The following is a 65,806-nucleotide window of genomic DNA, read 5'->3' on the forward strand; positions in this document are numbered from 1 at the left end:
GCAAAGTATGCCTAAAACGTGCTTTTTGTTGAAGAATAATGAACATTTTCTGGATATACAACTTCAATATTTTGTGAAAGGCGACGTTTCGAAGTTTCGTCATAGATTCTAATGCCGTGGTCAAACAAGTGATTCTTAAATGCTCATCAAATTTTTGTTTTATGGTGATTACTGGTCACACGCCTGCCAGGGTCAATGGTCTGTGTTATATGAAACTATCTGCTTCCAGCAACACGTCCAAACAGGGGGAAATGCTTCCTTACAGAGGATGTGGCAACACACTTCAAATAGTTTGCACAGTGTTCATAACGGTGGCAACTGCAACACTTGACCAAAGGAAACAGCCAGTCGGACCTGAAATGTGCAGAAATCATTGTGGCCAGTTTTATGAGTGTACAGTTTGCACATTTTTGATACGAAGGTTAACCTGTATTGCTACATGGTCCAGATATCCGCCACAAACTAAGGGAGAGGAGTCAATCCATCTGAACTTCAGCAAGGTATCGCTTTTACTCTGAAAAAACGTCAAAGTTCGCAAAACTATCATGCGTGAACAAATACTAAGGTTGGCTTTACATCCTTGCAGTAACACAACATCACAATCATTTTTTAATCAGTGTAATTGCTGTTTCCCTGATTTAAAATTTTCCGAATAAACATGGCTGATATTACCAATGGTCACATAAAAAACTACCCCAATGTAAAATGGAGTTTAGGCATTGTTTGACACATGTTGATATATGTTAGCGTGTCCCAATACCGTAGATTGTTCCTCAGGAGTTTGATCACTCGATTGTCTGGTCCAGACTCAGTACTATCATGACTTCTTACAGTTCACTACACTATACTACCCTGTTACTTTGCACAGACCTCATATTTCATGTACGGCCCATTATATTTGTAATTGTGGGTCACCTGGACTTTGGAGGGCAAGATAAAAGTTGTATAAACTATGAACACATTTATAATTTTAACGTACATTTCTATACGGAAGGCTTGGGTCTATTTCACCAAAAAACGGTGCTATGTGCAGACTCGAAAATCTACAAGTCACCGCCATATGGTTGGAATATTGATTAGTGCGGAGTCAAACACTGAAAAAATACAATAAATAAAGCTAAACAATAATCACTGTACCTATGCTTGCCTAAGGATATACAGTTCCTGTTTATACAGTCATTACTTCTTACCGTTCACTACACTATACTGCCCTGTTACTTTACAGGGCCCTCATACCTCATGTAAGGACCCTAGATGTTAGTAACTGTGGGTCACCTGGACTTGGTTGGGCACAATAAAACCCTGTAAAAAGTTGTATAAACTATGAACACAATTTTCACGTACATCTCCTAGGCAAGCTTGGGTCTGTTTCACAAAAAACGGAGCAATGTGCAGAGAGACAGTCAAGGATTGTTCTTACAAGAACAAATGGCTTACAGTGTATGAAAGGTAAGTGTTAGTTTGTGTTCATTTGTGAGATAACATTCAGTGTCACATTAGCAAGAGTGATGCTATATCATGACAATGGATATGTTAAGAAGGAATACATTTAGACTTCAAAACATATTGTCAATATAAAGCAATACAACTTGAGTATCACAGATTTTGACTTGAAACTAAGATGTAATCATAAACAAGATGTCTCTATTCAGAAAAGGACTATATAATCACCATCCCAGGGAATATGGGGATTTACAGGTTTGCTGCAGTTTCCCGTCATTGTAAGTTACTTGAAGCAGTTGTGTTGTAGACTTGGGGGGTGAGCAGAAAAGTCTGCCATTTTGCTTATTTAATGACGGACCTGGGTGACCTCGGTATGCATAGGTAAGAATAATAATGTAAGACTCTTCATTTGAGACTTGCAAAGGTACTTAATGATGGATCAGTCAAGTTACAGGGGAGAAGATTTATTGAGCAACTTGTGGAAGATCAGGCCTACTTCTAACTTGGAATGCAAGTTTGAGACAAGCTTCAGAATGCCCACATTCAAGACAAACTTTGGGCCGAGTATAAAGCTCGCTTCAAGGAAATCTGGAGCTCAGAGCTAAATGCTTGAAACAAGGTCAAAGCCACCAATACTTTTGCTGTGCCAGTTCTTTCCTATTCCTTTGGAGTAGTTGATTGGACAAAACAAGACATCCAGAGTCTTGACCGTCTGACCAGAAGGATCATGTCTGATAACAGAGCCTACCACCCTCGTTTCTCTCTTAATCGTTTATACATGCCAATCAATTCTGGAGGTCGGGGTTAGATTTATGTTGAGGCTCTTCATGATATAATTTATTGTGTAGTTTTGCACATATTTATTTATCGGATGATCCTTTGGTGATGCATGTCAAGACTCTGTCAATGTACTGCTGGAGGGTACAGCAATGACAGTAAACCAGGTGAAGGTATTCACCAAGTCTACTCAGAGTCGGTCATTTGTGGAGAAGCTTTCTGAGAAACCATTGCATCGTGTGTACATGCAGTGTGTGGAACAGAATAGCAATCCTACTGACTTCATCCAGGCGAAGGAGCACTTGCTCAGTTTCACATCGTCTTAAATGTGAAAAGGATGCTTCCTTTTTTGCTGCTCAGGACCAGTCACTTTCCACTCGCATACTCTAAATGTGATTCTCAAAGAAAATATTAACATGAAATGCCGACTGTGTAATGAATTTACAGAGACCGTCGAACACCTTGTCAGTGGATGCGCTTCCTTGGCACAAACATCACATCTTAAGAGACATGATGGCATGGCTCACTGCTTTTTTTAACGTCTTCGCCATGTCTATGGCTTTGACTCTGAGGTCCATCCATGTTACGAAAAGGATGCTTTCCAACTTCTTTGGAATAGGCCCAGAAGATATACAGCCTCAGAAGAATTCCAGCCAACAAACCTGATCTTGTCCTTTTTGATGAAGTCAGTGAATTTATATCATTGAATTTTCTGTCCCTTTTGACAGCAACGTGATTGGCAAGATTCTGGAAAAGCATACTAAATATGCGGACCTCGCCTTTGAAATATATTGCTTGCATTCCAAGTACACTGTCGTCACGCTCACCATTGTTCTCAGAGCCCTTGGTTGACTGTGTTGAATTCTCCATCATAAGGGATATATATCTCAATGTTAAAACTGTCAAGGATCTATTTAATACTGTTCATGTTCATTTAATTCTTGTTTTTTTAAAAGAAATTGATTTAATTAATGAATTTTGATTGACATGTTCTGTAAATAGATGTCTTTTAATGATATGTTGTTTAGATTAGTAACTGAGATTGTTAGTGGCTGTACCCTCAAAGGGGTTTAAAGTACTGAAAAATTATTGACCTCCTGAGAGGGTACGTAAGTCCCAAAACATTCAAAGTAAATTTAAACCTATTATTATTTTAATCGTAGAATATATGTTCGTTCAATTTATGGCTAGAATATATAACATTGCTAATAGCTGAAGGGATGGAGTGAATCCAGCTAGGGTCCATGCAGGAAGCAAATGTACTGTAAGTCCCCATGGTCCTTAATATGGTGATCTACCTTCAGTTGTTGGCAATGTATAGCCTGTTTTTACCTTGTATTGTCATCTATAGTTAAACTATTTTAGATTTAGTTACTAGTTTTAAATTCGAATCTGTGATAATCTAGTTATTTTATTGTCCTTCGTTGACAGGTCTTTACAGTTTACCATTACTTACTATGTATAAAATTAATTGTTCTCGTCTCGATATGGCTGTAATATTGCCGATGTGACGTTAAATTGTAACTCACTCACTCACTCACTCACTCTTTTATCCTTTTAACCTTCATTTAAAAACAAAGCATTAGTCCTGATGACTCACATATACTGGTGTCAAACAAGCATTGTAAACCAAAAGTCACTGTGTTCTCTAATCTGATTGGTTGAAAAACGTGATCAAGTGGTATTTGATTCCCGGAAATTCTCTGCGTATTAATACATACAAACATCGCTCACACCATTGAATTGTTACGTCGTCAGCTGTGATGACGTCATTAAAATCATATTGTGACGTAAAGTCCGAATGACGTCAAAAATGAGCAGTTCCAGATGCTACCATGGGAGACAGCCGAAACGGCCGGCGAATGACATTTCACTGCTGTACCCGTACTCGATGTCAATGAGAGCAGACACAAAAAATGTGTGCGGACCTTTTGGTTTACTTTTGTGTTTACAATGTCGATAAACATCATGTGTTGGCAACACATGATGTTTATCTCCTAAATGTTACATGACCAAGATGTAAAAACATAATGAGTATTGTTAACTTCCAAATATTGTTTGTCTTTGGTTACTGTACACACATGCAATATTTACAAGCAGTATTGTCAAAACAAACACTGAGAATGCGATATATTCATTTCAGGGACTATGTCTTGATTGTCAGGGATTTTGTTAAATTCCTAGGAATTCCAGGGAGTTTGTTAAATAAGAATAAGTTACCCTGATCCAAAATGGTATCCAGTTGACAACTGTGCCATACAAGGTGTATGAATGAAGCATTTTCAGATATTATTTATTACACTCGCGTAACCTTGATTCGTGGATATAAGGGAAGTGCGGAATTCATATTGTAAATGCATGATTTCATTTTGTATACGCACTGATTGTTTTATTCATTGCTTCAGCAAATTGAAAATTCGACTCGTCAATGAAACGTTTGTTTACGGAAGCCATTTGCAATCATCATCCATTCATGTGCCCACAAAATGTGATGTCACCTTGTTTCGTGGATTACGTAGTCGTTTACTTTATACCACTGTGTACGACATCCCACTGCAGTAAGTATTGACACAAGGAGAGCAGACAACTAGAAGTGAGAAGGTTGGAGCTAACGGTATCTTTTTTACTTGACATTTTGTAAAAATAAAATTTGCCAATATATTAGTGATCTGGGGATATTTATCTCAATGCTGGACTGTTACATTTAGTGTACTTGCATGTGCTGCAGAGATTCGGAATTTTTTTGTACATCAAAAGTACCGCTTCATGATAATTTCCGCGATGCACGAATCAAGGTTATCCACGAATTTAGGTTACGGTTCTGCATGAGCTCTTTTCTCCTTTTTGTGTGGTTGTACTGGGGTCTAAAAATCTATAATTATTTCATCAACACCAACCACAATGTGGTGCTCCGGTGCTCATTTATTTTGCTGATGATATGCTTACTTAGTTTACTGATAATTACACATCTCAAACTCATTTTGGTATTAGACCTACTCCATCAAAGCCAAACCGCCTCCGTGGTGTAATAGTGAGAGAGCGTCCGCCCGCAGAGCGGAAGGTCGCGGGTTCGATCCCCGACCGCGTCATACCAAAAGTTAAAGGATGGTACTTGTTAGTCCTTGCCTTGCGCTCGGCATTAATGGGTACAACAAGGACTGGTCGGCTCGGAGTCAGTATAATGTGTCTGAGTTGGGTGTTCATGCTTCACTGCGGCATGGTATCTCAGTGTGCTAGCACTATAAAACCAGCTTCAGTCTGGGCTAGTACAAGCAGCTGCACATACACATACACACGCATGCACGTCATATGAGCGAAATATTCTCAAGCACGACGTTAAACCCGATCTCACCACACCTCACCATCAAAGCCAATTACCCATGGTCCCTAGTATGGTGATCTACCTTCAGTCGTTGGCAATCTATAGCCTGTTTTATATATTGTATTGTCATTGATATTTCCAATATTTTAGATTTAATTACTAGTTTTAAATGGATATTTGTGATACACTAGTAGTTTTACTGTTCGTCATCAACAGGTTTTTAATGTCTAACTTTATTGATCTTTGATATATTAATAAACTGTTCTAGTCACGATATGGCTGAACTATTGCCGAAGTGACGATAAATATTAACTCACTCACTCAAAGCCAATTACAATGTGGTGATCAAGTGCTTCATGTGTATAACAGACACTTTTTTGTACCAGTGAGAACAGAGGAAAACACACGACTCTTGATTGCACCATACCTCTGGAGATCTAGGACACCATTGTGTGCGTTACATCTTCTGAACAGTTCCATTACGACATATCATCACATCAAACCACGATCTGTCACTGTCATGGCATATGTACCAACACTCCGACAAGAGCTGCTGGGTGCTTTACGTGGGGACAACATCCGAGCCTTCTCACTACGCACTAATCGCAGCCTTACAATAAAGAAGACAATACGTGTGGCGTCAATTGCAGTGGATGATGCTCAACAGTTGGTGATCCTTGCTGCTACATGGCCATCTCCCTGTATATCTAAGATGGCACCGGATGGGAGATATTTCAAGACCATCAACTGTGAGATTAAAGCTAAGGTTCTTTGTCTTGATACAAAGCGACAAATCCTGTATGTCTCTGACACTGGACATATGTATTCACTCACATATGACGGGCAGGATAGACACTGGATAGCCTCATCACATCGTTTGAAGAGTCTCGCTCTGAGTGATAATGGAGACGTGATGTATTATAATGACAATACTAAAATCATTGAATTGGAGTTGTTCAAGAACAGAACAAAAAGAACATTAATCAGGCCGAGCTATTTGGTTAGGAATATTGTCTCTCATAAAGGTTATTTGTATATGAGTTTTCAGGCCAAAACCAGGATCCTTGTGTGGTATCAGTCAAGTTATTCTCCTTTAAGGGGAACTAATCACGGTAGTACAAGTGCACAATTGATAGCTTTGGCATCAGAAATGACTGATTAATGACTCGTTTTTCCTGTTAAACTTCATTCAAGAAAATTGTTATTTTATATTTTTATCATTGTTAATACATATATGTTCATCAAACAGTCGTTTGACTGAAACATGTATGCAGAAACAATATCAAGAGTAGGTAGAAGGGGAACTTCGTGCTTGTAAATGTATTTTGTTGTTTTTAAAGTGTCATGTGGCATCAAATTCATTACTGTATCAAGCATTATCCTTCGTAATACGCATACCACTGAATGAAGTGGGAGAGGGAGAAGAGTGACACTGTTATGTGAGCAATCTGAAGCTAGACTGTGATCACCACAGATGTTGTGTTGAGAGTTAGGGGTCATCTGTTCGTATTCTTTATTCCGTATCAAACAAGTTCAACTACACAGCCTGAGTGATCGTGTGATGTTCCTGATTCAGTTGTGGGTTCACAAACACCTTACAAGACTTATGATTTCAAGTCCATCAACACGCGTCACTATCATATTAGAAGTGTGTGAGAAGAAAACTATAGAAGTATACTTGTACTGCACTAGTTATGTAGCAATAAAACCTTAAAACGTGAAGGAATTGTTATAGTTATCAGTTCGAGAGCAACAGTAAACACGTGTGATGTCTGCATCACATGTACAAACAGGAACGGGCTCATCGCCGCCATTTCTGAATGCCAAACAGGAAACATGTATAATAAGACATTTTGACCTTAGTGCATCACAGGGCATCACAACAATATGTCCTCTAACATCGTTGGTCCCTCAGGATGTATTTTGCGGAAAAACTTGATCTTCTGTCTCTAACTGACATAGTGCTTAGCTACAAGTGAAATAATCACCTCCGAATTTAAGACAAACTCACGATTATGAATACAATTATCGGGTATAAAAATATGTTTTTTTAATACAAGCCATCTTTACACAAGGCATGCTCTAGTTACATCAGGCCATGTGACTTTTGTTGTAAATTTCTTGTCACTCAACAATGCCAGTTGAATGTATGGCTATTTTCACCTGCGAACAAGGCTTTCAGCTCACAGAGGGTTAGACCAAAGAAACATCTTAGAGGGTTAGACCAAAGTATTCATCTTGATATACACTGAAGTTCAATAAATGTTCCATTCAACGTCAAACACTTGGGGTATTGTGTGCAATCGTAATAAAAAGATAATACATCAATGTAAAACCATGGCAGTGAAATTGACCTTCATCAGTATTTAATATGCCTATGAATACCGCATCTGAAAGACCGAATAAAGTGCAAACATAGATTTAATAATGAAATTGTTATAATTTGAGTATATACTTCAGACTATATTGCATGCAGTAGCCCTAGTGATTTGTGTAGCATAAATTGATCAGAATGATCAGCCAACAGAAAGTTGAACAGTGATACATACATATCCCAAATGAATGCTTTGCGTGTTGGATCAACAACTTGTGTCAGACTAGCTTCACAGTACCATTGCAGCCACCACTCACTCTTCACTTAGGCACCGTAAAATGTTTAGAAGGGACGTTTATAACATCGTGTTCTGTAACATGTGATTTGTAGTATTGTGTTATATATTAACATGTTTTAGATCATAATATCCGTTTATGTAATGACGTTGCAAGGTACAGGGTGTAACCATGACCAAACAACAATTACGCTTATGCTGCCGATGTGGCTTTATGTTTAAACCGTCTCGCTCATTTGCATTAGACTAAAACTACGGCCGAAGCAGAAATCAACTGAGCAGTATCTTTGGTTTAAGATGCATAGTCATTCAGTTAATAAACATCCAATAATATATCAGAAGAGTATTCTCAGGCAATTATGGGATGAAACGTGTGTTACAAGAGTTAATATATGCCAATGTCGTCACATTTTAGATGCAGCATTTACTAACATATGATGGGCTACAAATAAAACCTTTAGCATGCCATTGACAGTGTGTATGTGTGGATCAGCTTGGCGAATCAGAGATGCAGATCTCCATTAACTCCTTCATCACCAGTCTCCATACACAGGAACACCTGTTCAAAAACTCATGATTGTCATAAGAAGCGATTTACGGGATCGACTGGTCAGGCTCACTGACTTGGTCGACACATGTCATTGTATCCAAGTTGCGTAGATCGATGCTCATCATGCTGATCAATGGATTGTGTGGTCCAGACTGGATTATTTACTGATCGCTGCCAGCTGGACTGTTGCTGGGTGCGGCCTTAAGAACAAACACACGATGAACGAGGAGACAGGATAATGTTCAAAGAAAGTGGAAGAAAACAATCATTTGTTATTTACACACGGGTAATTCAAGATAAATTTCCATGCACATCCCGACTAGAAATACACCTGGCATGACCCCTGATGATCGCCGACAGGCAATGGACCGATTCTGTTCTTTCAGCAGCATAGGTACACTATATTCTTATCAATGTTTTAAAGGAATCCTCATTTTGAAAGCGTTTTCAGAAGAATACCCTGGGTTCGACTCAAAACCTGTTGACTATTGAGTGAGTGAGTGAGTTTAAGGTTAACTTTCAGCAATATCACTGCGTTGGGGAATGGGGGAATCGAACCCAGGTCTTTGGCGTGACAAGCGAACGCTTTCACCACTAAGCTATCCCATCGCCCCTTCATAATGAGTGAGTGAGTTTAGTATTACGCCGCACTCAGCAATATTCCAGCTATATGGCGGCGGTCTTTAAATAATCGAATCTGGACCAGACAATCCAGTGAGGAACAACATGAGTATCGATCTGCGCAATTGGGAACCGATAAAATGTGTCAACCAAGTCAGCGAGCCTGACCACCCGATCCCGTTAGTCGCCTCTTACGACAAGCATGGGTTGCTGAAGATCAATTCTAACCCGGATCTTCACGGGTTTCCTCATAATGAGCTAATGTTACTGTCAGGATTATACTTTCTGTTCCATGTTTCACAAAACCTGACAGAATAGTGAATTAGTTTAAAACACACCAGTCGCAACTATGTAACAAGAAGTGTTAATCTGACAGTGACATGTTTATCTATAAAGAAAGGGCAGTGAGACATATGTGTATCACAGATTGAAGATTCAACACACTGACGCTTCTAGGCTCAAATTCATTTCAAAATTTCAAAAGTAAGCAATTGAAAACTCACAACACAATCACCCAAAACATCATTGAACACAATATATAACTGAAACCTAGACTACTTCAAAAATACACTGCTGCCATTCCATTAGATCCATTTTAGAAATCTATTGACGTGTATCTTTCGTGTCGTGCTTTATCTCTGTAATGTGAAGTTAACATGAAGTAGTTTAAGCTTTAAACTTTTTAAAATGAACATTAAGAGGCATTTATTATTGAAACCTTTAAGTGAAACGAGACAATGTTCAGAACACTAGGATTCATTCTTGGAAACAAATTGGCGAGAGAAAAACACAAGTAAATAAATGTCTTTGGCTTTTTAAAATATTTAACATGGAATGTATGAAAACTACACATAGTTTATTGTTACATGACGTCCCGATTCCGTCGAATTTGGAATCCGCTTTGTGTCTCTTTTTCGTGGGAACAAAGGAGAGAAAAGTATTAGTAGGAACATATTGGCAATTTTTCAACCTGCGCAACATGGATGTTTCAACTGATGAATGAGTAAGAATTAACTCCGAAATAAAGAAGTTCACATCCATAATTCCTTGCCATTTTTTCCATGAAGTGGCTCATCAAATACTAGCAATGTTTTCCTCCATTGCCTTACAGATGTAAATGTCTCTTATAACATTTACTTATTCACTGACTTTCCTAACAGTAACATATGGACCATGATACCTTTCAAGGACTGGGTGACAAGAGATTGGCGAAAACATTGAAGCCATCTTGGATTCCATTGTTTCAAAGTAAATGTAGCCTCCCTTACGCCATGACAGTTGTTAAGATGAAATCAGGTTATATCCAAGTGGAATATGTGCCAATTTCAAGATTGTAAACAGTTGGTTTTTTCATAGCATTGTGTTTCTTCTGGTAGATAACGCATGGTCTAGTATGCACGTCTGTATTCCGTGTCCCGCTATACTCTGTCGATTTTAAGAAACCAAAATGGCGGACATTGACACTGTGTGGGAAAAGAGATCATGACCACTTTCAGATACTAATGTTCAATATGCCGGCCAGTGACCAAAAATTATAGAATCAATGCTCCCTTTCGTTATGGCAACATTCTGATGTGAATTACACAAAACGCTAATGCTGGTATTTCAAAACAATTTTCAATCTCTCTCTGTTACCCCCTTGTATTAACACGTCAATTGACATATAACGCTATCTGACTTCTAATTTAAGCAAGTGGTTCAGATTTGAGACACTCCTATCTGGAGATATATGGGTCATTAGATAAGGGAAAGACCACCAAAGCAGCCATGGACGTTTTTTAAAGTTGTCTTCGTGTGTCTTTTGTGTGGCGTTAAACTGACGTCTTCCACTACAACCAGTGTAGATAACAGTGACATGGTGAGACATTTGACAATGTTGCAAAACACTTTGTCATTTGTTCAGTCTCAGCTGCAGTTAACCCAAGCTGAACAGAAGTCGACCGCAGATGAATTAAGAGCGGTCAAATCTGAGCTCAGGATGGCAGAGGACAAAATTCATAACATGACAATTCAGATGCAAGATGTGTTGGCTGAACAGAACGCATCTTTGTCAGAATACAGATCTACCTCGGATGAACCTACTGATGAAAAGATAAAACGGGCGACGACAGAATCATCTCTGGATACTCTTCAGAGACACGTAAATAACCTGCAAATGGAACATAATAAAACAATCAACGACCTTGATGCTCTGAAGTCTCAAATTGGGGCAAGGCAGGTAAGGCTAGAAACTGAGTTCAGCATTCTCCACACAGACCTGAAGATTGTAGAAGGCGATCTAGCTGTAGCCAAATATTTGAGTTCACATCAAACAGCGAATATACACAACATTAACACAGATTTGCGAAACCTTCAAACAGAAATGGCTAATGTAAAGAGTGTCAATTTGGATTCCGTGTTGTTCAAAGTCAAGACCTCTAAACTGGATGCAATATCTGCTGACGTGAAGACAACTGCAAACAAAGTGACTATCCTTGAATGGAATCTTCACAGGGCTAACAATGACGTTCTGATATGAATTCAGATCTTTGGAAATTAGCTTCAAATGTGACTGAATTTCAATTCAATGTGTCTTCAGAATTGAGTAGGCTCAAGACATCTCTCCTTGGAGATGGAAACCGCGAAGCATTACAACAGGACATCTACCTGAAGCTCAACTCCACTTCGGATGTCCTGGGAAACATGGAACTTGCAGTTGCGTCCTTGGAGACTGGGCTGGTGTCTTCAAGATATGGTATAAATGACCTTAATCAAACACTGCAGTCCCTCATGCACAACGTAACAAACATGACAGGTACGTACGATTGTTACTGTTAGTTGTTATAATCAATATAACCACTCAGCGTTATACTCTTAACACAACCATATTAAACAAATGTAGTTTATGTGGCTAAATTGTAGCAAAACCGCGAGTGACAACCACCGTGGGTCGATTGCTCACACGTTTTAATGTGTATTTGTTTTCATAGAACAGGTGATTGTGTCTGCAGTCACTCAAAGATATGTTAAGATCCGGCTTAGACGTGGACATCAGCAGCTCATGTTTGTCGTAAGAGACGAATTGGTTGATGAGACACTTGTCGTCGTAACCCAGTGGCGTAGATCAATACTCATGTTGTTGATCACTGGATTGTCTAGCCAGGACTCGATTATTTGCAGACCGCTGCTCAACACAACATACATGCAGTGACTGGACAAATGAAATATATTACAAACATCGTTCATCAAGATTGGTTCCTGTGTTAACCTCCAAGTCATACCATCTTGCCTGTCTTGTTCTCTTGCATCATTAAAATGAAAAACAAACACCTGTTTAAGGAACATTTAGAACTTCACCCCCTAAGTCACTCATGTTTCTTTATACAGGATCTGGTGCAAGACACGTTGCCTTTGAAGTACGGCTACAGAAGGAAATCCATTCTGTGCAAATGGGTGGAAAGCTCATTTTTGATACGTTACTGTACAACAATGGCGGCGGATTTGAAGCTTCATCTGGTATATTCACAGCACCTGTGTCTGGATCGTATATTTTCTGGGCTCAAGTAATGCTAGATCAAGTGGAATCATATCTGGAGATATACCTAGTCCAGAATGGCCACATCAAAGGCAAAGGGTATGCAGAGACCTCAAAGGAGACAGTATACGGCGTTGTTTCCATAACAACAGTCATGTATCTCTCTGCTGGGGATGAAGTATGGTTTGAAAAGTGGAAAGGATCACAGAACATTTATGGAAGCCTTTATTCCGGATTTGGAGCTGCCCTCATTTCGTCTTGAATATTCAGTTATAGACACAAAATCCAAATAGCTGCCCAACTTACTGTAGCGGTTTATGGCTTGAGGTAATTCTGTGTTAATAAAATGAATCGACACATCACTATTTTGGTCAATGTCTTTTTTCTTACTTGAGTGAGTGATAAAAATGAAAACCACTAGGCTACCAAACCTTCCTCAAAGACAAATAATACATCCAATAGATGCGAAAAAGTAGGGGATTTAGGTTTTGGGATCACACGATAGGACCAAAATTAGGCAATGAAGAAAACTGTTCCATCGACAAGAACAGTTCATAGTTCTCCATAACAACATAGTCATGAAGCATGTGGCTCCTGATAGCAGATGCAAGGTGGGCTGCCTGATTTACGTTGTTGTCTTGGAACCGTAATATATTTTACACATTTAGTCATTACGGAAGGAAAAGGTATGATCATGGGGCGCGGTGGGCGAGCTGGCGAGCGCCAGGCTAGTGATCCAGCGAGGTTGAGGTGTTGGGATCGAGCCCACCTGTGACCGGGTGTAAAAATCTTGGAGTCAACTTTGTGTGCAGACTCTTTCAGTGTTGTCACAACCCCTAGTGTACAGTACACAACCCTGTGCACTTAAAAGAACCCACGAATCCGTTGGTATTTGACCAGATGTTGGCCACATGAATACGTGCAAACACCTATTTGCGGGTACAGCAACGTGCAGTGAACATGGACAAAGTACTGTGAGTATGTGTCCCAGTCCACCCAGCTGTAAATGGGTACCTCGTTAGGATGAGAAAGCCACAATAACTCGGTGCGCCTAGTGGCTGCAAGAGTTGTATACTCCCCAGGGAGTTGAGATTGATAATGCGATGTGCCGTAGAGATTGACATCCAATAATCGAGGGGAAAAATACCAGCGCCTTGAGCATGCACTAGTGCGTGGATATGTGCGCTATATCAATATCCTATAATAAATAAATAATAAAAATCATGAATGGAGTGTTACGTTTAACAGGCAGACGTCAGAATATTGGATCCGTGAAGACCAAGGTTAGAACTGTTCTTCAGTAACCCATGCTTGTCTTAAGCGACGACTACTGGGATCAGGTGGTCCGGCTCACTGACTTACTTGACACATGTCATTGTTGATCACTGGATTGTCTGATCCAGACTCAATTATTTACAGACTAGAGCCACATAGCTGGAATATTGATGAGTGCGCCATTAAACGCAAAATAGGTGTCCACATATGCCATTTGCGTGAACGGTGTTCACGAGCCAATCCACAAGTTACTGCAAGTCATTTACGTCAGAGGTGTCAGTGGTGTAGGTAACGATTATACATTGCATGGGCAATGCGATGAGAGCATCCCGCCTTTCTGCTGGCAACCGATACAAACATCTGCTTTCCTCATCTGGTAACTAATGATCAGTTTGGTTGATTTAGTTTAGACTCACAACATACATTAAACAACATCTGGGTAAAATATGATGGCTATTTTAAATGTACACGTAGGTGCTATATTATTCATCACAGAACCTATCCATCATTTGTTTCTGTTATTCATTCACCTTGTAAAGTCGAAGACATACACTGCCAGTCAGCCAAAAGGTCTGTAGTGAAGCTAGTCTACTTTCGATATGAACCATTCATCACACAGACACTTAGACCTTATCTTACCTTGTCTGTATTTTAATAAAGTCTTAAAACGCTTTTAATTAATGCAGTCATTTGATAGCTTATGTTTGGCACATCCGTGCAGCTTGTAAATAGATGCGTCTTTACCGTACATTCGGGCAATAGCGGACAATATAAAACAGTTGAATACTTGTTTACTCCTACTCACACTTACTCATACTGTGGTATGTATTATGAATTTAGAACTAGTTTTAGTCACGATATTGCTGAAATATTGCCGATGTGACTTTAAATCTGAACTCACTCACTCACTCACTGATACTGTGACTGAAATTGGTGGTAGTGCTCTTTGCTGGAACAGATCTCTAAAACCGTTCCATGTTTCTACACCAAACGGGGCACATAGATAGGTCTGGTGGTGAACTGGTGATGAGTCTTTGCCATACATTCAGTTAACATACAATATAAAAGAGATGAATGCTTGTTTATTTGTATTCATACTTACCAGAAAGTCGTAGTCAGACAGGGGAATCTCCCTTTAGCAGCGTCTTTAAGTTTACATAGGAAAGGTTGCGTTGCTTTACTTATTTTCATAATAATTACTTAAAGAGATGAATTGCGGTTAGAATTGGTCTTTAGCAACTCATGCTCAACGTAGGATATGACTCCCGAGTTCGGGTAGTCAGGCTCGGTGATTCGGCTGACACGTCCCAAAATGCGTAAATTAATGTTCATGATGTTGATCACTGGATTGCGTGGTTTTAGACTCAATTATTTACAAACACCCCCCCACACACCATATAGCTGGAATATTGCTGGGTGCGGCGTTAAACAACAAACAAACAACTCACTGGTCTGTGAAAAAGAATTAAATTCACTAACATTACTCTGCTCACCAGTATCAGTAAAAGTAATTAACGTGAACGTAATCCTGGAAAAGATTAACGGGTCCTTATATATTCATTGTTTGACCATTCTCATGTTCACTTGTGGCGACACAGAACTAACAAAACAATTTCTTAGAGTGGCACTTTAGAAGTTTGGATGTTTAAGACTGACAAACTCTGCATTAGCCAAATAATGTCTTAAAGTATCATGGGGAAAAGTAACTATGCTGAACTGGACGAATCGATACCAAGACCACTTCAGAGGTACATTTTTAGCATTCAGGAATTTTATCTGACAGCCACATCTTGTTAAGTCAATGGCCTGTAGTCAAACGAGTTTTCAAAATAGATATTCAGATGCTTCTTTATTCACAAACCTTTTAACGAAACGTCTTCTTGGATGTGGGATAAATGATTCCTTTTCAGAAAAAGAGATTCTTTCGTGGAAACAACTCGTGCAAACGAATACACTGACGGAAAACGTATGTATTTTGCTTCACTTTGTGTAGCCTGGAATGTAGAAATGCAAGAAATATCTGATATTTATGTCACTTTCCACCGGTCGGTAATTTAGAAGCTTTTGATAAAACTCTCAAGTGTATCTGTCTATTGCATAAAACAAAGCGTACTCTTCTGATTGTGATTATAAATTTAGTGAACTCGTCAGTGTTATTGTCCTGCTTTCCCTATGAGCGAAATGTTCCAACTACTATGACTGTGTACGTCGTTTGCAGTAAAACACGCTTGGTGGCTGAAATGTTGTGTACTGATATTGGTGAAAGTAACATGTGTGATGAGTTACACTCACGATAATGATGAAGTATTCGTAGAAAATACAGACGGTAATAGTGGTGTTATATTATTTTTATATATATACTTTGTTCTGTAAGTATTTGGTAGTTAGTTCTGTGCCATGCCATTAAGTAACCCGAACATTTTTACCTGGCAATGTAGCACACGCTGCAAATTCTACAAGAGTGTGTAGAATAGCTTTTAGCAATATTCCAGCAAATACATTTTACACATGTGGGAAATCGAACTTGTGTTTTGGACGTGACGAGTGAACACTTCAACCATCAGGCTATCCCACCACCCCTCAAATTCTGAGATGGACCTCCTAAGTGTATCTCTTGCGATAAAGTATTCACCATCAAGGATATTCTGCTTGACTGTGTGGATTTTTCAACTGTGTGGGACTCACATTATGTGGCAAAGGGACTCACATTATTTGGCAATAAATTTGAAAGATATGTTTACCCGCGTGAGGGGGCCATCTGATTGTTAACTACTTGAGAGAGATTGATCTGTATCATAAATTGTAATTGTGTAATGTTTGAGACAAATTGCTTGTTTTAACATTCTGTGCCATGACATTTTCTATTTGTGGATAAACATGTGATGAATAAATATGTCTTTAAGAAACTCATTTGAACTCTGTACTTTAAATGTGTATGTCTGCTGACTTGGTCCCGTCGCTATATGGCTGAAATGATGCCGATGCGACGTAAAATTCAACTAAACTCAACTCAACTCAAATTCTACACGAAATTCCCTTTCGGTGAGATAGAAGCTTGGAGTTTGTTTGAGTTACCCGAAGGCATCAATATTTGCTGGAATATTACAGCCTTGCATATAGGTTTTCTTCTCGTCGTTATATTTCAGGGTCTGTGTGACAGACTAGTCAGGTCAGGCCATCGGGTACTGCTTCGTGTATGTGCTATAATGTGTGCTTAATGTAACACGTTTGTCAATGTCTATACCGACGTATATGTATAACTCGATAATGTGCTGTTGTGTTTATGAAGTCTTTCTGTAAGATACAGTTTCTGTGAAGATTAGCTGCTATTGATGACATATTTTTGTGTTCAATTTTGTCTATTATGAAACTCAAGATTTGGGAGTTACCCACAATCAAACACGGGTATTGTAGGTTATGTCCCTTCTTTTGTTGTCCAAATAGTGCTATTAGTTTTAATTTTCCACACTAGTTTTAGTTGTAATTGTGATATTCTAGTTGTTTTACTGTCCTTCGTCGGCAGGCTTTTATAATATACATCTATTCCATTTCAATGTCACATATGTTCTCGTCACGATCCTCCAAATGTTTTCCCTTCTTATTGTATAAATTGTTCTCGTCACGATTAGGCTGAGATATTGCCGATGTGACGTTAACTATTAACTCATTCACTCTTTTCCGTGTGTGTGTGTGTGTGTGTGTGTGTGTGTGTGTGTGTGTGCGCGAGCGAGCTTAAGTACGGGCATACAATGTTGAAAATTATCTCAGAAACTGTAGCCACAGGCATTTAAACACCCCTCTGTAATGTACTGCCCGGGCAAGGATGTAACTGAATGCATTTCTACAACATTTACAAACATTCCCGGGCACGGCATAGATCTGAAGATGACCAAATGATTTGGAATACCTGCAAATGAATACATTCCATCAATAACAAAACTATTTCAAATGTCAATACATCGGCTTTTACGTGCTGTGATTATTTGTTATCTTCCCACGAACACTTGGCTATTTACGTAATTATTCTTCATTGCATTCTAAACTGGTAGCATCTCATCGTAACATCAACAAATTTATAGTGGACCATTTGAATTGTTTATTACAGACATTATTTTATATGTGTGTTAAATATTACTGCATGCCGAACAGTCGTCAAGATTCACATTATTTTACTTAACTTGTAGTAACATCCAGAAAAAGAAAGATGCTTCCTTACAGTTTCTTATTTCTAAACTGGTAGCACATCATCATAACATTAACAAATTTGTAGTGTGCCATTTGAATTGTTCATTGCAGACATTATTTTATATGTGTGTTAAATATTATTGCATGCCGAACAGTCGTCAAGCTTCACAATATTTTACTTTACTTGTGGTAACATCCAGAAAAAGAAAGATGCTTCCTCATAGTTTCTTATTTTCACCGTCCGGGATACACCTAATTGCTTTTGTTCACTGTATTCTAAACTGGTTTGCATAATGTCTATACATTAATAGCATCAAGGTGGAACATTGGTACACTTACTAGTGTTGGTTGTAGGCTTCCTTGTACATATTTGCTGAATATTATGGAGACCGCCTCCGTGGTGTAGTGGTTAGAGCGTCCGCCCGGAGAGCGGAAGGTCACGGGTTCGATCCCCGACTGCGTCATACCAAAAGACGTTAAAATAGGGTACTTGTTGGTCCCTGCCTGGCGCTCAGCATTAATGGGTACAACAAGGACTGGTCGGCTCGGAGTCAGTATAATGTGTCTGGGAGGGATATTCATGCTTCACTGCGGCAAGGTATCTCAGTGAGCTAGCACTATAAAACCAGCTTCAGTTTGGGCTAGTACAAGCAGCCGCACATACACATACACACGCATGCACGTCGTCATATGAGCGAAATATTCTCAAGCACGACGTAAAACCCAATTTCACCTCACCTCACCTGAATATTATGGACATGCCTTCAAGTCAGTGAGTTCAGCAGTATATTACTTTACTTGCAGACACATCGAGGTACAGAAAGATGTTTCCTGGTAGAGGACGTGACTTCATATTCCAGGTAGTTGGCGCAGTTTTTATCACGACCGTCACTGGAACCTTTGACCTAAAGATGCAGCCGGTTGGACCTGAATTGTGCAAATATCACTGTGCCCAAATCAATGGGTGCACATTTTGCATGTTTCTAGTACAAAGGCTAGCCTGCATTGCTGCATGGTCCAAAGCCCCGCCACACACTAAAGGAGAGGGGACAGTCTCTTTAGATATCACCAAGGTAACGGTTGTTTTCTATGACTCTCTGGAATACCAAAGTACAGAGTTAGGTCTCATATTTGCATGACAAGTTGTGAAAACCCACTTAAGGCTTTGCAGATGCAACTTGACAATAATTAACTCAACAGTGACTAAACATCTCTGTTCTGATCAATGCATTTTGGGATCTGTGTCTACTTGAAAATGCATGTTATGACAGTTAATAAAAGAAATGGAATTCAACTAATACGTATAATCGTACATATGAACATATATGTGTGTGTGTGCGTGTGTGTCTGTGTGTGCGTGTGTGTGTCAGAAAGCATTGGAGTCAACATCAGGGCCAGTCAACAGTTACTGTACCCAAAAGCCTTGAGATGCAATTGTGATGGATACGGTCCCTCAGCTACCCCTTGTTTGTAGGCATAAGATGAAATTATGCTACTGACCATAATTATACGCTTATGGTCTCTTTTAAACATTGTTAGTAATTGGTATGAGAGTATGCATACAGTTTCTGTCATAGGTAATACCAAGAACCTTTTCTCAAAGTAAGGAGCTATGTACAGAGAGACCATCAAGGGGGATTTTTTCCCGGTCGAAAGGCCTTCGCTGTATAAAACGTAAGTGTTGATTATTTGCTCTTGAAACTATTTGAAGAAACTCATTTAGAATGTTGCTGATTCCAAAGAGTGTAGCAGTCGGAATCCTACAACTATGCATGTACATTTACCTACTTACTTAATCCCCCTTCGTGCTCTTAGCTTATTACATAAGGCCGTTACTAGAGTTTTCCAATGCTGTCTATCCTGGGCCCATTGCTGCACCTGTCCCCAGGTCCACCCTACGACCTTCATCTCTGCCTCCACAGATCTTCTCCATGTCTCCTTTGGACGTCCTCTGTTTGTTTTTCCTGTTGGTATACATCGCATAGCAACCCTTGGTATGGAATCTGGGCGCATCCTGCAGACATGACCGATCCAACGCCATTTTCTCTTCTGGATCTCGAGGGACAGTGGGCTGGTGTTCGTGCGCATGTTCAGTTCTTCTAAAGATTCGCAGTTTGGTAATTGTGCTGATTGATTTTGACCTCCAGATGTTCTTCAGTGAACTGAACACTCCGCTAGCCTTGCCTATTCTTGACTGTACATCTGCTTCTGAGTTGTCATTTGCTGTGATCTTGCTGCCAACATAGTAGACGTCTTGAACTTCGTCGATGTTTGTACTTCCAAGGGATACTGGCAGGATAGATTTGGCATTAATCTTGAGGATATTGGTCTTCTTGGTGTTGATATTCAAGCCAATCGTTTCTCCTGTTGTGGCAAGGTCTTGTGTTTTGCTTTGGATGTCTTGGAAACGTTGGGCGAGCAGGGCAATGTCATCAACAAAGTCAAGATCTTCTAGGCTCTTGGTGAATGTGCAGCTGATTCCTCTTTGCTTGCTCTTGGTGATTCTCTTTAGTACCCAGTCTAAGCAGAGGGTGAAGAGGAGTGGGAATAAGATACAGCCTTGTTTCACTCCTGTTCTGATGTTGAAGTCCTCAGTTACGGTCGATCCACATATGACTCTGGCGCTGAAGTTGTTGTACAGCATCTTCATGATAGAGATTAGTTTGTCTGGAATCCCGTAGTGGGCGAGGATCTTCCAGAGAGTGGCTCTGTCAATACTGTCGAAGGCCTTGGAAAAGTCTATGAAGTTGGCATAGATGGTTGCATTCCATTCGTTACTTTGTTCTATGATCTGTCTGAGGGTAAAGATTTGGTCCATGCATGATCTTCCTTTCCTGAAGCCAGCTTCTTCTTCTCGCATGAGTGTGTCCATGGTTCTCGAAAGTCTGTTGAGGATTACTCGGCTCAGTACTTTGCTGGTGACAGATAGCAACATTATCCCTCTTCAGTTGTCGCAGTTGGTCAAATCCCCTCTCTTTAGCCTGTCTTCCAGGTCTCTGGCGCTTCTTCAGACTCCCAGACGTTTGATATTATGTCTGTTAGTAGCGCTGGTGTTACTGAGTCCTCTGCCTTGAGCATATCTGCATATATCTGGTCCATTCCTGGTGCTTTCCCGTTCTTAAGTGCCCTTATTGCTCTTTTCTCCTCTTCAATGTTCGGTGGTTCTATGCTGATGTCCAGGCTGTCGGCTGCAGGTTCAATGTTTGCTTCTGTATCTGTATCTTCTCGGTTCAGCACTTTCTCGGAGTGTTCTTTCCAGCGCAGCAAGACTTCTTTGGACATGATGCTTCCCTGTTGGTCTCTGACCGGTCCGGCTGCAGTTTGGCATTTCCATGAGAGTGTCTTGGTCAGTCTGTAGAGGGTTTTCATGTCTTGTTTGGATGCTGCTTGCTCGGCTTCCTCTGCTATTGTTTCGATGTATTTCCTCTTGTCTGATCTTGCTCCCTTTTTCACTTCTTTGTCCAAAGCTTTATAGTTTGTCTGCAGTTGTTCTGTTAATCTCTGCGACCTGGTACCAAGGATTTTACTCTTTTTCCCTTTCCGCATTTCTATTTTCCTCCAGGTGTCATCTGATATCCATTCTTCTCTTTTCTTCTTTTTGTGTCCAAACAGCCGTTTTCCTGTTTCCAGTAGCACCTCATTGAACTGCTGAAGGCCAGTGTTCTGCTGTTCCTTAAGCACACTGAATCTGTTCCTCGCCTGAATCTGGAAGGCTTTCTTGATAGATGGATCTTTGAGCTTGGAAATGTTGACACGTGGTGGTCTCTGTCCTTGTCTCCTCACTCGTCTAAGTTTCAGTTTCACTTTAGCCAGTACCATGTATGTACATGTAATGGTATATTATTAATAAGTTGTTAGGATACTAAGTGCACATGAGAGAAAACGGTTCTACAACTGATAATCATTTTGGTCCATATACGAAAACTATTTGCACCATGTAAGGTGCATGCAGATTATGAACTTCTGTTTACAGTTGTGACGCCAACAGTGTGTCCAAATATAAATAACACAGTCATATTCTTACAGTGAAAACAGAAGAACAGACACATGTCCTGGTTTCACCATACATGACCAGTGGTTCGATAGCTCTATTTCGGGTGCTCCACCTTGAGGACAACTCCATTTCAACATATCGTCATATACGCCCACAACATGTCACTGCCATGGCATACGTACCAACACTCCGACAAGTGCTGATGGCAACTTTAGACCCCATGACTATCCAAGCCTTCTCATTACATAATCCTGTCAGTGTTACCGTAGGGAGGAAAATGTTCATCCTGTCAATCGCTGTGGATGATACCAAACAGCTTGTTTTCCTGGCAACAAGGACGCCATATGGCAGTGTAGCTAGTATGGCACCTGATGGAAGAAATGTCAGGAAAATCACCAGTCGGATTCAACCCAAGGTACTTTGCCTTGATACAGGGCGAAATATTTTGTATGCAGCGGACTCTGGATCTATATTTTCATCCTCATACTCTGGGCAGAATTGGCAGAGAATAATAAGATCAGATAACACGTTAGGTCTCACATTAGGCGATCAGGGAAATGTGATGTATTATAATGAAAAGAAAAATATTGTGAGATTGGAGTTGTTCAAAAAAGAAAAAGAGAGAAAAGTTATTGGATTAAATATGTACAGTAGAAACCTACTTTACAGACAGGGTTATCTTTATGTAAGTCATATGCACGAGTGGCATATGTAAGTATTGCATGAGTCTAATTATTCAAGTGTAAGGCAAGTTAATATTAAGTCCTATTACAGACTATTCATAGCTATGATGCCATAAAATGCTTGCAGTGTGGTTTGCTTTTCCAAACTTCATTATTAGTTTAGCATGAAGCAATGCTATCCGTTAAGTAAAACAGATGCCTTCCGTGAAACAAGGCGTCCTTCTGAAATGTGTTTACTGGATCTGTAGCCTTAGGAGGCACCCACTCACTTGCCTGATTGAACGTGTATTGTTATTGTCGTCTATTAAAGCTGTTCTATTCCTCATTATATCTGGCGATCCTATTTTCAATACCTGTTCATCAGTCCTTAGTGTAGTTATTTTAAGTATTTTTAAGTTATTTTAAGGGGATCAGGGCGAAGGGGTTCGAGTCCGTATTACAGGCGTCAAATTATTCAAGTGTAAGGCAAGTTAACATCACGTCTCTTCCGAGACCATTCATAGCTCTGATACCATAAAATGCTTGACTTTTACCTTGATTGTGTCCATTCAGCCCAATATCTCCCTTCCGTTCAACAAGGCGTCTCTCTGCAATGTTTTTACTGGAACATGATCTGTAGGCTGGGAAAGTATCCACTCACTCACCTGATTGAATGTGTATTGTTATAGTTGTTTGTTAACTCTGTTCTATTCATCATCATATTAACTCACTCACTCATCAAATCAGCACGTAGCAAACTCACTCACTCACTCATTAAATAATGGCGATCCTATTTTCAAAACCCGCTAATCAATCGTTAGTGTAGTATTCTTAGACGGTGTTTGAAACCGTTGGGGACATATTCAAATGTAGTTTTCTTCTCTCATGGCGGGGAGGTCGGTGATACGAATCCTGCATCTCAGGTAAACATATTTGGGTATTTTGTAAATGATCGGGTCCAAAGGTTTTATTAGTCTGTGAATCAGTGAGTGTAATCAAAGTGGTAATTTGTAACGATTTCGGGTCTGTTGAATCATCATGCATAAGTGACAGGAACATTTTAGAAACGTACGTATAGTACGTCAGTGCTAAAGAATACCCAGTCCTCAGTAACAAACTCCGAACGGACCACTGAAAATCAGTGATAACTTCTAGGTGTTCAGAAAAAGGGTAAGCATGTTTTGTCCTAGCGGTTGAACTTACCATTCACAAAATATGTAGACATGTCATAGAAGTACAAGAAGTCCATTCGACTTTGATGTGTTGTTGTCGTTCAGGTGCTACACGTGTAGCAGGGAGGTCACAGTGGTACAAAAGACATAAACCCCTGACAATTTGTTGGATCGTTTGAGATAACTTGTTTCACTTGGCACATTGGCCCTCGATATTGGCACTTTGGAAATAAATACTTACATTCAACTTTTGACGAAAGTATGTTTGTGACATCCTTACATTTTGTGTCATATCTTCTCTAAAAAAAACTAGTTTTGTCCTTTGTCCACCACGACAGTGTTAGGCTTGTGGCTGATAATTAGTGGATGGGTGAGTGTGGTTTTATGCCGCTATCAGCAATACTTCATCCCTACCAGGGCAGCGTACACCGGTAATGGGCTATACGCCTTATTCCATTTGGGGAATCGAACCCTGTGGTGTGAAGATCCGGGTTAGGATTGGTCTTCAGCTACCCGCGCTTGTCGTAAGAGATCCTTAGTTTATTATTGTCTGCTGCACTGCTTACCAACAATAGATTTTCTTAAAAACATCTTCCCGATTGAAGACAGAGAGGAAAGGAACATGCTATAATGTGTTTGCAACATAAACAACATCGCCACTTCTATTTTCTAATAACCACATACCATAAACGTGTATGATTCATCTTGCGACAGCTATCTCGCCTCAACAAGTCAAATCGTTTCATTGTTGCTGCCAAACGAAGTCGAATGCAGAAAAACGGGGTTCTGTGACACTCGCTGTTGTAATACCAAATCTGGGCAGGTTACTCTGCTTAATGCTATCTCTAAAGATAAACAGTTTTTACATTTCCATTGCTTTCCGTGTATGTTTTACAAAGGGGATTTTTTTCTTTAATACAATATTGCCTTTTGACCGAAGATTGATTTGTCTCCAAATTGTGAAACATAATTTTCAAATTATTTCCTTATACGGGGATGCATCTCAGCCGCAGTTGTCATTACCTGTGCAAGTTGAAAACTCTGAGTGTCAGATTTCATGCAAGGAAGGTCTAGTTAGTGCACTTTGTTGATCTATTACAAGATATAGTTTAAGCAAAAATAGCAATGTGAACAATACGTAGCAACTTACCATTTCAATCATGATTATACCCACAGGTATCTATGGTGAGGTGGGGCGGGGTCTGGCGAGGCGGGGTAGTCTAGTGGTTAAAGCGGTCACTCGCCACGCCGAAGATCCGGGTTCAATTCCTTACACGGGTACAATGTGTGAAGCCCATTTCTGGTTTCCCCTGCCGTGATGTTGCTGAAATATTGTAAGAGTGGCGTAAAACTCACTCAAAGTCACATAATCAGATTGCTTTCTTGGAATTCTTGAGCATGATCACACGAGTGCTGAAATAGTGAGGTGATAGAACATGTTGGCCCTTGTTTATGTAGGGACTAGCCCACTTTCTAAAATCAGTGGGCCATTTGGCCCGTTTTGTGTAAAGTTGGATGCATCCCTGTCTAATCTCAATGCAAAGTTCCAACACTGCAAATCCTGAAATACATGTGTTGTTTTGGGGACCCAAACATTTAGATTTTGTTTTCATTGTTTTATGAAACAAGAACCTTTCGTTCATTAGCTGATTTTTGCATGAATGTCCCACTGATCAAGAGCTGACAATGAAGATTGTTAAATGAGTAAAGTCGTGTTGGGGAAGGCATTCTGTTGAGGATGTACACGAGCTATGTACATGTATGTCGTTACTTAAGCCGTACACTATACCAAACTGTACTGTGTATTTATTGGATACAACGGATACCAAGGCAGATTTACAAGACACCAAGCCCGACAAGGTTAGCTTTCGTCACATATCAACACTTCTTTGTTAGAATTGACTTTGTTTAATCATAAGGAAATATCTGTTTTGTCATGGAAATTGAACTTTCTTGTTGAGAAGTGGTGGACAAAACATACAGGGCAATCATCAAGGATTTTTTTTCAACAGACTATTTTATGTAGCACAGATAGCAGACAGTTAGGTCCAAGATATGGCATATTCAAAACCATAAAGGATCTTGGTGCCGTTGCACAAAACAACCTCAGCGCTACGATTACCTTAAGTCTGTGTTAAGGTATGGGAGTTAGGTGACCTTAGCGCTACGATTACCTTAAGTCTGTGTTAAGGTATGGGAGTTAGGTGACCTTAGCGCTACGATTACCTTAAGTCTGTGTTAAGGTATGGGAGTTAGGTGACCTTAGCGCTACGATTACCTTAAGTCTATGTTAAGGTATGGGAGTTAGGTGACCTTAGCGCTACGCTTACCTTAAGTCTGTGTTAAGGTATGGGAGTTAGGTGACCTTAGTGCTATGATTACCTTAAGTCTGTGTTAAGGTATGGGAGTTAGGTGACCTTAGCGCTACGATTACCTTAAGTCTATGTTAAGGTATGGGAGTTAAGTGACCTTAGTGCTAAGATTGCTTTGAAGAACGTCATCCTGGTTGTATGTAAAGGCTACCATTCAAAAAGGTATGTGGATAGATCTTTATTGCAATTGATGTGATGTTTCAGGTGTAGATGCCAACACCATTATCATTTGCTTGATAATGGTCTTATGATCTGCAGGGAAATGTCACACCTATTGCAATAAAGAAATTGTGTGTCCATAAAAAGTGTTCCTCTTCATCATGCCAGCTTGTAAATGCCATTTGAAAGGGTCCTCTTTTTCTTGAAACATTGTTTTCTTGCAGAGATGACTTGGGCAAAGACATAGAAGTGGCATTCAGTACTATGGAGGATGTGGTTGTAGAAGGCCAACATTCAAAATTAGCCTTGCATGAGTCCAAATGATGCATGATACTCAGTTTGATTGATCTCATTTTGTGAAGGGACATTTATCCAAATATTCGACCCAGTTCTTACCCTTTCAGTTTCAAAAGCCTAATGCTGTCTGTTTTGTAGCATCAAAATATTTTTTTCTGAACATCCTTTTGCTTCGATTATTTACCTGTTGCAACGAGTATTTTCTAATTACTTTAATTATTATCTCTTTGCAATTTCGCGTTGTTTCAATTTGATGTCGAAACCTTGAAATTTTGAGTATTTCCTCATTGCTTCGAAAATATTTCCCCATTACTTCAAAACAGTTGCAGCAATGAGTAAATAATCGAAGCAGAGAGAAAATAATCGAAACGAGAACTGAAAAATATGTTTCATGTAACTAAAGTGTCGGCGCTTTCATATTCAGAAGTATCAACCAAATTGTGCTGTTTGTCCAATGCCTGAAAGCTGATAGAGAGAATGGAGGATGTTTGGGCTGAACATGAACTTATACACTGCCATGAAGTAAGCAGCTTGAGCTGGTTGACTGAGAAGCATTGTTCGGTCTCTCCGTCTGTAACAGGATGCTGCCAGAATTGTGTTTGTGTTCACGCAATACTATCTCTCTTTGTTCTTTATTAAACTGCTCTAATTACTTTCACAGTTTAAGATGTTTCGGTGGCATGTTTGTCAAACTACCTAGGTATTGTTTTCTTCTGTCAAGTGTCAATGCTGATGTTTTTCCAGATTTTAGCTCAAAGATAAATGTGACTAACTTGATACGGGCAAAGTTAAAAAAAGAGTAAAATCCAAGGTCCTGAGATTTGGCATTAAATTATTGTGCATCAAATTGAACGTCTATGCAGTTAACTTCAGTTGTTTCAAGGAGTAAGGATATTATTTTGTTGGGAATATTTGGTGTTGCTGCCTGAACTATACTATGCCAGGGGCGGATCCTGATGGGTATGGGGGGTTGGGGTGCGCAGCCACCCTTCTCCCCAGAAAAAAATTCCCTGAGGAGCATTTCCCCCCTAACCTTGAGACTTCATGATTTATGTGCACCCTGAATCCGCCCCTGCATGCGATGCATTGTAGTTTTACAAACATTTGTTTTTGCCTGTATACACTTGTTAGAATTGTTAGCCTAGTGACTTCACACACCACAGAAATAGAATCATTTGTACATGTCCGATGTTTGTGAAATATTTTAGAATAAATAGCTTTTTATTTTGATCTTCGTGTTGTGTTTATTGATATATACCCAGTCTCAGGACGTTTCTATTCAAGGAGGAGGATGTCAAGCTGTGATGTTATTTGAAGCCGTGGACCTATCGCGGTCCAGTGATGACAGGAATGGCCCTATTTGTTGCCTTATGTATTGTGTGTCTTCAAGCCTTAATGACTGAACTTGATGCTTACGTTATCGACCACTGGGTTGCCTTGTTTACAGGACTGTTTGCTCACTTTGTACTTGATCAACAGTCTCTCCCATTGATTTATGTAAAATATTCAAACTATATCTCAGCTGTCAAATTATCAAGTCTGGACCAGACAATCCACTGATCAACAGCTTTTAAACTCTACATCCACCCAGTAATTGAATAATTAAACGAGGCTTACCTGTAAGGTGAAGTTTGATTGAGATTCTCCGAGGCATCAGGGAACAGTGAGGTCACGTGAGATTGCGCGTGAGGAATTGGGTCAGTCTTTAAAGCGTTTGCTCAAGGAAATGACGTTAAAACCTAGCTGAATAAGCTGGGAGGGGGGATGAGGCACGTGACCTCACTGTTCCCTGATGCCTCGGAGAATCTCAATCAAACTTCACCTTACAGGTAAGTCTCGTTTAATTATTCAATTCTCCTTCGGCATCAGGTCAAGTGAGTCCCCGTAAGACTTCAAAGCATGTCCAAAGAGCAAACAACAAGAAGTGAATATCCACAAGTCTTTAATATCCAATATTTCACTTCTAGCTAAACCGGTTGGACATTCTCAAACAAGTCACAGGTGTTAATCTGTCTTGCTAGTCTTCGACAGAGAAAGTACTGCTTGACCAAAGGTCTGAACCTGCTCTACAGGTCTATGATAAAACCGAGCAAACACATCTGCAGATGCCCAGCCTGCAGCTGACATGATGCACTGAATCTGTACCCCCTGGCTAAGCGCTGCACTTGTAGACGCAGCTCTGGTACTATGCCCTGAATACTTAGTAATGTCAATGCCAGCACCACACAGCACTAATTTGAGCCATCTGGAAATAGTCTCTCTAGTCACCGCTTTATACGGCTCATTAAAACTAACAAAAAGTTGCTGGTCTTTCCTCAAATGTTCCGTCCTCTGTAAATATGCATCTAGGCATTGAACAACACACAGCTTCTCATTATCAAACGTCTCAAGTTCTATAGGCTGTACATGCACCCCTGGTCTTGACTGTTTGACTAAACTAGCTACAGAAAAAATTACTTTGTCATCTACTCTATTAATATGATCTAAGCATAGTGACTGCAGGGATTGCACTCTCTGACCACTAACTAAAGCTAACAACATATTTAATTTTAATGTTAACATTCTAAGAGATAGATCTACATTTCTCCCTAGGGATTCTAAGTGGTCCAACACTATTTTCACATTCCATGTCATCTGATACTTAGGCAGATTAAATGTTCCTCCGAGATCTGACAAATGCACCACAATGATGTTCGACTAAATGTTCCTCAGAGATCTGACAAATACACGACACTGATGTTCGACTAAATGTTCCTCCGAGATCTGACAAATGCACCACATTGATGTTCGACTAAATGTTCCCCAGAGATCTGACAAATACACGACACTGATGTTCGACTAAATGTTCCTCCGAGATCTGACAAATACACCACATTGATGTTCGACTAAATGTTCCTCAGACATCTGACAAATACACGACACTGATGTTCTACTAAATGTTCCTGAGAGATCTGACAAATACACCACATTGATGTTCGACTGAATGTTCCTCCCAGATCTGACAAATACACGACACTGATGTTCGACTAAATGTTCCTCAGAGATTTTACAAATACACCACATTGATGTTCGACTGAATGTTCCTCAGAGATCTGACAAATACACCACATTGATGTTCGACTGAATGTTCCTCAGAGATCTGACAAATACACGACACTTATGTTCTACTGAATCTTCCTCAGAGATCTGTAAAATACACCACACTGATGTTTGACTAAATGTTCCTCAGAGATCTGACAAATACACGACACTCAGTTCTACTGAATGTTCCTCAGAGATCTGACAAATACACCACACTGATGTTCGACTAAATGTTCCTCGGAGATCTGTAAAATACACCACACTGATGTTGGACTGAATGTTCCTCAGAGATCTGTCATATACACCACCCTTATACATTCACGTGATCACTAAATATTCACATTATAGATTTCTGTACAAAACTTCAACATCAAAGAAAACATAAAACAGGGGTATCTATATATAAACAGGTGTATCTATATGTATTGGTTCAAATTATACATAACTGCAGATAAACACATTGTTTGATTTTTCGTGAACAAAAAATCGGAATTAATCGATACAGATTAATATAATCACATCACATCATGTACTATCATCGGTCGTCTATTTAGGAGATAAACATCATGTGTTGGCCAATTTGCTCATTTGTGACGTCAATACGACTTTACGTCACAATATTATTTGAATGACGTCACCACTGCCGACGACGCAACAATACAATGGTTGTCTATTTTTGGGTGCTTACCGGACAGATGAAAGGTGAACATGCTCAATCCAACAATAATATACATAAGTTATGTCACAATGATCAACTCGGATCAAGGCGAGGTGAAATTGGGTTTAACGTCGTGCTTGAGAATATTTCGCTCATATGACAACGTGCAAGCGTGTGTATGTGGATGTGCGGCTGCTTGTACAAGCCCAGACTTAAGCTGGTTTTATAGTTCTAGCCCACTGAGATACCATGCCGCAGTGAAGCATGAATACTCCACTCAGACACAATATACTGACTCCGAGCTGACCAGTCCTTGTTGTACCCATTAATGCCGAGCGCCAGGCAGGGACCAACAAGTACCATATTTTAACGTCTTTTGGTAACGCTGTCGGGGATCGAACCCGGTACCTTCCGCTCTCCGGGCGGACGCTTTAACCACTACACCATGGAGGCGGTATTAACTCACTCACTCACTCAAATTTTCTTGGGCAATGCTTCTGCATTGACGTACCCTGAAGAAGGTAGGGCAGGACCCTGAGTTGTGTCAGTAGGGGGTCCAGTGAAGGTTGTTGGGGGCAGTGCGTTGGTGATCGGTGCTTGACCGGAGTTGTTGACCAGCGGGACCAGAGCTACTTGATACTGCACGGGAACGGCGTTGGCTGCTGTGCGTTGGCCGAGCTTATTGGTGTTTATGCAGATTACAATTATCACTAGTAGCAAAAAAAATGCGCCACCAATCGAGCCCCCAATAATGACTCCGATATTAGAACCTGTAAAATATGATGATACACAAACATTAGAAAATACACGGTTATTTGTGTAAGAAACATGTACCAAGGCATCTGAGGCGCAAAGCTTGATTTCTCACATCCCTACTCAAACACGATGCTATACGTTGTGTTTGGCTCACAGCCGTAGTTGTGTAACAAGTACAAACAAGTGTGTAACAAATACAAGTATCTAACAAGTACAAAATATACAAATATTAAAATGTTCTGGAAAAAGCAATCTATTTTAATATGTCTTGTCTTATGTTCCTGTTTGGAATCAATTAAGAACACCTTAAACAATAATACAATTGTCAGTGAAAAGGTTTACACTTTCACAAGTCCATGATTTAGTTATAGTCACCACTGGGTCATGGGTCAAAAGTAGTTCCTATGCAAATTAGCCAAGTCTTAATGAGGTCAGGTCTGCTGTCTTGTCCTTGGTTTTTATTGGCTGAAGATGTGCAGCATCTTGATTGGATGCTGAATTTAGTTGCATTTGGAAAGTGTGAAGTTTGTTCACTTGCTGTCTTTCTCCCAACCTGGCAAGGTGGTTTGAAAGTCATGGGTGGTGGATTGTGACTTTGGTGAATTACAGGTTAGTTACATTTGGTTTTATATAAAAGGAATAAACTACAAAAATATGTTTAATTGTTGAAAGGTTAATTCAGTATTTATTGTAACTGAATTTATGGCTTTTGGTGGAGGTATATTTTGACCTATGGTTAGAAATTGTTGGTGTCAATAATTTCACTTACAATTGATTCAGATTAATGTTTGAGTCCAAACAGTTTGTACGTTTACTTTGCTGGTGAGAATTAGCATTTACATGCTAATTAAAACATGCATATTTTAGGTTCTTGGTGTTTTGTTGGTGCCTCACAACATGTGGCCAGTTTGAAGCAAGTTGTCCCATAGATGGTAAGACACGTTGATGTTTCATTGTTTTGAAGATGCCAAAGGTGTTCCATAATTCCTAAGGATCTTAATATGAACCTGAACCATTAATTTTGTGATGTCAGTTTGTTTTGAGTTATTTTTATATGTTCAATGGTAGAGCTGTGATTGTTAATTATCTGAACAATGTGCAATGAAAAGAATGAATGTGATAAAATAGGTATTTTGATGGAATGTTATATATTCATATACATTGTTTCAAACTAGTATTATTATATACAAACTACAGTAATAAAAAGGAACTTGCAGCCTCAACGGAGTTGTGTCATTGTAAAAGAGCCATCCCCGTTACAGTTGCACTATGGCCACCAAAGACTTAAATAATATCTACGTTGTTTGCTTTCGATCAGTTTTCTCACCATTAAATATAGCGTTCCTGTATATTGTTACACTTAATTTCATAAAGGCGAGACATCGTGGATCTTTAAGGTTCTTCAGTAATGGCTCTGTTTCTGCAAGGTTCAGGGATGGTGGAGTAGCCTAGTGGTTAACGCGTTTCACTCGTCACACCGAAGACCCGAGTTCGATTCCCCACATGGGTACACTGTGTGAAGCCCATTTCTGCTGTCCCTCGTCGTGATATTGCTGGAATGTTGCTAAACGCGTCGTAAAACTAACTCACTCACTCACTCTAACCTCTCCTAAAGGGTTATTGTTGAAATGATCACATTGCAGATCCAACTCACATGTACACACAGACCCATATGCTTCCATACTTTTTGAAATGATCACATTGCAGATCCAACTCACATGTACACACAGACCCATATGTTTTCACACTTATTCAAATGATCGCATTGCAGATCCAACTCACAGGTACACACAGACCCATATGTTCAAATACTTATTGAAATGATCACATTGCAGATCCAACTCACATGTACACACAGACCCATATGTTTCCACACTTATTGAAATGATCACTTTGCAGATCCAACTCACATGTACACACAGACCCATATGTTTCCACACTTATTGAAATGATCACATTGCAGATCCAACTCACATGTACACACAGACCCATATGTTCAAATACTTATTGAAATCATCACATTGCAGATCCAACTCACATGTACACACAGACCCATATGTTTCCACACTTATTGAAATGATCACATTGCAGATCCAACTCACATGTACACACAGACCCATATGTTTCCATACTTATTCAAATGATCACATTGCAGATCCAACTCACATGTACACACAGACCCATATGTTTCCATACTTATTCAAATGATCGCATTGCAGATCCAACTCACATGTACACACAGACCCATATGTTTCCACACTTATTCAAATGATCACTTTGCAGATCCAACTCACATGTACACACAGACCCATATGTTTCCACACTTATTCAAATGATCACTTTGCAGATCCAACTCACATGTACACACAAACCCATATGTTTCCATACTTATTGAAATGATCACATTGCAGATCCAACTCACATGTACACACAGACCCATATGTTTCCACACTTATTGAAATGATCGCATTGCAGATCCAACTCACATGTACACACAGACCCATATGTTTCCACACTTATTGAAATGATCACATTGCAGATCCAACTCACATGTACACACAGACCCATATGTTTCCACACTTATTGAAATGATCGCATTGCAGATCCAACTCACATGTACACACAGACCCATATGTTTCCACACTTATTGAAATGATCACATTGCAGATCCAACTCACATGTACACACAGACCCATATGTTTCCATACTTATTGAAATGATCACTTTGCAGATCGAACTCAGATGTACACACAGACCCATATGTTTCCATACTTATTGAAATGATCGCATTGCAGATCCAACTCACATGTCCGCAGAGACCCATATGTTTCCATACTTATTGAAATGATCACATTGCAGATCCAACTCACATGTACACACAGAAACATATGTTTCCATACTTATTGAAATGATCATATTGCAGATCCTACTCACATGTACACACAGACCGATATGTTTCCACACTTATTGAAATGATCACTTTGCAGATCCAACTCACATGTACACACAGACCCATATGTTTCCACACTTATTGAAATGATCGCATTGCAGATCCAACTCACATGTACACACAGACCCATATGTTTCCACACTTATTGATATGATCACATTGCAGATCCCACTCACATGTACACACAGACCCATATGTTTCCATACTTATTGAAATGATCGCATTGCAGATCCAACTCACATGTCCACAGAGCCCCATATGTTTCCATACTTATTGAAATGATCACATTGCAGATCCAACTCACATGTACACACAGACCCATATGTTTCCACACTTATTGAAATGATCGCATTGCAGATCCAACTCAGATGTACACACAGACCCATATGTTTCCACACTTATTGAAATGATCACATTGCAGATCCAACTCACATGTACACATAGACCCATATGTTTCCATACTTATTGAAATGATCACTTTGCAGATCCAACTCACATGTACACACAGACCCATATGTTTCCATACTTATTGAAATGATCGCATTGCAGATCCAACTCACATGTCCGTAGAGACCCATATGTTTCCACACTTATGAAATGATCGCATTGCAGATCCAACTCACATGTCCATACAGACCCATATGTTTCCAACTAATTGAAATGATCACATTGCAGATCCAACTCACATGTACACACAGAAACATATGTTTCCATACTTATTGAAATGATCATATTGCAGATCCTACTCACATGTACACACAGACCGATATGTTTCCACACTTATTGAAATGATCACTTTGCAGATCCAACTCACATGTACACACAGACCCATATGTTTCCACACTTATTGAAATGATCGCATTGCAGATCCAACTCACATGTACACACAGACCCATATGTTTCCACACTTATTGATATGATCACATTGCAGATCCCACTCACATGTACACACAGACCCATATGTTTCCATACTTATTGAAATGATCGCATTGCAGATCCAACTCACATGTCCACACAGCCCCATATGTTTCCATACTTATTGAAATGATCACACTGCAGATCCCACTCACATGTACACACAGACCCATATGTTTCCATACTTATTGAAATGATCACTTTGCAGATCCAACTCACATGTACACACAGACCCATATGTTTCCATACTTATTGAAATGATCGCATTGCAGATCCAACACACACGTACACACAAACCCATATGTTTCCACACTTATTGAAATGATCACATTGCAGATCCAACTCACATGTACACACAGACCCATATGTTTCCATACTTATTCAAATGATCACATTGCAGATCCAACTCACATGTACACACAGACCCATATGTTTTCACACTTATTCAAATGATCACTTTGCAGATCCAACTCAGATGTACACACAGACCCATATGTTTCCACACTTATTGAAATGATCACATTGCAGATCCAACTCACATGTACACATAGACCCATATGTTTCCACACTTATTGAAATGATCACATTGCAGATCCAACTCACATGTACACACAGACCCATATGTTTCCATACTTATTGAAATGATCGCATTGCAGATCCAACTCACATGTACACAGAGACCGATATGTTTCCACACTTATTGAAATCATCACTTTGCAGATCCAACTCACATGTACACACAGACCCATATGTTTCCACACTTACTGAAATGATCGCATTGCAGATCCAACTCACATGTACACACAGACCCATATGTTTCCACACTTATTCAAATGATCACTTTGCAGATCCAACTCACATGTACACACAAACCCATATGTTTCCATACTTATTGAAATGATCACATTGCAGATCCAACTCACATGTACACACAGACCCATATGTTTCCATACTTATTACAATGATCCCATTGCAGATACAACTCACATGTCCACACAGACCCATATGTTTCCACACTTATTGAAATGATCGCATTGCAGATCCAACTCAGATGTACACACAGACCCATATGTTTCCACACTTATTGAAATGATCACATTGCAGATCCAACTCACATGTACACATAGACCCATATGTTTCCACACTTATTGAAATGATCACATTGCAGATCCAACTCACATGTACACACAGACCCATATGTTTCCATACTTATTCAAATGATCGCATTGCAGATCCAACACACATGTACACACAAACCCATATGTTTCCACACTTATTGAAATGATCACATTGCAGATCCAACTCACATGTACACACAGACCCATATGTTTCCATACTTATTGAAATGATCACATTGCAGATCCAACTCACATGTACACACAGACCCATATGTTTTCACACTTATTCAAATGATCACTTTGCAGATCCAACTCACATGTACACACAAACCCATATGTTTCCATACTTATTGAAATGATCACATTGCAGATCCAACTCACATGTACACACAGACCCATATGTTTCCATACTTATTACAATGATCACATTGCAGATCCAACTCACATGTACACACAGACCCATATGTTTCCACACTTATTGAAATGATCGCATTGCAGATCCAACTCAGATGTACACACAGACCCATATGTTTCCACACTTATTGAAATGATCACATTGCAGATCCAACTCACATGTACACATAGACCCATATGTTTCCACACTTATTGAAATGATCACATTGCAGATCCAACTCACATGTACACACAGACCCATATGTTTCCACACTTATTGAAATGATCGCATTGCAGATCCAACTCAGATGTACACACAGACCCATATGTTTCCACACTTATTGAAATGATCACATTGCAGATCCAACTCACATGTACACATAGACCCATATGTTTCCACACTTATTGATATGATCACATTGCAGATCCCACTCACATGTACACACAGACCCATATGTTTCCATACTTATTGAAATGATCGCATTGCAGATCCAACTCACATGTCCACACAGCCCCATATGTTTCCATACTTATTGAAATGATCACACTGCAGATCCCACTCACACATGTACATGTACAATACAGACCCATATGTTTCCATACTTATTGAAATGATCACTTTGCAGATCCAACTCACATGTACACACAGACCCATATGTTTCCATAAATGATATTGAAATGATCGCATTGCAGATCCAACACACATGATCGCACAGACACAAACCCATATGTTTCCACACTTATTGAAATGATCACATTGCAGATCCAACTCACATGTACACACAGACCCATATGTTTCCATACTTATTCAAATGATCACATTGCAGATCCAACTCACATGTACACACAGACCCATATGTTTTCACACTTATTCAAATGATTGCTTTGCAGATCCAACTCAGATGTACACACAGACCCATATGTTTCCACACTTATTGAAATGATCACATTGCAGATCCAACTCACATGTACACATAGACCCATATGTTTCCACACTTATTGAAATGATCACATTGCAGATCCAACTCACATGTACACACAGACCCATATGTTTCCATACTTATTGAAATGATCGCATTGCAGATCCAACTCACATGTACACAGAGACCGATATGTTTCCACACTTATTGAAATCATCACTTTGCAGATCCAACTCACATGTACACACAGACCCATATGTTTCCACACTTACTGAAATGATCGCATTGCAGATCCAACTCACATGTACACACAGACCCATATGTTTCCACACTTATTCAAATGATCACTTTGCAGATCCAACTCACATGTACACACAAACCCATATGTTTCCATACTTATTGAAATGATCACATTGCAGATCCAACTCACATGTACACACAGACCCATATGTTTCCATACTTATTGAAATGATCCCATTGCAGATACAACTCACATGTCCACACAGACCCATATGTTTCCACACTTATTGAAATGATCGCATTGCAGATCCAACTCAGATGTACACACAGACCCATATGTTTCCACACTTATTGAAATGATCACATTGCAGATCCAACTCACATGTACACATAGACCCATATGTTTCCACACTTATTGAAATGATCACATTGCAGATCCAACTCACATGTACACACAGACCCATATGTTTCCATACTTATTCAAATGATCGCATTGCAGATCCAACTCACATGTACACACAGACCCATATGTTTCCATACTTATTGAAATGATCACTTTGCAGATCCAACTCACATGTACACACAGACCCATATGTTTCCATACTTATTGAAATGATCACATTGCAGATCCAACTCACATGTCCACACAGACCCATATGTTTCCACACTTATTCAAATGATCACTTTGCAGATCCAACTCATGTACACACATAGACCCATATGTTTCCATACTTATTGAAATGATCACATTGCAGATCCAACTCACATGTACACACAGACCCATATGTTTCCATACTTATTACAATGATCACATTGCAGATCCAACTCACATGTACACACAGACCCATATGTTTCCACACTTATTGAAATGATCGCATTGCAGATCCAACTCAGATGTACACACAGACCCATATGTTTCCACACTTATTGAAATGATCACATTGCAGATCCAACTCACATGTACACATAGACCCATATGTTTCCACACTTATTGAAATGATCACATTGCAGATCCAACTCACATGTACACACAGACCCATATGTTTCCATACTTATTGAAATGATCGCTTTGCAGATCCAACTCACATGTACACACAAACCCATATGTTTCCATACTTATTGAAATGATCACATTGCAGATCCAACTCACATGTACACACAGACCCATATGTTTCCATACTTATTGAAATGATCGCATTGCAGATCCAACTCACATGTACACACAGACCCATATGTTTCCACACTTATTGAAATGATCACTTTGCAGATCCAACTCACATGTACACACAGACCCATATGTTTCCACACTTATTGAAATGATCACATTGCAGATCCAACTCACATGTACACACAGACCCATATGTTTCCATACTTATTGAAATGATCGCATTGCAGATCCAACTCACATGAACACACAGACCCATATGTTTCCATACTTATTGAAATGATCACATTGCAGATCCAACTCACATGTACACATAGACCCATATGTTTCCACACTTATTGAAATGATCACATTGCAGATCCAACTCACATGTACACACAGACCCATATGTTTCCATACTTATTGAAATGATCGCATTGCAGATCCAACACACATGAACACACAGACCCATATGTTTCCATACTTATTGAAATGATCACATTGCAATTCCAACTCACATGTACACACAGACCCATATGTTTCCATACGTATTGAAATGATCGCATTGCAGATCCAACTCATAACCACACAGACCCATATGTTTCCATACTTATTGAAATGATCACATCTGCAGATCCAACTCACATGTACACACAGACCCATGTTTCCATGCCGGTATTGAATGATCGCATTGCAGATCCAACTCAGATGTCCACAGAGACCCATATGTTTCCACACTTATTGAAATGATCACTTTGCAGATCCAACTCACATGTACACACAGACCCATATGTTTCCATACTTATTCAAATGATCACATTGCAGATCCAACTCACATGTACACACAGACCCATATGTTTCCATACTTATTGAAATGATCGCATTGCAGATCCAACAGACATGAACACACAAACCCATATGTTTCCACACTTATTGAAATGATCACATTGCAGATCCAACTCACATGTACACACAGACCCATATGTTTCCATACTTATTCAAATGATCACATTGCAGATCCAACTCACATGTACACACAGACCCATATGTTTCCACACTTATTCAAATGATCACTTTGCAGATCCAACTCACATGTACACACAAACCCATATGTTTCCATACTTATTGAAATGATCACATTGCAGATCCAACTCACATGTACACACAGACCCATATGTTTCCACACTTATTGAAATGATCGCATTGCAGATCCAACTCACATGTACACATAGACCCATATGTTTCCACACTTATTGAAATGATCACATTGCAGATCCAACTCACATGTACACACAGACCCATATGTTTCCATACTTATTGAAATGATCACATTGCAGATCCAACTCACATGTACACACAGACCCATATGTTTCCATACTTATTCAAATGATCCCATTGCAGATCCAACTCACATGTACACACAGGCCCATATGTTTCCATACTTATTGAAATGATCACATTGCAGATCCAACTCACATGTACACACAGACCCATATGTTTCCATACTTATTGAAATGATCACATTGCAGATCCAACTCACATGTACACACAGACCCATATGTTTCCATACTTATTGAAATGATCGCATTGCAGATCCAACACACATGAACACACAGACCCATATGTTTCCATACTTATTGAAATGATCACATTGCAGATCCAACTCACATGTACACACAGACCCATATGTTTCCATACTTATTCAAATGATCACATTGCAGATCCAACTCACATGTACACACAGACCCATATGTTCAAATACTTATTGAAATGATCACATTGCAGATCCAACTCACATGTACACACAGACCCATATGTTTCCATACTTATTCAAATGATCCCATTGCAGATCCAACTCACATGTACACACAGACCCATATGTTTCCACACTTATTGAAATGATCACTTTGCAGATCCAACTCACATGTACACACAGACCCATATGTTTCCATACTTATTGAAATGATCGCATTGCAGATCCAACTCACATGTACACACAGACCCATATGTTTCCATACTTATTGAAATGATCGCATTGCAGATCCAACTCACATGTACACACAGACCCATATGTTTCCACACTTATTGAAATGATCACATTGCAGATCCAACTCACATGTCCACAGAGACCCATATGTTTCCATACTTATTGAAATGATCACATTGCAGATCCAACTCACATGTACACACAGACCCATATGTTTCCATACTTATTCAAATGATCCCATTGCAGATCCAACTCACATGTACACACAGACCCATATGTTTCCATACTTATTGAAATGATCCCATTGCAGATCCAACTCACATGTACACACAGACCCATATGTTTCCATACTTATTGAAATGATCACATTGCAGATCCATCTCACATGTACACACAGACCCATATGTTTCCATACTTATTGAAATGATCACATTGCAGATCCAACTCACATGTACACACAGACCCATATGTTTCCATACTTATTGAAATGATCACATTGCAGATCCAACTCACATGTACACACAGACCCATATGTTTCCATACTTATTCAAATGATCACATTGCAGATCCAACTCACATGTACACACAGACCCATATGTTTCCATACTTATTCAAATGATCACATTGCAGATCCAACTCACATGTACACACAGACCCATATGTTTCCATACTTATTGAAATGATCCCATTGCAGATCCAACTCACATGTAAACACAGACCGATATGTTTCCACACTTATTGAAATGATCACTTTGCAGATCCAACTCACATGTACACACAGACCCATATGTTTCCATACTTATTGAAATGATCACATTGCAGATCCAACTCACATGTACACACAGACCCATATGTTTCCACACTTATTGAAATGATCACATTGCAGATCCAACTCACATGTCCACACAGACCCATATGTTTCCATACTTATTGAAGTGATCACATTGCAGATCCAACTCACATGTACACACAGACCCATATGTTTCCATACTTATTCAAATGATCCCATTGCAGATCCAACTCACATGTACACACAGACCCATATGTTTCCATACTTATTCAAATGATCACATTGCAGATCCAACTCACATGTACACACAGACCCATATGTTTCCATACTTATTGAAATGATCACATTGCAGATCCAACTCATATGTACACACAAACCCATATGTTTCCATACTTAGGCATTCGTGTAATTGTCCGTCTCATGGTTACTTCAAGTTAATACCATGACAATGAGGTTGTAAATGATATGTTCCACTTACCACTGGATTTATGATTGATTTCACTCGAATACGTCATCTTGAACCCATCATCAACACCAGATGAATCTGACTTGAATTTCAGGAACATAACAGGACCAGAACTGTCTTCGATATATGTATTCTTTCCACACAGGCGACCAAGTGATTGGGCATTAGAGTCCGGCCCTATAAAATAATGAATATATGAATCATTCTTTTCTTCAAGCTAATGCAACCCGTGAAGATCCGGGTTAAAATTGATCTTCAGTAACCCATGCTTGTCCCAAGAGGTGACTAACGGGATCAGGTAACATGCATTCCAATGTACTGTGTAGTATATTAATATATCAAATGATGTCTGGACATATGTGGTTTTACACAGCATCATTCACCTAGTCAACTCCGCATCTTTCCAAAGACCAATGACCCGTGATCTTCAATAACCCATGCTTGTCGTAAGAGGCGACTAACGGGATCGGATGGTCAGGCTCGCTGACTTGGCTGACATATGTCATTGTATTCCCACTTATAAAGAAGGTTTGGAATAGTTTCATTGATTGCACCTTTTTTATTTGATAAATCTTTATATGGAACATCGCATCACATTCTGTTCGGATGTGTTTATATCAACCCGGTTAACTCCTCAGTCAAAAAGTGATCCAAGACCGCTAAAAGGAATTGACTATTTAGAGCAATGTTTGTTGTCATGTATATCAGATATAGACGTTTCAGATATTCGTTTCATTTTGATGGGGGATTTTAATTCAAGGACGGGAGACCTTAGAGATTTCATCATTCACGATGACAACCAACCTATACCTTGTTTGGAAGATATGGAATATAATGCTGACAATTTTCACCATCCCAGGAATAATGTCGACAATATTATAAATTCGTATGGACGAGATCAGATAGATTTGTGTTGCGCTCACAACATACACATGATGAATGGGCGAAGTAGATCTGACCCTCGGGATGACATGACTTGTTTTTCTCACAATGGCTCCAGTATGGTGGACTACTGCTTATGTTCAACTGATATATTTGACATGGATCATGACTTCATTGTAGAAACTCGTTGTGAATCTGACCACCTACCCATCGTACTTACCTTGTGCATACCACCTACTCCCCACAGATGTGATGGGGACAGTGACAGTGTGCAACGTTTGTTAAGATATAGGTGGACAGGAGAACAGAAACCATTCTTTGTTGAACACTTAAATGCATAAATACAGCCCTGGCATTATATGGACTTGAGAACTTTACAAATGACGTCGTTCTCGTCACGATATGGCTGAAGTATTGCCGATGTGACGTTAAATTTTAACTCACTCACTCACTCACTCACTCACAAATGACGTCATTGAGGATATCAATGACGCGGCACATAAGTTAACAGCATGTATAACATCGTGCGCAGATAGATGTAACATGCGATGTTTTGGAAACCCTTCACCAAACAAGCCCTACGACACCAGCTGGTATGACGAAGAATGTAGAAACATGAAGCAGCTGAAATATACTAACTTAGATTGTTTAGATCAACTGGGGAGCTACATTTTTGGTCAGAATTTCGAAGTCTACGAAACTCATATCGACAGCTATGTCGCACCAAAAAGGAAAATTATGAGGAAAATATGGTGAACCTGCTATCGTCTAATTCTAAGAACTCAAAGTTGTTTTGGAGCCAAGTTAAACGCCTAACAACGGATAAATCAACTGATATCAACTCTATATCGGCAACACAGTGTGTCGATTACTTCGAAAAAAAAGTAATGAATATAAGTCAAGAGAATACGGATGAAGACCATGTGAGAGGAGCCAGTAAATTTCTTGAAAATCTGGATGAACATAATTGATGTGCCTGCAATAATGATACCATAAATAATACTCTGAACTGTGAAATCAAGCATAATGAAATTATTGATGCCATTGACAATCTGAAGGACGGTAAAGCTCCTGGTCCTGATGCAGTAACTCCAGAAATGATCAAATGTTGTAAAACTGAACTATTGCCATTTTTTTTATGCATTGTTTAATAATATTTTGAACAGTGGCAATTTTCCTATAGAATGGGCTAAAGGACTGGTTTTACCGCTTCACAAGAAAGGCAAGAAGACAGAGGTTAATAATTATAGAGGGATGACGCTTAGTCATGTCATGGTGAAATTATTTACGTTTATATTAAACAAGAGGTTGACAAGTTTTTGTCATCAGTATGACAAGATTCCAGAGTCTCTGGCTGGATTCTGTGCTGGATATAGCCCTGTTGATAATATTTTCAGTTTACAGTGTCTGGTCCAAAAGTATCTCTCGAAAACTAATGGTCGTTTTTATTGTTTATTCGTTGATTTCAGAGAGGCACTTGATTCCATTAATCGTAAATTAGTGTGGATCTCAGTTTTAGTAAAGGTATTCATGGTAGAATATTTACAGTATTATTGGACATGTACTCCAAAGTTAAATCTGCTGTTAAACTGTCAAATAGTTCCATTTCCTATTATTGTGATACTATAAGTGGCGTAGAACAGGGGTGTATTTTAAGTCTTTTGCTGTTCTCTCTTTTTGTTGTTGATTGGAAATATGTTACAGGAATCGAATGTCCGAGGTACATTTGTTGGTCAAGAATTTCGTGATATTTTATCTTTATTTTATGCTGATGATCTGTGTTTGTTTGATGATAGTGTGATTGGTCTAAAGAGAAAAATAGATGTATTGGAGCAGTTTAGTATCAAATGGGGTTTGGATGTCAATTTAGATAAGACTGAAATTTTAGTTTTTAGAAATGGTGGCAAGTTACGGTTTTCTGAAAAATGTATGTTTGGCAATAAAACTATTAAGACATCGACCTATTATAATTATCTTGGGTTAACGTTTTCTAACATGTTATGTTGGTCAAAGGGTCTTGAAGATCTTGTTCAAAAAGCATTAAAAGCCCTAGTATCCGTTAAACAATTAGAGTGTAAGTTTCAGAATATTTCTTCTTTAGTTTTATTCAAGATATTTGATGCTCAGATTAAGCCAATCTTACTCTATTCTAGTGAAGTGTGGGGTCATTCAAAGTTTGAATGCATCGAGCGTTTTTCATGTTAGTTTGTAAATATGTTATTGGTGTAGGTAGTTATGTGTCTAATGTTGCTGCACTTGGTGAATGTGGTAGATATGGCTAATTTGTTGATTGCCATAAAAAGATGTATTCAGTATTGGTTAAAGTTGCTATCAATGCCTAATCATAGATATCCTAAGCAAAGCTATCTCCTGTGTAAATCTTTCGACGACTGCAATCGTGTTACATAGGCTTCAAAGGTTAAAATATTACTGTTCTCTCATGGTTTTGGATTTGTTTGGATCTCTCAGGAAGTTGGTAATTGTTCTTTATTTCTTAGTAAGTTTGTGCAAAGGGTTAAAGATTGCCACCAACAAGATTGGTTTTCTAAAGTTTGTGAATCAAATAAGTTATGTTCTATCAAGAATATAAATCTCTGTTGAATATTATTTATCCACTCTAAAGGATCGCGAATTTATAAGGCTTTTATTTTTGCTAAGATCTGGGGAATTGCCTTTAATGATTAACGTTGGTAGACGTTGTGGTATTCTTCGCGATGAACGATTTTGTAATTTATGTATGAATGGATATATAGAAGATGAATACCATTTTCTGTTAATATGTAAAGTTTATTCCATTTTAAGACAAAAGTATATTCCTGAAAATGTCTGGAAACATTCCTCTATTTATAAATTTAACATGTTATTAAGTTGTGACAAAGTGAATGTCCTAATTAACTTAGCAAAATGTGTAAAAGAAGCTTTAAGGTTAAAAAGTGCTTAAAAGGTGTATCTTACCATTTTGTCACTTGCATTATTGTTTTGTGAGTTTTTGTACTTGGGCCTATGGCCTTTATAATAAGTTTGAATTTGAATGCGCAGATCGATGCTCATGCTGTTGATCACTGGATTCTCTGGTTCAGACTCGATTATTTACAGACCGCCACCATATAGCTGGAATATTGATGAGTGTGGCGTAAAGCTAAACTCACTCACTCTAGGAAATGGAAGAAGACGTTCTTCACGTCATCCATTCGTTGCATTAGAGTCATTTAGATCATAACCTCGAGACTGGACAACAGTGGAACTTGGTACCTTCTTCTGGTATGAATACACACAACCGCCTACTTTCGCCTACTCTTTGCAAAACGACGAATATAGTGAACCCATTTTCGAATTCTCCGATGCACCTCCGCAATTTGATGTGAGTGGGGTATAAAAAAAATTCAACTTCAAGAATGTGCTTCAAGATATAGAATTAGTTATCCGTCTGACTATTGAAACATTACCAAACGCCTACTGAGGGTCGTCCCCTTACCATCAAACGCCTCCACATAGTCACGAATGCAGCCATTTGACCTTTCCAGTCTTGAGAGTTTTAACGCTTGATCTCAACGTTGCTGAAGTCTCTAATACTACGGTAATCTTCCAGCTGACCCTCGGCATTACTGGAATATAGAATATACACATATAGTGCTATTATACTGCATCTGTGGAAACAATGAAGGTAGACCTCGGCATTACTGGGAATATACAACATACATATAGTGTTATTATGTCATCTGTGGAAACAATGAGGAAGGTAGACCTCGGCATTACTGGAATATACAACATACATATAGTATTATTATGTCATCTGTGGAAACAATGACAGAACCTCGGCATTACTGGAATATACAACATACAAATAGTGTTATTATGTCATCTGTGGAAACAATGAAGGTGACCCTGCGGCATTATGGAATATAGAATATACATATAGTGTTATTATACATCTGTAGAAACAATGAAGATAGACCTCGGAAAATTACTGGAATCCATATACAACATTCATATATAGTGTTATTAATAAAATCTGTGGAAACAATGAAGATATGGAGCCTCACGCATTACTGGAATATACAACATACATATATTATTATTATTGTCATCTGTGGAAACAATTAGGGTGCAAATCAATCTTTAACAAATTGTAAGAAGCACTGATCTTTCTTCAAGACCATAAAGCATTTCTAGAAATTCTCCGCTTGTATTTCTTCACTTTTTCAGGCATGGAATGAATGGACGAGAGAATGAATCGTATGTTACTTTATGCCGCGTCAACAATACTCCAGCTATTCGCAACGAGAACTAGTAACTATAGATTCAAGCAAAGCAATGCACATAAAATCACACGATTACTTCAAACGCGGATGAGCATCCATGATCAGACAATTTCAAAATATCAGTGCATCATCACGGATATAAGCAAAATCTATATCTCCTAAGAAGTCTAATTTCTTTTTTAAAAGATATAAATCTGTATGGCTGAAATTGTGTAAAAAGTTGTTTTGGTCAGAAACATTAACGTATGTTTGATGTATCAATGCCAGTAACCACATAATCTGAATACTGTATTATAATTCTGACTTCAACAAGGAATACGACACAGGAACATCACCGCCCTTTAAGACGAAAGAGCAGTAAAATGTGGATGTCCCATGCTTTATCAGTGGTATGTTAAACAAGTTTCACAAGTTGGCAAACAGGCGGCTCATAGAAGCAATCGTCTCCCTTGCGGTAACAAAGGGCGATCATGAGACGTTTGTGTTATTGTCTTTGAATACCACTTCAATTCGGCAGCAAGAAGAGATAACTTGTAGTGGCAAAATCTGGTCTGAATTGATACTACGTGTATATTCTCGTGATGAGCGAATCAACGTGTTAAAACAACATCATCTCTTTGTTGATGTTCAATTTGACTGCCACCATTGATTAACATGCTGACTTATAACTGGGTTTGCAATCGGTAGAGAGAATATGGGTACGTATTACTGTTTCTGCAGAGTGAAGCTTTGCTGCATCAACTGCCTCTATTGTTTCCTGGTAGCGCTGAGAACAATTTTAGGATTTAATGTCACATTTACGTCACAATGGCAGTTTTACATTTTGGCATTCATCAAAGTAAAGTCTAATTAGTGATTATTGAAAGAACACTGACCAAATTTTAGTTTCTTTCGACACGTGTTGGCGTGACATATAATGGGTATGAATAAATCGACCTTGGGTCATGATCTCATGAATCACTCACCTTGGGTAACTTAATGGGTAATTTGAGAATATATGCTGCCGTAGGAATCACAGAAGCTCCTTTGTCCTAGAAGCTGAGACGATGTGTGCTAACTGTCATGGTATCACATAGTCATGCACTTTGTAACATCAATAAACTGATTATTCGAGTGGAGTGCTTGAGTTAGTTGATGCTAATCTGATAGATGTTTCACAGATGATCGTAACTCGTAGAATTTGCACAAAAGGTTATATCAACTGAAATTTTGGAATGCGTTTCTTAAATGTTAACAAATGCAAAACTATAATCTCCAAGAAACGAGCTGCCATTCTTTTCAGTCAATTAATCACAATTTGTTTTGGGTGAAAAGGCAGGCAGGGCGTGGAGTACGTTCTTCCCAAATTCATATTGTGATAAATGGAGATTATTAACCGGAATTAATGTTTCATATCATTAATATATCATATATTGGGATAAAAATGTTCCATGCGACATCATGTTTTCTCTATTGCCTTCAATATATCTACACAGAGGAATGGCAAGATGCGTATTACCGTCATGTTATATGAGTGAGTGAGTGCTGAGTATCTATCTGTAAAAGTGGAACAGTACAAAACAGGGCTGGTTATCAGCCAGCAATAACTGAAGGTGATCACCATACTACCTACATGGGGACTTTATTTTTGCTACCCTGCATGAATCCTACCTGGATTTACATAGTGTTGGGAATTGGATAAAATCTCATAATTGATGATTTGTTCCATTACAACGAAATGATCAATCATCGAAATGATATTTGAAGTCATTTCTATCAAATTTTTCTCGTTATGTTTGTTACTGCACAAAAACAAAGAAAAAACATGTAGATCATTATGAGTCTTTTACCAAATTCCACAAAATGCATGTGCAAATTTAACATCTTTAAAGGATGACTAGTATGTTAGGAACATAAATTTCTGGAGTCTTTTGGATCAAATTCAATCCTGACTCAGAACGAGCTTGTAATGTTTATGAAATGCAACAAACAAGGCCAACCTTGTGCATGAAAATATTGTTAATGCAAATCAAGTGTTCCAGAATTGTTTGTGTTCGATTATGAGAAAACATGATCGATTGGCAGTCGTTTAGTTAATGCGACCAATTTTCGATTTTTCAAGTACTTCGGATTACCCTAGATTTACTGCCATCGCTTTAGATGTTGGCGATTATTTGAAAATTCATTGAACATTAAGATAATACATATTCTATATTTAAACACAAAGTATATACAACAATACTTTAATTGAAATGGAACTCCGCGCAGGGGACAATATTTTCTATGATACTTCAACGCCCGTCGAAGGCACAGCCACAATCAAATGTCTGTTAATAATTATCTTCTACCAAGTTATAAAAGCCATCACTTGTGCATCATAATTCACGGAATGAGATGTGTTTCTTTTAAAACTTGACCTTTAAGATTAAATGAACGTGATTGATTAGAAAACGTCCTTTTCTGTGTGTTCGGACACTCAAAACTTCAAGACTTGCGGTGGAAAAATTCATGGTATAGCGTAATAATTTCGTGGAGTGAGTGAGTTTAGTTTTACGCCGCCTTAGCACATTCCAGTAATATCACGAAGGGGACGCCAGAAAGTCGGCTTCACACATTGTGCAATTCCATGTGGGGAATCCAAACCTGGTTCATTTCTGCGACGAGTTTAAACGTATCCAATTATAAAGTTCCAACGTTCTGGCCACAGGTGTGTATATCCAAGACTGTTATCCCAAAAGAAATCTGCCACCCAGATGCTTCTACATTACTGTCATGTGTTGAAAATCCAATTGCTTCTAACATTACCGTCACAAGGTTAATATAGGAACTTCAATTGTTGCAATAATACTGTTACAGGTTGGACCAACTCATACCGTTCGCCTTGCGTTTAGCTCTGTTTACCATTACGCTGCCCGCAGTTAGTTCACCGTTACGTGCTGCACCCTCCGTTGCTAACTTTACCACTGTTGCGTCATATTCTCAGATATGGGTCAGTAATCTGCCCCAGTGTTAGACTATCGGCGGCAACGGCGCATGCATATTCCCGCGATTCCGAAGCCGGTCGAGTAATAGCTTCGCCGATACTCTGACCTTCCAAGCAAAAGACAACGTCACCCATCTTCTGCGGAATAAATATTGCTCGGTCGAGTTTGAAAGCATTTCACATCAGGGATTCGCAAGCACAACTAGACCATTAGGTAACTCATCCGAGGAATCAAGTGGATCCGGTCGGTAGGTTGTGACATTTACAAATAACCAAATATGAAATGACAATTTTGCCTTTGAATTTCGCTGTATTGTGTTACGCCGCGCCTGCCAACACCTTTCCACCCAATAATTATCGAATAGAGCGACACGCCACCCCTAACGTAAATAATACTACATACAATACGATCAGATAATAACAGTGCGTTATACAAGAATATTCACTGACCTGGCTATTTCTCTCTATCTAACGTCCTATGTAACCAACATTTCAAATTAATAATCTATACCTCCCATAACTGAAACTTAGAACCGCAATAATCTCCAATTGCTACGATTACATACGTACGTCAACGACGTAATTACAACATTTTCAAGCGTCACCCAATACCCCGGAATCGAAATGTAAATAATTTTCAGCCGGTCACTCAGCCCTTAAGCAGTAGACCCAAGGTACATTTAAAATTGTTGAAATTATTGTCAAGTCCGGACGGTTGCCTTGACTCTAATAATTATTGCAAGACTCCATCCGAAGAATAACCGTAAATTCCTTCACCCTCAATGAACATTAGTTGCGTATATACTACATTAATATATATCATATAACTCCTACTATAAGGATATTATGACCTATATTCTACGTAGATCTCACGTAGACAAGGCTACTAACCCTACGTAAGAGATATTGGTACCACGTGAGGGAGATAGTATGTCCCACGTAGGGATCCCACGCAGGACTTAATAAGTCCCAATAGAGATATTATACGTGGGATCTAGAATGCAATGTATTATTATGAATGAGAGACCAAAAATGTTTTCACCTATAGGGGTCCCACTAATGCTCTGCAGTTTCCCACAAAATTATTGGAATTAGATTATTCAAGGCACCTGCATTGCCATAAATATACTCGTATAGAGGCGCAGATAGTGGAGACAAGCTGTAAACCATTACTTCACTTCCCAATGATTGTTTTAGGGGTGAGGTGATGGGACATCGGGTTTTTCGTCATAATTTTAAATATTCGCTCATAAGGGATTAGACGTGCATGTATGTAAGTGCTTTCATTAGCCCAGACTTAAGTTGGTTTTGTAATGCCAGCTCACTGAGATATCATGTCGCAGTACGAATGCCCCACCTGTGACACATTATACTGACCTGAGCAACCCGTCCCCAACCCATTACTGCCACGAGCGCCAGGCAGGGACCACCATACCACGTCTTTGATGCTGCTGGGGATCAAACTCCGTGAGATCTTCTCCACTGGCTGGACGTCAGCTACTACACCATGGAGGTATGGCGATTACAAAGACGCTTTATTTTAGATTGTTTATCTACAAAGCAACTTATTCTGTAAGATATAGTTAATCAAGATATTAGAAATTCATCAAATAAACGAGTTAAGCATACATTTGTTTTCCTTCCGATAAGGACCATACGCCCACTCCTAACACCTGTCCTTGTTTTAGAAGTATACAAAATTGTAAGTCATATATTAGCCAACAAATATAACCAATTAGTCCAACACTTGTCTTCATTCATATTAAAGTGTGTAGGTGTCCCTTATTGAATCCATATTCTCAAATGTAATACCCAGTAACAATAGTAAGTGTCTCTGTACCAGGTATCACAAGGCTTACAGTGAGGAGTGAGTGAGTTTAGTTTTACGCCGCAACTCAGCAATATTCCAGCTATATTATGGTGGTCTGTCATTCAGACAATCTAGTGATCACACAACATATAATTGATCTACGCAATTAACGATGTGTCAACCAAGTCATTCTCCTGGCCACCCGATCCCTTTACCTGCCTCTGCACATGGATTAATAAGACTGCCCTGAACCTGATCACACTAATGTGACATGGGTATTCCATACTGCATAATGTGTGTGTAAAATGCAGCGAGGCAGAAGGTACGATAACTTAAATTCCTCGAGACATTTGATTAAACAAAAGAATTACAATCTGAAGTAAACTGTGTAGGGAAATCTATATATTGACATTTTAATGAGTTTGTGTTTTGTATTGAATAGAGGCCTCTATGTCACTACCATATTGTAAGGAGTATTAATGTACGTCTCTTTCATATAATATTTACAAATGTTATAGGAACTAGTCTGAAACGTGAACGGTAGAGAAAGTTTGACATCTCTGGAATACATATTTCTGCATTTGAATTGCCAATTAGAACAGAACAGAATTTCAGTAAATAGTCTCCGCCTTCAAAATACATGCGTGTGTACATAAATTGATGATAAGTAGAGTACATATATATTTCATTAGATTTGTGTTTCTCTTGTCAACAAAGTATAAAACAGACATACATCCCTTGATACAATATTAACATTTTACCTAGGTCATTGATATAAAATTAATAATTGATGTGACATTTACTAAAAACATTTTGATATGTACTTATTCTGATATGGGTAATATGCATCACAGATATAAAACACATGCCATTCACTTCAACAAATAAAGATACCATTTATGACAAAACAGGAAATGCCTCCTTCATTATGTAACATCAGTGTATCTGCCCGTTTCAACTGCTATTTAAAATTACAGCACCGGAAATCGGCATATATAGTTTTAAATATTGAGGGATATCATTATTTATCAAGTAGCTCTCTTACATTTAACAAAGATTTGAATTGCTCTTGAGAGTAGTAAAGACATTTACGGTTACTGTCCAAGCAAAGACAGAACGCTAAGATTGAAATAATAAACAAGCACGTACTTCAGTTTAAATGATTCCATAAAATATTTTATATCACACTTCCTGACTTATCCAACAAATCTAAAAGTTTCAAATTGAAAAGAGAATATTTTGAATTTAGTTGCCTATGAGTTTCTCATCCCACCTAATTAAAGATACAGCATAAAATAACATTTGTTTTGGTAATTCATAGTCAGGTGTCGGTGCCCCACCACCAGTATATTTCAATTGCATTGTTGTATATATCCCAGAAGCACTCTTCCACATTCACCCAAGACCATACTGTTACAGGTGATTTCCCAAGTTTCAAAGACATATTTGCTAATTTAATATAAGATGATTCAATGGTACACAGGATAAAATTCTAGATTTCTTGTGAATCCATAACAGAATGGGTGATATCATACAATCAAAGATTTTAAATAAATCTGTACACTAATGCTGCCAAGTTTCCTTTGAAATTTTAACAGAGAATATTGCCTTACTAGCTTGTGATGGCAAGATGTAGCTCTACTCCAGGATAGCCTTTAGGGAGGTTCAATTCCAAGGTATTTGTAAAGGATACAGGTCAATAACATTGCCATTATAAACCAATTTTCGCTGAGCAAGGGGACCAAATCTATATTTCTAAAAACAATAATCTTAGTTTTCTTTAGATTTCACGCCTGTTCAGTTTGCTCGCTGTGTTCTACTCTGCTATTGATCTCTTTTATTGTGCAATAGAGTCAAAGTATTGCTGACACATCATCAGCAAACATAGAGCAGAGATTGCCAATAGAAGAGGAACTGTAATACCTTTGACCTCCTTCCAAAATCCATAAGACTGCATATAGCTTATTTATGTAGATAATAAAAATCTGAGGGCTCTAAACACAGCCATTCTAAGGGAGTGCAACTGGATAATAAACCATTTGATATACCCTTAGATGTCCCTGACTGAAGCTGATAAAGAACCATACAGAAGCAGCATAAATTTACCCTGCATAAATACCAGCTTCCAAAGTGACTTTAGCATCATGCGCCTTAGAGTATCAAAATTCTAAGTAACTCATACAAAGAGACAATAAAATCTTTTGCTTACGCATTTTGAAACTAACGACCGGTAAATAGAAAATATTTGGTCAACGCTGAATACCACCTGGAAACCGGTAGTCCTGTTCCGGTATTCCACGTAAATGCACAGGCACAGAAGGTATCGATAACCTTAAATCTCTCGAGACATTACTTCATTTCAAACAACAAAGAATTCAAGCATCGAAGCAATGTGTAGGGAACTAGCATTGGATATTTTACCGAGTTTGTGCCTTGGCTGAATAGAGGCCCTTTAAGCGTCACTACCAGGCTAGACACGCAAGCCGTCTCTTCTGGTATTGCCAATAAGCAATGCTATAGGGAATAGTCCGAAAACGTGGTTCCAGAGAAAGTTTTTGAAATTCTGGAATCCATTTCGCATCGCAGAACTTAAAAAATAAGACATCTCGAAGTAATGAAGGCACACCTAATACGTCGTGGTATACGGCTGGAAACAGGACCACCGGCAATTTGTTCGACAAATTTCTGCCAGTTACAGCAAAACCACGTTCTGAAGGGATCATATTAAGGCACCACGTAATGCCGTATCGAGGTAGATTATGCCGCGCCCAGGTTTGCTAAGTCACCTGCCAAATTCTCCTGCAACTTGAACTGTGAAATTAAATGCTGAAACATCGATGCATACACACGCATAGCGCGAATGCGACCAATTTTGTTTATTGTGGAGGAACGTAGTTGTCCAATACATAAGGACTTGATTTGAAATGGCCTGCGAAGGCGCTACTCAGTATCATTGTCTCCTTTGGTAGGCGGCACATAGGCCACGAATGTAATTCACTGATGAACGGTAATTCCCATCAGCCATCTCCATCAAGTTCTCTTGACCTATTCGTTCCCTGTTCAATAGATTTAGAACGTGGTGCCGTTACGGCGCCTTCCGAACTTGAAACGAAATGGCGGATCGAGGGATGCAGAGCATTTATACCCATCTAAAATGAATGATTTATTCGGCGTAGAAAGGCATTGGGTCATGTAGCTGTTTAAAACAATCTCGCCAACAAACAAAGCGGGGAGTCAACGCGTCCATGATAGTTAACTTCGGCTGTGCCGAGAGTGACGTTTGGGCGGTACCTGACGCTGCTATTGCCAAGTGATGAAGTGAAATAATTCCTCTTAAAGAAAAAGTAAGAGTTAACATGTATATAGTAAGTGATAATTTTACGAAGGAAAGGTGTACAACCAAAGCATCCTAATTTTAATCTGAGTAAGACAATAAGCGTTGGTATATTGCATCACGCTAACGGAAACGCTGTTGGCCTGTTTTGGCAAAGCGCGAAGTTATTCATACGGCCGTGCCATGCTGTTTTTCAAAATCGCTCCGCCCGCTTCGCCTGCTCAATTCTCATGTTCGAATTGTCATAAGTCACCGTCTTCCGCGAATTCGGCGTCTGCCAATCCTTTATAAAGTAATCGTCGTAGTGCATCTTGATTTTATATTTACTGATAGGGTTCTATTCAAAAGGATTGTATAATTTAAAAAATAATTCAATGTTAAACAAACACGAATATCCGCTGGAGGAATAGATTGTGCCAGCCACCAATTCCCGAACTGAGTTTCAAAAATCAAAACAAAACTTCAAGAGCCTACTTCAAGCTTCCCAAACAAAAACCATGTACGTGTCTATAAACATACATTTCGTCTAGATGACATCCGCGTACACCTTTAATCCAACATTTCAGATGCATACAAAAATATATCCATTGATATAATTTGTTTAAAGAACCATGTGATATATTTTTCAACCTATATTAACAAGGAGGAGTGAGTGAAAGACATTTATTAACCTACATAAATGTCGCCTTCTTCATTAGATCGTCTACATTTTCAGTGTACCCCGCCAAGCGAGTAACATTTCAATGCACCCCGCTGTCAATGGCAAACTCATTTCATACCAGTGGCAGTAATTCTTTATTCTAACAACATTGAATCATGTATGACGTAACAGCCAACCGATACAGGTGGAAAGGGCATAACCTGCTTTTATTAGCTGAAATCTAAAGGGATGGCTAAAGAAGCGACTTACCTGTCCTCAAAACAACAATCTAAAATAAATATAAGGTGTTCGGTAAGGTAACATTACGTTGTTCAATTGGTCCCTGCCCATGTGCTGATGCGTGTTGTATGTTTCCTGCCGTCTAGGAATATAAACAAACATCGAGGGTACGATCAACCCAGCAGCGCCCCTCGCATCCACAGTGTGAATTGAACTTATAATGTCACATCGGCAATATTTTGCCTCATATCGCACGGGAAACAAACCGAATCATTACATCATAGATTGATAAAACTAGAAATTGCCAACAAAACCGTGTATAATACCAGATATAGTAAAACCGAATGCCGCTATCGCGTAACAATATTAATAAACAGAACAATAGCAATGAAAGTGTCCGGTACAGGTTGCCAACAACTGCATGTGTGTACACCCACGCAAAAGAAACGTCCCCTGCCATTTTTCTAACCAACAACAATACGTTACACAAACACGAATAGATATCGCTTACTTTGCGGCATGACGAAGATGGATGTAAGGTATGTCTGATATATGAAAGAGAAACGTGGTAAACCCTAACAGTGCGTACATATAGAAATAAGTTGTCACATGGGGTCGGGATTTGTCCAGTATTCTGAGCGCGCTTCAAAACAAATAAATGACAAAACGTGGAAGAAACGTGGAAGGCACCGTCAATACCGCGGTCCACCCCTTTCTTACATCGGTGTATCGTGGCAACACGTCGTCGGGCTGATGGCAGTCCTGATCAATGACTGGAGATCTCCACTTTACCCTGTCTGTAATGTATGAGCCATGCGTATTCCTAGTCAATGGGGCGTGGAAGCTGTAGAATCCGACATCCAAGATGGCCCCATACAAGTGCTTTGTCGGAGATAGTCAGGGGATCTTCGTGGCCTATTATCAGTTGAGAGGCCAGACAAAAGCGGTGAGGAGCTTCTCCATTATTCTATGAAACAAGGTCCCCTGAATATTGCTGGATGGTGGCAAGACATTGGTTTCGCAGAACTTCATTATCAAATAGCACCGACGGCCGTCGGGCTGCCATTGATGATGGGTTGTATCACCCAAACTATCACAATCTTCAAAACATTATGCATTCCGTTTCTGAATGCAACAACGTGTCGTCCGTTCCACCTGGTGGCAGTAGAGACACGTCTTCGGTCGTCAATTTGTCTGGCCAGAACTCTACTCGATCGCTGAAAACGCCGCTGGTCCCGTCGCCGCCACCTGACGAACATTCCTGGCCAAAACCACACCCTGATTGCCCATATGGTAATGCCCTCAACGGTAGGTTCTATATCCATGTTGACGTTATCAGTTCCTGACACAGTCCACCTGCTGAATCTGGATGAATCTCAAGGCTAAGCAGTGAGCGATGACGCCGGCGAATCTGTTATAAATGACGCGTCCTACGGTACCGTCCTGCCTTCTGGTAGTACCTGCCGACTGCCTTCGGCCTCTGTCTGCCCGCTGGCCAGTTTGTTCCCAACAAAGGAATTCACGTCCCATTAGTCCTTTTATACAACCCAGGATTCTTCCAACATGGTCGTAAGGTTCCAGCTGCGGGTATGGTTCATTCTCTTTTCAGTTTCAATTGAGGTATTCTTCGGTTTTTCTAGATGCTTGATTAAAAGAACAGTTTTAATGTGTTTTATACAACCGATCCTACGCCATATATCTTGCACGTAGGTACCAACTGAACAAAGTCATTTTCCCGATTCTGACATGCAAAACGGGCATTTCGTTAGGTACTGCTACATTCGTGTGTTTGGGCAATGCGTTCCGTTTTTCATAAGGCTTTTGGCCACAAGCATCCAGCAAAATGTAATATAAATAAAACTTTGGGGACGTTTCATTTGTATCAATGAGTAGATCACCATAGAGAACTATGGGACTTAATTGTTGTAAGCAATTTTAGTCAAAGCACATACTAAATGATTACAGTGTTGTAAGCTCAAATTTCTTTGAATCTTTGGTCCTAAATGTCCTGTGACGTTCTTGGTTACAGTGGCCTTTAAGTCCCATTTAGGATACAGCCACCAACAATTCCATACTAATTTAAAATCTAACTAATAAAACAACAACATTTATCTACAAAAACATGTGAATAATAAGAATTTATCGATCAAATGATTTCCTTTGGTATAAAACCATACCATACTGATTATATATTTATTAAAAAAGATGTTTAACTGTTTTAATTGAAATGTACTTTGTAATGGAAAATAAAAATACATTCAAGCAGGACATGTCTGACCGTGATGCTCCTACCGCCAAGGGATGTACAACGGATTCCTTTAAGCAACTGTCTATGTGTATTATATTGTGTAATCCAATACGACATCGTCGTAGAATTTTCTCTAAATTTGACCATCAACCCAAGTTGGTATAAACTGCGGGTTTAATTTCATGTAATTTATTGATACCTACAAGTCTCTCCACGTATCTAGGTCTGTTTTAGCCCAAAGCACATACCTCCCAAAAGAAACGTACGAAAATAGTGTACCTCTGTTTGTAGCAGCCAGGAATTAAAACGTATCTGTTTTACAAAAGGTCGGCTCTGTTTTATCCCATGATGTTTATGTTTTGAAACATCACAACAAAATGCAACCATCCGTACCCATTTAACAGGATGATTTTCAATTTTGGCGCGTAGTGTCATGATCACACAATTCACATGCAATGCACGGAAAGTTGGGGACTGGGATAGTCCCAATGATGGGTAAGGAAAGGTTGGGATTCGCTGTCTGTCGATTATCTGCCATTTGGAACATTGTTGACGAACGTAAAATGCCACGTCTAAGTGAAGCCAACCGTCATATATCGCCATTGGTTTGTTTCACGTCAGTCCAACGGTGCAGCTGTCTGAGATGCGTAATATCGTCTACCAAAGCACCATTTCAATGGCTCTGGGAGAGACATTATCGCCAGCAGAATGCGGTTGCAGATGTCCCTCAGTATGACTTCGAGCCACCACCAGTGCAGGATCGCTGATCCGGGTACATCACCTGCGTCATCGAACAGCTACGGCGACCAGTAACTGCTCGACAACAAATGTTAAATGTAATTGAGGATTTCAAAAATAGACCGCCTGTGGAACAGGTTGAGAGGAGGTCGGTTTACGCCAGAAGACCTCCTGATTTTAATACCCTGCTCACAACATCGCTGTCGACATCGAGTCTAATGGTGACCAACGTTCAGGCCTGGAACCTACCGAATTAAGAATCTGGTTCCAGTGATAACCGTTAATTTCTATTGGAACGACGCAATGGAAGAATGCGGGTGTACAGGACGTCGATTGAACGTTTCGCTGACCTTTGCGTGCTTCCCCAGGTATCAGATTTGGCCGACAGTGTTATGATGTGGGGAGCGACCTGCCGTAGGAGAAGCTATCAGACGCAAACCTGACAGCCCAACGGCAGACAACCTATCACACCTTCCACCGTCATAACTGCTGATCGCTGAGGGAGTTGTTTCAACAGGACAAATGCCAGGCCCCTGCCACAGCACGCCACACTAGAGACTTCCAGAACCACAACATCAAATGTGCTCCCCCATTCCCCAAGATCACCGACTTAAACCCGATCGAACATCTGTATTCCTGACAGATAAGAAGTTAACTCTCAGCCCAGATACACTGTAGCACGTACAGGTACTACAGGCAGATACCGCTGGCATCGGCAAATACGATATTCTGAGACTTATCCGTTCGAGATGCCGAGGGAGGCGATGTGCAGCCTCTGGATGCCCACGATGGTCATTATTAATGAGGCATTGACTTCAGCGCCACTTCCACATCGCCCCATGTGATACCCAAACCCAATTCCTTCCTCAGTTTGAAAGCCAGACGATAAGGGCCCTCTATATTCCCGCGTATTCTGCCATATTTCATAGTCGTCTCATAAAGCCTACAAGATATTTCATACACAAACATAAAATACAAGAAATCATATATAGTTTCTTTTGGAGAGTATACATTGCCCCAGATATGATTGAAGACCATGGCAGCTAGGACCAAGTATTAGTATAGATAGTGTCGAACGTATAACCCCGCCAAAGGTAAAGTGTCATGGTGGCTACTGTCAAGAGAGAGTTCTGAGGGAATCGGTTTGTGGTAATATCTAGGTATACCGTTTTGCAGTAAGGATACCTCCAATGATTTTGAACTTAAATGGTGGAGAGGTGGGAGATAACCTTTCTGAAGCAGTTGCTACCTCCTGTACATTGGGGCCTCCTGATCTGGGTGGTGTGGGACGAGGTAAGTAGGCACAGTCTTTGTTAGGACCGGATGATTTCAAAGGAGTGAGTGAGTAGAATGTTCCAGCTCAAGAATTGAAAAGTTCGGTTGAATCCCACTTCTGGGTATATAATGTCATAATTATTAGCCATTTGTTCCTACCTGGTTGGCCTCATGGCTTTACAAGCACCCTGGCTATAATGCCCCATTATATGGACACCCTCTGATATAAATACGGTATGGTCAGAAACGGGATTTGCATGGCGAATCTGGTACAAAATGCCAAACTGAATATAACGTCATTTGCTACCGGTTTGTTTGGAACAAAGGTCATCGCCCGTCAAAGTCGGCTTTCCTTCTGGTTAGCGTTCATGCGCTAAATTGGCTACAATGTATATATACTTTTAATTATAATTGACAAGACCTCCAAATTAATTGACCAAACTCATTAATGCTTTATAGTCTTGTAATCCCAGAAAGGGATAATATATACACTTCCCTGCCACCTACAACAGAGACACACCAGCAGTCCCTAGATGCTGAAGTATCCATTCTAAGGCTCATAGGGACGCCTCAATCACTCCTACATTCGTAGCCTTCTAACTGTCCTACCTGTAAATACAAATTTGGATATATTTTCTCCCACAAACGGTGGTATTATAACCAGGGTATAATACAAATAGCTATTCTAAATAAACCATAATGTTCTCAAAACGAGTAATTATACTAGGCTAAATCTAAGGTAATGGAAACCGTTAAGCAAATACGGGCCATGTACACTAGCCAATCCAGTTCTTGAAATAACTCAAAGTCTTGCAATGGAGCTATTCCACATACCAATAATTTCCTACAATAAATACGTTTATGTCATATGTCATATGCTTGAGTTCCAGATGTTAGAAATGAGACACCTAGAGGTATGGTTCATAATAGTTCCAGCAAGTATTTATCTGTGTAAATAATCAAGTCTGGACCAGAAGGACAGCAATCCTAGTATTTCAACATAGCAACATACCTGTAAGGATGACAACGTGTCAGCTAGCCTAACCCACCTGACTTGGCTGCCTCATGCATGCAGGTAAGCATAAGGCTTAAGACCACATTCAACCTGGATCTTTCACTGGTCTGCACTCATTACTGGATCCATCTTGATTATTTCACACATTCTCTGATCAAGTGGAGCCAGGTTGCTGTGTAATATATGTTAATTATGATGTCTGTCTCCTGCCTGGGTGGCAATGATCTTTTCGTTCTCACCCGGGACAGACAAGATATTGCTGAGTAGAAAAGACACTGTGGAACACTGACAATGCGTGAACACAAGCCCTACTACCTGTGGGACTGTATGGTTGCCTGTCGCAGTAGTTGAAGTAAGTTTCTGAACAGTACTATCACCACAGTATGAAGTTCCAGGAAGGGACAAACACTTAGGGGTCAAATACTGTATGTAGGTCGGCTGACTGCCTGCCAAATAAACTGCTGCCTTTCAACTTGATGTTTTAGAAAGGAGTATGTACTGTACATAAATATAGTAAAGGTTAAAGATCTACAGTCAAGACAAAGTTAAGGCAACAAAAATATCACTCTACTCATTTCCTCAGAAAATTAAGAAATAGTGTATATCAAACTTTAAAAAAACTACCACACCACCAAACATTTGAATAGTTTTCGGAATTGTTCTTTCACATTGTACCCTGTGGCTTTCCATATATGTGACGCTAGTTTAATAGAAGGACAAAGCCCTTTCTAAATTCCATTTGTAGAGTCGTTTGTACACCTAATTATATCAGGGGTGGCAGATAACCTAGTGTTAAAGTGTCACGCTGAAGACCTGACTTTGATCTCCATGTGTGCTCCACTTGGTGAATGCACTAGCTGTGATGCCAATGGACAGAGGCGAAAATCAACTTCCACTTCCACTCTTATATCTGAGTAGTATTACAGTCTTCTACTTGTTTTAAAACACTTGGACCTGGACTGTTTGACAACTATGATTGTCACCAAGGATGATGACATAGAGTATGCCAGGAATCACTATCAAACAGTGTGTCTTGGATCCTGGACCCACCTTTGGCACCCAATATGCAGTCTTCACTCAGCTACTCCAACTATAGTGCTACAAGTCAGCTAAGAATTCACTGGAACACACAAAGTCACTGATGGTCAAAGTTAGAAATGTCCACATGTTCTGCTGTGCTGGCAGAATTACATATTGATTCTACTACTAGTCCATGGTGTTTTTTATCAGGGAAGTTTTGATTATTATGGACTATGTAGAAAGTAGAAGTAAATTGTCTTCCAGACATTGTAGGCTGACAGGTACACAGTTTGAGTAGTTGGACCCAAGAGGAGTGAGTTCATACGCTGCTTCTGTGCACATTCCAGTAATATCATTTATGGGGGGCACCCAGAGAGATGGTCATGGATGACAAATCACAAATACCATTGAACCTGGGCCTTTCTGGCGTGATGAGCAACTGCTTAAACTAAGGCTACCCCACCCACCCTCCTAGATCTAAGGAACTTACAGTATTCAGGAGTCCTGGGTGGACTGGACCAGCTAGCGGCTTATCTTGATATTATCCTGGTCGCAGATCCTGGAATACAACACGTTTGGTCTAGGAAATTCAATGAAACTCGCATGCATGTACGCTTTTAAAGTCTCATTCATTGTCTTGCCCAATTGGAAAGACATTTGTTAATATAATGCTGCATTTATTTTAAGAATGACCAAACTGCCATCCCAAGGATATCCCTGGCATTTCTGTAGGTCAAGTTAGTGACAAGTAAGGGGTTACTGGTGATCTGCCTCCAACCTGGATCTTCACAGGTCTCTAGTCTCCTAGGAACCTTCTGTGCTGTTCCTATCACAGAATAGTCATGCACCTGCAAACCCACCCTGTCCATTTCTCTCTGACCTATTAATAAGGTTGAAGTTCAATTCTGTTCTGATCTCTTCAATTGGTCAAACTATAGTACATATATAATTTTAAAGAAAGAAGTCATTATGAGTCTGATTTCCTAAGCACCTTCCACTCACTCTCGGGTCAGGCAGGATGGACAACAAACTCCCAAATTGACTCCCATCCTCTATGGAATGGTATTAAGCACTGACTTTTTCCACAGAGTATTCACCGAATGTTGGAAAACACAACAATGGCCACACCTGTGGGAGGGAAGTAACATACCTGGACCATTAGTGCAACCGGCCCACGATGTTTCTGTAATGAATATTTTACTGAATTGGTTTCTCTGTGATGTATCAGGTAGCCTTCATAGTGGTTAAAGTGTCTCAATGTTACGCTGTGTGTGTAGACCGGGTTCACCTACTTCTATAGTGCTAATGTCTGTGTAGCCCATTCTGATAACTCAGAGATGTGATGTTGTTGGAATATTGCTAAAGAACTTCACCACATGATTCACCCATGCAGTCACAAATAATCATATTAAAGAAGAACCATGTGACAATCAAAGATAGCTGCAAAATCTATGATATTCAGGCCAAGGTACCCATCCCACATTAAAAATAAGTTCTACTAAACAGGTCAGTTTCAAATATGTTTCTGCTTCTGATGAAAGCTTCACGTGCATTTTGGGTGGTAGCCTAGTGGCTGAGGCCTTTGGTGACTGCTGGAAGGATCCACAGATTCTTCCCCACCTGATATTAGAACACTGCCCCAAGGCGTAGAAACCTCACCACTCTACAGTCGCCCACTCACTCAAGGACTGGGGCCACCCACCACCTCACCTATTCTGTCACTTACTCCACTGTCAGTCATCACCACCACTCACTCTGTCACACCTATCACTCTGTCACCACCCACCTCTAAGTCACTCTGTCACCTCACCTCTCTGTCACCCACTCCACCCACTCCACTCTGTCACCACTCATTCTGTTCCTGCTCACTCCTGTCACTCCGTTTCCACCGTGCCACCTACTATCCTAATCTCATTTACACCCATCCCTCACTCACCTACTCTCACCTATCACTCTGTCACCCAATCTATCACTCTGCTACTCTGTCACTCACTTCATCACCACCTTCCACCCACCACTCTGTTAATACTCTTACCTACTGAATCATTCAGTCACTCTGTCATTCACACATTCACTGTGTCACCTAATTTCACCACTCTGTCCCTCTGTCACCACCCACTCTGTCACCATCACCTAAATTCCTCTGTCACTCCACTCCTGTCACCTGTCACTCCACCCACTGTCACTCCCACCCCACTCTGTCACCTCACCTCCACTCTGTCACCATTCACTCCATACCGCCTACCACCCACTCCACCTTGTCACCACCTCCCTGCTCCTGTCACTTCACCTACCCAGTTCTGTCACCTCGCACCTGCACTCTGTCACCACCCACCTTGCCTTCACCCACTCACCCACCCACCTGCCTAGCCCTGCCCACCCACCACCTACTGCCTCTGGGTCACTCACTCCATCATCCTGTCACTCCCGTCACCTGCACTTGTTCCACCACCTGCCTGTCACCACCTGTCACCTTCACCCACCCTGCCTCACCTACCCACTCTGTCACCACCACCTCCCCACACCACCCCAACCCATACTCTGCCACTTACCCACTCCATTCCTACACCTGCAACCCCACACCCACCACCACTGTCACACACACTCACCCTCCCACCCACACACGCCCCACCACTGTCACTTCCACTCACTTCACTCCACCATCCTAATTCCCATTACAGCATGGATTGACCACCTTCAACAACACCTCCACCATAAGTCTCTCCTGAGGCTCCAATGAGAATCTGCCTCCACTGGCTGTGGCTGAATGAGAAGAGGTGTGAAATGGGTATTCTAGCACTGTACAGACGGAAGCAACCCGATAAGTGAGTCGATATCTCCAATGCATTGTTTCCAAGGGCCAAGTGACCACATTTTATTCATAATGGCACCTAGATCACTAATCTCCAAGTGTTAGAAAAGCTAGTACTCCCGCTGGGTCTGTTTCCAGGATGAGTTTGCATCTCTAATGCAGGCTTAGCAAACACGCAACTGAACTGTTTTACCTTAA

At 39.7% G+C, this 65,806-nt stretch overlaps 3 protein-coding genes and 1 long non-coding RNA gene across 4 annotated transcripts; 1 reads left to right on the forward strand and 3 right to left on the reverse strand.

Annotated features, from left to right (window-relative positions):
• The first annotated feature begins 11,656 nt into the window (after positions 1–11,656).
• LOC124273889 (complement C1q tumor necrosis factor-related protein 3-like) lies at positions 11,657–13,198 on the forward strand. Its single transcript, XM_046709233.1, has 2 exons — positions 11,657–12,116; positions 12,689–13,198. Exons 1-2 carry the CDS (start codon positions 11,837–11,839, stop codon positions 13,096–13,098), a joined length of 690 nt encoding a protein of 229 aa, XP_046565189.1. The 5' UTR covers positions 11,657–11,836; the 3' UTR covers positions 13,099–13,198.
• Positions 13,199–21,272: 8,074 nt separating this feature from the next.
• Positions 21,273–22,115, reverse strand: LOC124273893. Its single transcript, XM_046709237.1, has one exon. The coding sequence runs from the start codon at positions 22,113–22,115 to the stop codon at positions 21,273–21,275; it is 843 nt and encodes a 280-aa protein (XP_046565193.1).
• A 4,017-nt stretch (positions 22,116–26,132) lies between these two features.
• LOC124273892 lies at positions 26,133–26,974 on the reverse strand. The gene is made up of 2 exons (XR_006897767.1): positions 26,594–26,974; positions 26,133–26,281 (listed from the first exon to the last, which is right to left on the reverse strand). It is a non-coding gene; the product is annotated as an uncharacterized LOC124273892 (long non-coding RNA).
• A 4,170-nt stretch (positions 26,975–31,144) lies between these two features.
• LOC124273890 lies at positions 31,145–46,745 on the reverse strand. Its single transcript, XM_046709234.1, has 3 exons — positions 46,728–46,745; positions 42,383–42,547; positions 31,145–31,461 (listed from the first exon to the last, which is right to left on the reverse strand). Exons 2-3 carry the CDS (start codon positions 42,468–42,470, stop codon positions 31,166–31,168), a joined length of 384 nt encoding a protein of 127 aa, XP_046565190.1. The 5' UTR covers positions 42,471–42,547; positions 46,728–46,745; the 3' UTR covers positions 31,145–31,165.
• Between the last annotated feature and the right edge of the window lie 19,061 nt (positions 46,746–65,806).

Source organism: Haliotis rubra, unplaced genomic scaffold (assembly GCF_003918875.1).
Source record: "Haliotis rubra isolate DU_JTF1 unplaced genomic scaffold, ASM391887v1 Scf1853, whole genome shotgun sequence".
Lineage (NCBI taxonomy): Eukaryota > Metazoa > Mollusca > Gastropoda > Lepetellida > Haliotidae > Haliotis > Haliotis rubra.

Excerpts from the sequence above, each read along its gene's own strand:
- LOC124273889 (XM_046709233.1), top strand. The coding sequence starts at position 11,837 with ATGAATTCAGATCTTTGGAAATTAGCTTCAAATGTGACTGAATTTCAA. Across the intron at positions 12,117-12,688 it reads CAACGTAACAAACATGACAG|GATCTGGTGCAAGACACGTT; the intron begins GTACGTACGATT and ends TTCTTTATACAG.
- LOC124273893 (XM_046709237.1), bottom strand. The coding sequence starts at position 22,115 with ATGGTACTGGCTAAAGTGAAACTGAAACTTAGACGAGTGAGGAGACAA.
- LOC124273890 (XM_046709234.1), bottom strand. The coding sequence starts at position 42,470 with ATGTTCCTGAAATTCAAGTCAGATTCATCTGGTGTTGATGATGGGTTC. Across the intron at positions 31,462-42,382 it reads AATCAATCATAAATCCAGTG|GTTCTAATATCGGAGTCATT; the intron begins GTAAGTGGAACA and ends CATATTTTACAG.